Consider the following 72,089-nt stretch of genomic DNA (forward strand, 5'->3'; position numbering starts at 1 on the left):
GCACCTTCACTCAATACACAGTCAATGGAGAGCGAAGAATTGTTTTCCCCTCCGGTGTGGGCGGGACTTAATTGCGCTCCGTCTCCATTCAGATTGATACTGTGACATGTTGGGAGTCTAGACCAGACATAAATCAAACACTTCCTTTGTATGGTGACCAGGCCTTTCTGTTAGGAATGAAAGTTTGACTGATGACTTTTGCCTGTCATTTAACACAGTACTTGAAAAGAGACAAAGAAAAGAGAGTCAAAATGTGGAGACAGAAAACTTTAAACACCGACGTGTCAGTAAGGGAGTTAAATAATCAAATGGATGTAAGGACATGGACAAATTCATTTTTTTATTAATGTAATTTAGATTGGCATGCTTCATTCTCAGTGGTATGATGTGTATGTTTGTATCCTGAAAAACCAGATAAAGCAGTGAGAGTGTCACAAAAGCCATTATTTGACCTTACTTTGTCAGGACACAATCATAAGATTTTCAAGAATCCAGACATACCATGCAAGGCAGGCAGTAAAACAAAGTGTCTGTAAAACTTTCTGTCGAAGAAATTGAATCATTTTTCACAGAGAACAAACAAAACTCAGTTGCTCTTTTAATCAGCGACAAATTCAACCATCCCATAATGCATATTTAATTACATCAACTTTCCCTTTTTTTGATCAAAGCGAGAGGGAAGATCTCGTTAAACGGAGGCATATGGATGTTAGTGTGAAATATTGAGAAGTATATGAAAGAGGAGCTTTGTATTCCCCAGTGAATCCTTCAGATAATCACTCCAAAGAGTGCGGCAGAATGAATTGAGGTGATTGTTGTTGTTGTCGCCGTTGTTGAGAAAATCCTCAGCTCACCAGCAAAGATATTATCCCGTACTACCAAATACAATAAAAATGAGTCAATTCAGTTTTATTGATACTCTCAAGAGCAATTTAGTAGGTATAGTGTTGGTCGCCCCAGCTCCACCTCATTCATGTCAACAAACAACAGATAATGCAATAACATACAGTGTAATTGTAATGGTATATGCAGTGGAGAAACACCATACACCACGCTGCTTATGTGGTGTGAAAACATGCTTCTATTTTCATAGAATTTCATCTGAATGCCTTAAGCCTGCAACAAAATAGATGAGTGATGGTCATTGTCAGGGGAGACTTAATTAGGAGTGAACAATACATTTTATTTCAAGTTTGGAAAAGGATGTCAAATCTGTTCGTCTGCATTCAAAGGGGTAACAAGGCCGTTAGAGGTGAATGGGGTGGAGGAGTGGAGTCAACGCCTCTAATCAGCTACTCCTAAAAGTGATAAAAAAGACAGAGAAACCAATAGAGGGGGGGAGAAAATGAATGAAGGATTGCTTAATAAATGAATGACAATGGAAAAAGTCTTCCTTCCTAAAGCATGCTGAGTTACAACACTTAAGAGTATAGGATGAGATACGATAGAGAGAAGCGATGAGATGAGAACCAATGCTATACGAAGGGAAACGATACAATATGACACACTGTATTGGACCCTTGGGGGACATTTGTCTTTGACCCCTGTGCTGCACACATAAAGCTGCCTCCACAGTAGAATCAGTAAATACAAACAATAGAAAGAAATTCACATTTAAAATGAGGACCACAAACATAATATATTTATTGCAAATGTATTTTGGGATATGCACAACTCAAGTAAAAGAAAATTGTAAAATAATATAAGAACCCTATGGCGGTATTGTGCAACTCATCTAGCCTTGGTTCAGAATTCTAAATCCTCTGCTAGGTGGTAAGAGGTCACACTCAGAGTCTAGGATGTGGGATGAGTCGTCACTTGCCTTAGTACAAACTGCTCATATATTGACTGGAGAGAGAGGCCTGACACCCTCTAACACCTAAAGATATTGATGTTCACTGCAATTACTAATCTACAGATAATTGCAGTTCTTATAGAGAATAATCTTATCTATTAGATATATCTCTATAATAGGGAGATTGTAACATGAAATAAGCAAGATTATCTGCCAACAAGAACAAGAAGAAGTCACTTACAAAGAGGCAAGTAGTTTCCTTCATATCATCTTAAACCTCCTCTGCAGCTATCTGCAGCCATTGAAATTATTTCTGCCACTTAGCCACAGTATTTTGGAAAGCTGGGACCTGGAGATGGCGTGCTTCTATTTTGCTGGGCCTTAAAGACTGAAGATTCAGGGACTTAACAACTCGACTGTTGGTGATGTTTAAGCATGAAACCTGCATTTTCACACATGCTTACTAAATCTTAAAGAGAAATAATATAGTTGTAACACACTCCTGATAAAGGTTATGTGTTTAACAGGAAAATGTTATTAAGGTTTTCTAAGTATAATCATTATAACTCGTGTTGTTCTGAATGTTTTGTTTTGTTTTTTTCTGTTGAAATGATGTCGAACATACAGATCCCCATCAAAGTTATTAATCCCTGTTCGCTTAAACCTTGGCTTATCCCTGACCTGCCATCACCCTGTCTCTCTATTGTTCTCTTTCATAATGTTGAACCAAATTCAATCACTCCTGTCCAGTTTTCAGGTAGAAAATTCATGATTTTATCTTGTGTAGTGGATCACAGTTGGCACCAAATGGTAATGCGTCAGGGATTCCTAACAACGTTGGGACATTGAGAGGAATACCTGATGCATTACCAGTGCGTGCATTTGCTTTCCATAACAATTTCATATCGACCAATAGAAAATAAAAATGTGAAGCAATTGTGGAATGTCAGATGTTGCTGTAAGTGAGGAACTTGGTAACAAAGAAAGGTCAAAGACAATTTGTCGCAATTTCTCTCGTCTTTTCTGGACACAAGTGGAGCTATCAAACACAGCGGTTTAGCTGGCAATGTTTGTTTCCATTCACGTTCCCTGAAGTTGGCTCGTAATGATGTTTTCTGAGGCTGTGAAAGACAACAAGTTAAGATTGTCTGGGGATCACTGTGCTGTCAGTCATGTCCAAGTGGCAACCTTCCCTGTTAAAAAAAACAAGGACTTAGGATTTATGCATAAAAAGGAGCGCGACTGATCTGACTGAAAGTGGCTACGCAGAGCCCGCCTCAGCTCCAGCTCTTTGCTTGTTGTGAGGAGTTTGAATCAGCATTTCCAATAGGTCAGCTGCCATGGTTGGGCTTCCAAACAGCCCTTCAGAAGCCATGTTTATATCCAGACTTTGGTCATGTCTCTCTGCCCACACACACACACACACACACACACACACACACACACACACACACACACACACACACACACACGCAACATAATGACTATGTGGTCTCCTTACCTGCAAAGTCCCTAATTTACTGGACAATATAAGGTCGTCATGTTACTGTGGGTGCATTGTCAAGACCGGTATTGAGACCACATTTTGGAGGTCTTGGTCTCGTTTCGTACTTGAAAGCATTTTTACTCGGTCTTGTCTGGGTCTCACTCTGGATGAGTGACACGCCCCCCACACACAAGATGATGATATTTCAGTGATATTTATGGTCTTGGTCATGACTCAGTCTGGATCCCTAAATGTCTTGGTCTTGTCTTGATCTCGGAGAACTCTGGTCTCGGGATGTCTTGGTTTCCGTTGGGCGGCTGTGGCTCAGTTGGTAGAGTCGTCGTCTTTCCACTGGAAGGTCGAGGGTTTGATCTCCAGCTCCTCCAGCAACATGTCCGATGTGTCAATGGGCAATTCATTTAGCCCCGAATTTCTCCCTTTGCTTCGTTGGCAGGGTATGACTGCGTATGAATGGGATTAGTTACGTATGATGGTCTTACTTCATAGCAACCTCTACCATCAGTGTGTGAATGTGTAGGTGTGACCTGCAGGGTAAAAGTGCTTTGAATAGTCAGAAGACTAGAAAAGTGCTATACAAGCTCAAGTGAATTTACCATTTACCACTACTTGACAGTAACAAATAGGGGTACAGAGTGGGCTTTGATGTACAAGTGTAAACATGGATAACTGAAAGAGAAAATCAGTTTCTGCTGATTTAGAACTATAAAACATATCTTCTACATCAGTTAGGATGTTTTAGCCTCTACTGCTTTGGTTTTTATGCTTCTTTCTTTAATCTCTCTCTCAAAAGTCAAACAAACTTTATAAAACGGCATCTTTAGAGATCAAACAACCTAGAGTATAATGCATCACCGTTAGTACTGTTAACAAGCTCACTCTATACAACAAGCACCAGCAGCCACTCCATTCAAAGAGAACTTCAGTGTTGTACATTTATACAAGACTAGTCCTTGAATGTAATCCACTTGCAATTTTCACAAACAAATACTCTCTTGTGTTTGGTTTCAAGACTCAGAACTCAAGCAACAAAATAACTTTAATGTCCTTTAATCTGTGGAAAGAGTGAAAAAAATATGCTATATTGGTGAGCTGAAGTTTCACATTCCCTGAGCTATGCTTTGTAATCAGAACAAGAAACAACTTTATAACATCAAGCTGTATTAAATAGGTCCCTTCATTGAAGTGTATGTTCAAAAAAGTTGGATCAATTAGTTGGCATTTAAGGTACTGCAATCTCTAGAGTGTTGGAGACCACATTAACTAAGACATACCCGATAGCAGAGTGCTCCAAGACCGAGACAAGACCAAGACATCTAAGGATCGAGACTGAGACAACACCAAGACCATATAAATGATTAATCATCATCTTGTACGCAGTGTCACTCACTTAGACGGTAACACAGGGAAGGTTGCGATTGTAACTGGGGGTTCAAACCAAACTACAAATGGTTGAAGGTATTTGTTCTTTTAAAGAGAGGAATTTTCCTTCTAAGTACAGTCATGATGTGTGAATCAGTGGTGGTCTTGATCGGTCTTGATTTAAAATCTAGAGTCCACCCAGACTGCGACTGAACAAAACAGAGAGTAAAAATACTTGTGATTCTTTGAGACCGAGACCTGTAAAAAGTGGTCTCCAGACCGGTCTTGAGACCTTTCTGCCATGCTGACAATGAAATATTTAAAATTGGTTGTTTTGGGGAAAATTTGTCACTTCTTAATTTACAATTTTGCCAGTTGAGTTCTGCATACCTAACTTTGTTTCATTCGGCATCTTTAGACTCTGCCTTCACAGCCGTTCAAGGAAGAAATTCTTCACTGAAACTCCTGTGCTGTTTTGTGCTTTCAGTCATTTTTAGCGCAGGTCTTTGGCAGGAGGCAGAGAGGTGAATCTCTTGGCCACATTCTCAGCCATCCAGAGTTAATCACATCAATGCAAACCTTTTGTTTTAGTGTGCCTTCAGTGTGAAAGGTGTTTGTGTCTGTTGGTGTGTCTGATGATTACTCATGTTCACACATAAGCTGACTCTATATGTGGCTTCACTGACAATAGCACCAGTGACTGTGTGTGTACTTGTGTGCCTGTTTGTTTTACCATACTTGTGTGTGTGTGTGTGTGTGTGTGTGTGTACGTTTGTGTGTGTGTGTGTGTGTGTGTGTGTGGGAGTGGATTTGGCCCTCGCTCCCTCGTGATTGTGACTTTATTAAAGGTGTTTGTTCTGTGGGATGGCAGAGACACAGAAGAAGCTAAAATGGAAAGCACATAATCTGCATATTATACACATCATGTGTCAAAATATAGAAGAGTGATTTATGCGACAATCCCTATCCATGACATTTGGCTGCTTTATGGTATCAGAATGTAATGATAAATATCATTTATTATAAGCACAGCATAAAATTACCATGAGCTAGTCGCCAAATGTTGCTGAATGGAGGATTTGGTTTTTATCTCTCAATTCTTTCATTCCAGGGGAAAATTGTAAAAATAACCAGTGAGACATTTGAGCTAATATTGAGTCTTAAGAAAGAGGTTTTGAAAATTCAGCTACGGGGGGAAAAAAAGCTGGTTTGAAGTTCAGTTCACATTTTCTTACTTTACTCCAGGTAATCACAGAGAACATTGAGGATGGATTGAACATCACTATTAAGGTAGGGTTTTTTTAACATTTATTTTTGTACTTTCTGCCTTTATTTGACAGGACAGTGGACAGAGCAGGAAACCGGGGAGAGAGAGAGAGGGGAACACTCGGGAAAGGAGACACAGGTCAGCCGTGAACTCGGGCCGTCCACCTGAAGGACAGGATCCTCTCAACCAGGGGCGCGACCTAACCTCTTCCCTTTGTTCACTGTAATAAACACCACGTTTATGTGGTTCCGAAACTTGTATTCACCTCACAGGTGGAAACACAAACAACTGCATCCAGGTAGTGTCCATGAACAAAAGCCCCCACACCCGCACGCGCCATCCCCGGTTGAAGGTTCACATCCAAAACATGTTTACTGTAAAGAAGACAGTAAAGGAGAAATACATGTTAACTTCCTTTACTATTACCAAAATAATTGCAGTTTGTCAGAATACCAGATTTTGAAATATACGATTCTAGTGAAAATCAAACAATATCAATTCCTGTTTTGAATCCCCGGCAACAAAAATATAAATCCTAGACACCGGATAGGTATTTTGTTGTTGCATTCACTCTGTCTAAATTGCACACTTATAGTGGCAACATTTTGGTAAAGGGGAAAAGGGAGCGGTTATACGCACATCACGTAGGTGTAGGGCAGGGGAAAAACAGCAGACTGAGACATGCCTGCACACTCACTCAAATGTCAGAGAAAGTTTTGGTTAAGAAATGTTGCATTCAAGAAAGTGCTCTCTCTCTTTTCCTTGTCACAGGACAGAACTTCTGTTGTTTTCTTTAAGCTTTGGTATATTTGGATCAGATTGATCATTAAAACCACAGAGATTGTATCTTTTTTTTTCATCGTGGTGTCAAAAAGTGTCGAGGTACCAGCGATGTTGACAACCTCTGTTGTTAAAGCTCTAAGTATTACAGAATTCAAACTGTTTGAAAAGAAACAGTACTGCTACAATAATCTAGCTTTGCAAAAAAAAAGTGTTTCTGCCTCTAGTAACTATAGTTTTTTTTTGTTTTAAGTTATTTTTGATACCAGGAGGCAGCTGTTTAGCCGCTCTGATAGAGCTGCTGATTAAATAAACGTGATAAACTCCTCCAGAGGAAGTTAAAATGGGGCTTACTTCTTGTGATGTAAAAATAGTTTAAATAAAATTGAAAGTCTGGATGAAATGTTCAACCTTCAGAGTGACATTTGTGGTGGTATTGCTCAAAGAAGTTGTAGTTTACTCATTCAGCTATTTTTCGGCTCTTAATTTTCCTGAGCTGATCAGACTCCTGAGTAAGATTATTCCCACTCCGACATGTACCTTGCTTTTTAAACCCTCTCTCTGTGGTTATCTCCGGGCCTCCTGCCATACACCTCTCTTGCTGGACGCTCAGGAATGATGGCATGTAATTGAGCTGCTGTAATTTGTAGTGATTGACCCACAGGGCTGGCTATTAGCAATTGTCAGCTCTAATGATAGATCCCTTTAGCATTACAGAGCCGCGGCCGTCCCTGGTGTCCGCTCCCGCTTAACTTGTTATTTATAGATCATGTCAGGCCTGTAATAAACATAAAGCATAAAACTGCAGCTAATGTGCGGCTAATGAAATCTGGACAAGAGCAACTTTATGAATTGAAATAATTCACAAGACTGTTTCAGTGGAGCTGTAAAGGTTAGTGTGTGTGTGTGTGTGCATGTGTGTCTTTGTGTGGATGTGTGTGTGTGTCTTTGTGTGGATGTGTGTGTGTGTCTTTGTGTGGATGTGTGTGTGTGTCTTTGTGTGGATGTGTGTGTGTGTCTTTGTGTGGATGTGTGTGTGTGTCTTTGTGTGGATGTGTGTGTGTGTGTCTTTGTGTGGATGTGTGTGTGTGTGTGTGTGTCTTTGTGTGGATGTGTGTGTGTGTGTGTGTCTTTGTGTGGATGTGTGTGTGTGTCTTTGTGTGGATGTGTGTGTGTGTGTCTTTGTGTGGATGTGTGTGCATGTCTGTTGAGCTACCTTGCTCATTTGCAAGGTGTAAATGTATATCGCTGCATAACTTTGCAGTCAATGGGAGTGGAGTGTGCTGTACTGAACTGTTAGCGTGCCTTTGCATAAGTGGTTTAAAATGACTATATTCAGTCTTTTTTTTTTTTATGACCTCCATGCACTTCACTTATGTGGAGAGTGCATCGCAACGCAGCCATGTTGGATCCTTGAAACCTCCCTTTCAGGTTGCCATGGCTTCTCTGCTCTTAAAAGTTCTTCTGATTAAAGCCTAGGACTTGAGGCTGAATATGTGCTTAAAACGTTATTTCTAAAGGTGTTTCAAAGCATCAATCACTGCTAAACAACAAAAAAAAAATGTGTAAAATTGAGACATATACATCCTGATAACCTTTAAGTTCCACGACTCATAATGTTAAATTCCACCTTTAAATGCACTTATGTTGAATGGTTTCTTTTCTGTTCAATGTAAACTTCAGTAAAAGTGATCTTTGCAGTTTGCAGTGCAATGGCAGATTAAAATGCAATTTAACCATACAGTGTGAAAACCCTTTCTCAGCATCTGCTTTAAAGCTCCTGTGTGGAGTTTTGAACTTGCTATTAAACAGAGTGGAGTCCATACTTTACCTGTTTGTAATGTCTGCAACCTCTGTCACGTGGGGTAGGTGTCAGTTGAGTCATTTAACAAAAGGCTGCATAAAAAAAGGCCTTTTAAAACATTTTACTCAGCAAAGATGATCAAAAGGTTATACATTATTTAGGAAACTATTAAAAAAATACGACCGACACATGTACATGACAAACAGGGGACACTAAAATCAATACAAACCATAAGTTCCTCACAGGAACTTCAAAATACATTTACTTGATAATACTGTTTTTTTATTAGTTTCTTCTCATTACCATTATCGGAAAATTCAAAAGTGAATTCATAAAAATACTTTCAGTTTGGATTGATATTATTCAAGATGTTTTGATATAACTGTATATGAGTGTTAACAGAATTTGGTCGAGACAGGCAATTAAAGCTTTTATCCGGGCTTTTATCCGGGCTACGGTTACCAGGTGAGACATAATGTGAGATGAGGTTTTTGGCAATTGAAACTTTAGCATCTCTGACTTTGGATCAGCTATCAACTTGAAACATTTCCACTCAAAGCTCAACATTTTGACCTTTTTCGCCCCAATGCAACTTTTTTTTCCCAGAGGTTTCTTCTTAATTCATAAAACATTCACTTTACCTTTGACATCTTGTGCTATTGACTCCTCAATTTTGTTCTCTAATGGTACCCCACGTTGGGCACTTCAGTCTGTAGGGACTTGGGTTGGGAACCGGAGGGTCGCCGGTTCAAGTCCCGGCATGGACCAAGTCCAGAAGTTGGTCTGGTAGCTGGAGAGGTGCCAGTCCACTTCCTGAGCACTGCCGAGGTGCCCTTGAGCAAGGCACCAAACACCAAAAATTGCTCTGGAGCACTCACTGTGGGCAGCCCCCCCTCACTCTGAGACCTCTCCATTAGTGCATGTCCATAGGATCCTGTTTGTGCATGTGTGTGTATTTCAGCCTGTGTGTGTAGCATGTTCATTAAACAGAGAGTAAAACTGAATTTCCCCTGGCAGGATTAATAAAGAATAAATTATTATTATATATTTAGTTCCTGAATTTTTTACTTAATTTTCAACATTTTGACTCTACATGTATTTTTATGCACTACACATATTGTTACATGCATTTTTATTAGCATTTTGATTGTAGTTTCTGGAAACACAAAAATGCTTTCTGTGGAAGTTGAGAGCTTAAAAACAAAATGTCTCCAGAGCAGTTCATCCATCCATGAGCTGTCTTCAAGGTGAGCGTGCTCTCTAGCGGCCTGTGTTTTTTTTTTAGCGTGTCGGGGTGTTGCTCAGATCAGTAGATTTTTTCAGTGTGCACCATAAAAGCTGCTTGTTTGAGCTGTTGTCCACGCTGTCGTGTATTTACTCTTTGTGGCTGTTTTTGCGCACACATGCATTCACTTGTGTGTCCGTGCATGTGTGGGAGAATGTGTGTGTGAATCTCCTGCTGCCTCGTTCCCCCTCCCATCTTATTGCTTTCTTGAAATCCTCTTGATTCGCCCAGTCCCTGAGGCTAGAGCCCCATACACAGCAGATGTTCCACTGAAAAGGCCATGAATGTTTAATCATTTGTGTTATTGATGCCGCCTTTTTGTTTGTTAGCATGTGTGAGCGACTCTTAGGGTCTTATGTGTCTATTTTTGCATGTTATGCATCCGTTTATGCGTGTGCATGTGGCACAGAGAGGGATCTTAGTGAATTCAAAGCCATCAGTCTTTTTAATTTCTTTTTGAAATAAATCTCTTTTACCTCACATGCCCTGCAATGAATGCATAATGAAGTCTATTAAAAATGTTATTTGGGATCATTATAGAGTGCTGTGTCAAATATCACATCAATGCACTCTCCCAAAAACAAGACTCTTTTTTTTTTTTAGTCAAACAGAAAGTTAAACCCTACTTTCCCCTGATCATGGATGAACAAACTGGGCTCCGTCTCTAAACTGTGATTTGTTGGACTTAAAGCTGCTGTTTTAGTATTTGAGCTGACAGCCAGATTTGATCATAATTAGACAGCATGCCGTGGGCTTTGATTGGCACGGTAATTGGATTGTCATTGGGGCTGAAAAGCTATTATCTTAGGATCATGCCCCATGAAATTTGTTGGAAAAACTTCTGTGGCCGTCATTAAGTCGGCCATCTTGGGGGCCTTCACAAATGAGCTTTTTTTTCCGGCGCAGAAAGAGAGAGTGAGAAGAAGGGAGGTAGAGAGAGAGAAAAAAAGAAAAGGTACCTGTGCACCACTGGGACCCTTAGAGCCTTGGAATCGCAGTGAAGACAATCTGGGCTCTATTGATTAATGATATTAGCATAGCAGGTAGCGCTAAGTCGAAAAGCGGCATGCTGGGTTATTGCCCATCGCTCTCGCCCACTCGCCAGCAACATAGTGTGGGGGTGAGCGGGGTGTGGGGGGTTGGTGGGGGTGGTGGCAGTGAGTTAAGGAATGGGATAATGAGAGAGAGGTGAGCTTGAAAGGAGGAAAGGGGAGGGGAGCGATGAGAGGAAAAGGGGAAACTGCAGGGTGGCTTTTCATTTGCAATTGTTTATGTAAAGTATCAGGTGCGATGCCCATTTTAGGGGAATAAGTAGCAATACGAGGTAATGAAAATGAGAGTGGAGATGGGAGACGTGAAATAGGTAGAATTCCTCAAAGCCATTAGGCAATTAAGTTGACTTACACACCTCTGAAAGCTGAAAACACCAGCAGAGACGCCTCAATTGTGTTTCTCTCATTCTCAGTTTGATTCTTTGTACTCCAGGGGTCATCAGTTAAAGTAAAAAAACATATGTTTACCCCAGTTCTTTATTTGATCTATGATAATACTACATAAACTATGTGACCAAGAATAATGATGACTGTATAGACTTTGGCCATGTTGTAGAGTTGTCTGAATTATGAGTGAGCGTTGGTCACTAACCAAGCGATATATAAATCAAACATGAAATTAAAGTAAATATACTGCTGTGCATTGTGGTGTAAAGAATTGACAAGCATAACATTATATTTAACTGCTCTCATCAATGGCAGAGAGATGAGAGAAGCATGAGCAGCGCGTCTTATTGGACACCCCAGTGGTCACCCAAGATCCGTAACATTAAATGGCTATTTGTCTTATCAGAGGAGGGACTTTGTCTTGTGTTAAAACAGGTTGCTCGCTTTCTTTTTTAAAATACTTTGAATTGTAACTTTGGACACACTGCTTCTTCGAAAGTACTTAAAGAATTAAGCCAAGAAGAAATAAATATTGCTTCTCTTTTTAAATTCATAAAATACACAAACAGGGAAATAACATCTATTCGATGCTTTAATGCAAGTAGTTGAAGCACACATGATTAGTGGTTATAGATGCTATTCATATGTGTGTGTGTGTGTGTGTGTGTGTGTGTGTGAGAGAGACTGAACACCTCCAACCACCCCTGCAAAAGTAGTCAGCATTCCAAAAGTCCAAAAGTCTTTTAAAGCACCGACCAGGTCCAATCTGGTATTTTTACTGAACAATGACATGATCTCAAATTCTGAATCTGATTGAATTGAAAAATTCCACCTTCATGTTTCTGTATTTGTACAGTGTGTGTGTGTGTTTGTGTGTGTGTGTTTGTGTGTGTGCGTATGCTTCTATCTGTGCGCCTCAGGCATGCGGCTCCAAATTGACATTCCCAGCCCTCAAGGCCAATTCCAGAGCTGTAAACCCTCCAGGGGGCCAAGAGGTGACAACATGGCGTCACACACACTGCTCCCACACAGAAAAATGATGACGTTAATATACTGGAATATAACACTGTGTCATGCATTAGAGAGCATTGTGTTATGGTCGTTCTTACATAAAACTCACAGAGGCTGAGAGAGGGAGTTTGTGTGTGTGTGTGTGTGTGTGTGTGTGTGTGTGTGTGTGTGTGTGTTTGCAAATGCACTGCCTCTGGTTTATGGCACAACACAATATTTTGCATATGTGAAATGCGTGGTTTATGCTAAGATAATGAATGCAGCTGTACATCATGTCTGAAAGGTGTAATACAGCAGGGAAATGTTTTGTTCTGTTGATCGCCCCTCTCTCTCTGTGCTCCCTCTCTCTTTCATTGTGTCTGTGGGTGAAAGTTTCCATGCAGGCACTGTTGATCATGGCCTATCAAGTGTCATCTGATTTGCATTCAGTGGACGCGTCATTATTCACAACATTTGATGTCCACAAAAACACATTAGACCTCTCTGTTTCGGTGCCGAGTGGCGTTGGCCGCGACCGCCCAGACATCATTTGTGCGCCCAAATAGTCCAAATGTAAATTGATATGTAAGAAAATGCCCCATTAACTTTTTCATTAATGGTTATAATGCATTCTGAGTGTCATCCGCAGGGCGGTGCGCTTCCCTGAGCAAGGCCGCGCACACATGTAGGCTACCACACACACACACACACACACACACACACACACACACACACACACACACACACACACACACAGAGGAGCACAAAGACGTTCAAACACAAGCATGCAAATACACAAATGCAAACTGATGAAACCACACAGGAAACACAGAAACATGCAGAATGAGAATAACCCACACACTCACATACTTTGTATCACAAACTTGACGTACATTAAAACGCAGATATCAGTATAATTTACTCCTAAAAGTGTGTAAACATTTTATTTTATTCCGTTTGGTTTTTAGTTGGACCTTGACTGTTTTATACAACCAGATGTATCCACAGTTGTTTAAAGACACACACGGTGGGGCTCACATCGGCTTTGATTTTTTTTTCAGTTCTTCTGTGCGATAGGACTCATCTTTAATGTGCATATACTGAACTGTTCTATACATACTGTTGGTGTTTTTGTGAGAACAATTGAGTCTTTTCCTTTTCTTATGCACTTAACAAACCTGTAGGTGTATCTGCACAGGTCACCAGCAGCTTATGAGGCTTGTAATAGTATTTGCTCTCATAATAGTTCTCTCATAATACAAACTTCTTCTTGTCTTTTGTCTCTCCTATATATTTTACATCACCTCAGAATTTTACCTTTAACCACCTCACACACTTAGTTATATTATCTTTGTGTTTCTTATTTAACTTTTTGGGGGCCACTTGTAGGATTCAGAATCAGACATGAACACAATAGACATGTCATCATACACAAGTTAAAGCAACACCCACACACATGTAAGTACCTTGAAACAGATTGCTGCAGACATTTTTATTTTCTCAGGAAAATTTGAGAGACTGAAAAGCTAGAAATGTGTTTTATATTATTTGTAAAAAAAAAAATGTTTAAACAGTGTTTCCAATCTGAAAGCATTGAGGGTCTTAGTTTTCCACAATCTAAAGATATTTAGCTCACTGCCATAGAAGAACAAACTTTAGCTAACATGAAACTATAACATATCTACTACCTTCCAGAAACCATGGTCCATTATATTATTAAAATACTTAAAGCAACAATATGTAGTTCATCTACCTTAAAATAGTAGTTTCAAAGTCGATCTAACAGCACAATCACTTTCAACAGGGAGCATGGCGTCTATCTCGTTTCCACAGAGCACCAACGTCGCATGTTTTCAGCACTCACAGCCCGTCTTGGATCTGTTTAATACGATGGCTGAGAGGAAGAGGACAGGGACTGATGAAGCAAGAAAGAGAAAGAGTAAACAAGCAAGAAAGTGAACTAGAGTAAATATTAGACGAGGCTTTACATGTTGGTGAGAGCTTGGTAAAACATTAGGGCTTAAAGTCCGACACCGAGCTGGTTTTGTCCATACCACATGTTTCACGACAGTGCTATTGAACTCAGAGACCTTTGGTGGATACCAAAGCGCACCAAACCAAATTCCTGTGTAATGTTTCTTTAAAGCAACAATATAAGATATGAGCTTTGGCAAAACAGAGGGTCTCTGAGTTCAACTACACAGTTATAAAACAGTGCTGTTATGTGCATTTGTCCTCAAGGGCGGTGTTCTTAGAGACCAAACAGTTATGTCGACTGACAAGGTTCAGTAATATTACCAGATTTTTCACAAATATGACTCTGCTAGCATCTACAGCCTGACACATACCTTGGGTTTGATGACTTTCAGTACCGGGAAAAGCTGCTAAATATGAGATAACAACCACAATGATAACGATATAGCCTCTAACGTGTTATGAATGATATCTGCAGGGATGTACACTCTGTTTCTTGCTCTGTCACTCTCTTTTTTCTCTTCTTAGTTTTATCTGTCATCCGTCTTTTAGCTTTGGTCATTGTATCTAACAATATCGAGGTGGACTAACTAGCTAGTACTGTAAAGCTTTACGCACTTCTCGCAAGAGGACTGCCAGGTAAGTTTTGTAGTGGGCTGCGAAGTAATTTTTGGGGCCTTTACAAGACAGGACAACTGAAGAGAGAAAGGAAATGTTCAGAGGTGAGAGTAGGGGAATGACAGGCAGCAAAATGTCCTAGGTGGAAATAGAACCCACGGCCATTGTGATTAAGACCAAAGCCTCTGTACATGGGGCATGCAAAATAACCACTAGGCTAATGTCAGCCCTGAAACATCTATTTCAAGGTGGAAAAGTAACATATCGTTGCTTTAAGAGAGACCTTTTTGGTTGAAGGTCAATGAAAATATTTTTTTTCCTGCAACTATTGATCTTTTTTTAAATTAAATATTGTAAAAACTCACTGGTTCCAGCTTCTAGTTCCCCATAAGCCTTATATGTCTTTCCAATATGCAATCATTTGCTTCTGTGATCTGCCAACAAAAAAAACACGAGCTTACATTTGGAGACAAAATTCTCACAATAAGTCCATTTGAGCTTTGTTTTGTTTTTCACCATCCTCTGACATATTGGCTCCACCATTGTCACCAGTTGTACTGCAGAAGTCGCTGATGACTGGTGAAAGTCTGGCCCGTGTGCCATGCAATACATGTTTTCCTGTTTGACGCATCACAGGTTGTGAACAAAGATCTGTCTGCTGCTGCAAACAACTTTGACAGGATCAGAAAAGAAGAACACTGAGCTAAAAAAAGGGCCCTTCATAACTGGAGTCTACTGATAATTCTTGACCATATCATTCTTTACAAACACTATTTAAGTTAGTAAGTGAATGTAAGACACTTATTTATGCAGCTTTGACTGTGACATTTTACTTTATTATATAATTTAAGTGTGAAATGAAAGATTAACATCATGTCAGCACTTTTAATACGACTAAATGGCGACAACTACAATCATTTTAAAGATCAGCAAATGTGTGACTTTGCATCACATTCTCAATTTTCTCCCTTTTATCTCCTTCAACCTCAGACATCTCACTTGCGTCTCTGCACACACACATGCCTGGTTGTGTGCACATGCCTACAGCATGTGCACACAACCACACAAACACTCCCACCAGCAGCCATCGCAAGAGTTAATATGTCTATTGTTTGGCCAGCACGACAGACACTTATCCCTGAGTGTTTGCAGGCTGCTGAAGGGAAAGAATTAAAGGTGAGTGTGTGTAAATTGTTTCAAACACACGCACACACACACAAACACACACACACACACATGCATAGGCGGGTCGCTAGGCTACAAAACCATGGCAACATTGACAGGATCAGGCATGAGTGGCAACAGTAAGAGTTGAGTTCACGCTGGTGTTTGTGTGTTTATGAACATGTTGAAGCATGGAGACTGCAGATAACTCAGCACAATAACTACGTTGGACATGGAGCAGAGAAAAACAAAAGTGCAGATGTTACTAGAGAGTCTGCTGCACAACTCGTATCCATGGATGCTTCACATGTTAGACAAAGTTCCAGTCTGTCATGGCTGCTTCACAGGAACGACAGCAAAGACAAAAACAGGATTAGAAGAAAAGTTTCAAGCTCTGAGAGAGTTTTAAGTGGCCTCTGCACTAATTTACTTTTGTTTAAAAAAAATTTTTTGTTCCTGTTAATTGATGGTGTTGAATTCATTTTAACATCAAGCCTCAGGGCTTATATTCCAGAAATGTAATATAGAAACTAAGGCATAGGGGGTTGGATTTCTCTAAAGAAAAATAAACTTATGAGAGTAAAGGCCTTTGCACACTGAGTCAGATGCGTTTTTCAGATATGTAATCTGAAAAAAAAAAAATTTTAAGCACAGAAACCTTGCACACTGCACAGTGTTTATTTTTCTATTAATTGTGGAAATTTGCAGTAAGAGACAAAATGTCTCGTACTCATGCAGAGTGATCAAGCATGATCCTTGATTTAAAAAAAACAAACAGAATCTGTCACACACAAAACAAGATTAAAACAAAAAGAGTTTCACCCATCAAATGAGAGTTTCCATTAGAAGCTTCAGAATGATCCCGATTGACTCCAGGTGTATTTCAGGATGTCAGTGGTCCAGTTTGATACACTTCTAGCTATACTGGAAACACACATTAAAATGAAGAACACCAATTTACGCCTGGTAACTGAAACTGATCAGTGGCTGGCAGCATGTTTGAGGTATGGGACACTAGAGACACACACGCACACACACACACACACACACACACACACACACACACACACACACACACACACACACACACACACAGAGGGATGTATGCAAAATAATTATCATTTATATTTAGAATCTCATTTCTTGTGTTGGAGCATTTGACATGATATGTTACTTCTGTGACTGCTCTCTAAAACAACAACTAAAACTTCTGAGGCACGACTGAAGAGCAGATTTTTTTGGGGGGGTGTTTAGATTCTCTTTCATAATTCTTCATATTCTAGTGCATGTTCTTATTTCAGTCATTCGGGCATAGTGGTGATGTTTGAGGTGATTGTCAACCTTTATGGTTTTATATACCAATCATTAGAAATCTGTTTTTTAAAATCTTTTTAAATAAACCTCCAAAATCCCCAGGATGCACTTCACAGAAGTAGGAGATTTCAGGTGTCCTCCTCCCAGGAACAATATGATAAAGTCATAAACAAAAAAGAAAAGAAAATGCACAATTCATTTTTAATACAATTATTGGTTGTTTGTTTTACACATTGTACACATGAGATTATTACAGAGTGCCTAGCAACAAACCTCAGTATTTACCCGATGGATGCAGAGCTGCTGGTCTTGTTGGAAGTGATAAATCAGTTGATCACCAAAGTTTTAGAGTCACAGGAGAGACACTTAAAACCATGTGACGAAGCCTTAAAAACATCAAATGGAGGATTATTGAAAAAAGATATGAAGCAACATTAATCAGTGATGCCTGTCGGGCAGCTTCCAGTCAGCGGACGTGAACCTCAGCAGGTGTGTGAGGCATCAGAGGAGCAGCTGGATTCAGGTGTGATCATTCCTCTGGTCTCTCTTGTGACATCCACTTAGAATAGATGAATGAAAAATGAGATGGCGCCAGTATTTCCCTTCCTTCACTTGTTCACTCACTCCGCTCTACTCTTCCCATTAAATCGACTGTTGTGGAGCAAAGACATTAACAGAGAAATGCAACAGATAATGTGGGCATTTCATGCGGAAGCTGCGATATGAGCGATGTATTAATGGGGGGAAATTATTGTGCATTCAATTACGGCACAATGCCTTCCAGAGATGTTTGTGTGATTTGGCCGCGGCCTGCCTCAGCGGGGGTCCCTCCCTGACTGATGAGCACCCTAATCTGCTAATCTCACAAACAGGGGTGGAGGTGGTGTTTGGTAAAAGGGGGGGGAGGTTTTTTATGACGAGCCAAACGCCTTGACTCACCGCACGCTAACGGTGGCCAATAAAATTAAAGAGCCGGTGCGTGCCCGGGCGCCGAGAAGACGAGGGAGGAAATCAGAGATAGATAAACAAATAGAATCATAAAAAGGCAGGGCGCTGGTGAAGTGGTAATTCAGTGGGAGTTCATTAGGGGAGAGATGGAGGAATGAGGAGTGGAGGGCTAAACTGTGGATGACATTACCTCTAATGTGGCTCCCCTGCAGAGTTTGTGATAGGGTGGCCGTTCCCCGGCGAAAATAGGGTTTTTAGCATGACGCCACGCTCACAAAGGCAAAGTCCCCGCTAAATAGGTTTTTTTTTATTTTCTTAAGCATTGTACTATTTTAGTACAGAAAACATCTCGAAATGGGCTTCTCAAATGTGTTCAGGCGTACAGCCAAGTTCAGACGACATGGGCAAATGAGTTTTGTGGTGTGGCAAATTTGCAAGAGCTACGGGGTTTAAAGCCGCGAGCCTAACGCAACCTCTTTCTCTCAAACGAACCAACAAAAAGACCAGCCATCAGTTACATTCCATCAATTCTGTTTGCTCATATAAAGCAGAAATAGTTTTATTCTCTGCATAAGGAGCACTTTTACCTCTAATTTGAATTAACCTGACGACCTGTGTTGGAGAGTAATGAAGACAGAAACCTAGAGACGGGAGAAACTAAGACATGCAGCATGTGTCACAACTATGGCATGATGGCATGAGCTTTCACCATTTGCTTACCAAGGTGCTCTAAAATACTCTGTTTTACTTTATGATATTGTCACAGCAAACACAACCCTGGGATTTTGACTTGTCTGGGGCGTCCAGGCGTCAGTTGCTTGTAGCTGCCAACGCTAAGGTAAGGGACGGACCTTACCTGTTGTAGCCTCACTTCAGCCCTGCAAATGAACAAAGATAAAGGAGTGCACATTATGGAGGAGTATTCGGGCCACAGTCAATATTTTAGTTCTAAATTTATGAGATCAAGGTCGGAAATTTACGAGAATAAACTTGTTATTTTACGGTATGAAATTCGTATGTCAATTTAAATTAGGCTATGTTCAGAATGATTGTTCTGAAAGGTGGTAGCCCATCAGAGGAGCAGCCATCCACCTGTGCAAAAATGAAGCTAGGAGAACCCTTGAAGCCTTTTCCTCTGACACAAAAGACACAATTCCCTCCAAGTCAGCGTGGCTCTTTCTTCAGAGAAGCCTCAGTTTCTCGCAGTATCTTTTCAGGGTCCTGATATTTTATGAAGATGTGAAGATGATGTGCCAAACTACAGCTTCATCTGACTGCATCAACATGTTTGAGAAGCACGGCCATCATACCTGGGCCTCCATCAAACGGGTGAAATGTGCACATATTGTGAGTGAGACATCATTTCTTCTTCCAATAGAACCCTTTTTTTGTAATAAATTCAGCGTTTGAAATGTTTCATTGCATAAGCTCATATTGCGAGAGAGAGAGTAATAGAGAGAGAGATTTACCTTATCCAATATTTTTTCTTAATTACCTTTATTTTGATGCTTTTTTTCTTGTGAAATCCTAGTTGAGTTCATCTGTACAGGTTTTTAAAACCCATTTCCAGATTCAACAAGACACCAGACAACGTGATTTTTCTAAAACAGATGTCAGCAACTAGAAATTACACATTTTGCTTTATCCCAATAAAACACTGGATGTTTTTACTTCTTCAGAAAAATGAAAAAAATCTGTTTTAGGTTGAACTGCACATAAACCCACGTCCATGTTGCTTCATTTTAAGTGGTCACACGTCAGAATTGGCCTAGAAAATGTGTACACAAATGAAGGGGGCTCTATCTTAAAAGGAAACATACTGTGTGGAAAATAGTTTTTTAAAAACAGCTCCTCCCTGTGCAAGTTACATATCGGCGCTTCTTCTCCCGGTGTATAAATAGACGGCCGAGGGATTACAAGAGAAAGAAATGTTCCTAACAGTAGCTGTGTTATCTGTCGCCATTGTCTGCCGTCTACCTCTGGATGTCTTAGTGAGACGTCACTGAGCGTCTGTATACAAATTTGTGTTGCTCGTAGCGTTCTGGCGGATTTGTTGTCTGGTTGAGCGTATTTAGCAGATGAAACGTGTTGTGGTGACAAGCATGATAGAACACATATGTCGCCGAGGGCTATCCTCCCTGCCTCCCCTGTTGTGGCTACACAAGCAACTGATTGTGTTTCACTTTTCAGAGTGTGTCCTTAGTGTGTGTGTGTGTGTGTGTGTGTGTGTGTGCGCGTGCGTGCGTGTGCCGATGAGTGTAGGGCCTGTTTTTTTTCATGTGAGCTGCTGGTATCTCATGGCGCTTTAATGTTGCCTGGAGCGCTGCCTTTATGTGTGTGTGTGTGTGTGTGTGTGTGTGTGTGTGTGTGTGTGAGACCGTCTGTTTAAAACAAGAGTTTCTAATTCTTTTTTTTTCCTCCAATGCGACGTTCTTATTTTTCAACCTGGAGTTTTCTTCATTTCTCGTTTATTTTTCCTCCTCTCTTCCCTTCCCTTTCCTCTCTCCTCTCCTCTTCCTGTTCTGCAGCACTTTAGAGCAGATGTAATTGCTCAGACAGAGCAGGCGTTCAGAGCACTGTCGATGTAAATGCTGCTCCATGGCGGCGGCTGACTTAATGAACAGCAGGGCTTGCAGCCCTCTGGCAGCACTTAAACTTTAAAACATCTATTATTGAGGCGTGAGAAAAAAAACAGAGTGGCCAGCGCTGACCCCTCTCTCATCGCTCTCTTTTTATATCTCTAGTCACGGGGGTGGAAGGGTTGATGTTTTTGAAAGATAAAGGTGCTGCATGTAGCGTTTTTTAACTCCAGTGCCCCCTTGTCAAATTATTTCATCATAACTTCCTGTATAGCTGTAGGCCCCTGCAATCCAGAAACCAGCCAAGTCTTCAAAAAGACAGTGACAAGTTTGACATTGGAATATTATTATCGTAGGTATTACATTACAACACTGAGAGGTACAAATGTTCGTGGATGTGTGCCTTGTTGTTACAGTTTCAAATTACCCACACCCCCCCAAAATAAACTGTAGGGGGTCTGTAATGTACACAGGTGTTAGAGTCTGATAGGGGCAGACATAGAACCAGCACATACTGTGTCAGTAGTTGTGAAAACTACTAAACCTGTAAAGGCATAGTATGCGTGATATTTGATGTTTTTAATGTCATGATTTACAGCTCAGTTGTCCTGCAGCGTTTCATTTTGTACAACAGAAGGAGATGGCGACACGTTGTCCATATTTATATACAGTCTACAGTTCTCACTCAGGTTTATCACACTTCATCCAAACGTGTTTGGTTCTTGTTGAAGGCAAAATGAAGCTTCCAGTGCGTTTGGGGAAGCTTAGCTTGTATAATTTTACTTGAAAGTCACACAGTCATCATCATATAGATCCAGAGAGGACAAAGTGCTACACATGCTGCTCACAAAATGGAAAATAAAAAGTGCAGAGTCCACTTCAAACCATTGCCGTTTTTTGGTTAGCTCCTTCTGGATGTAAATACAACCTATAAGTGCAGATGAGGTCAGAGTTAGCTTAATGCTAACCTCTCTTTTTTTTCCACTATCTCTCTTGCTCTGGGAATACAGATTTAAAAGGCCATTATACTCCATCACCTTACCCATGCACAGTGTCACTGCCATCGCTGCAGTGTCAAGTGCCTTATTTCTGTATTAGAGGGGGAGAGATAAGTGTGTGTGTGTGTGTGTGTGTGTGTGTAAACTTCTGCTTGATGTGCTACTCGCTGTATGTGTGTGTGTGTGTGTGTGAAAATATAATGTACAAGAGGTTAGCGGAGAGTGTGAGTGGGCCGTGCTCCGCTCTGGACGCACTTATCTCTCCTGCTGTGTAATGGATCCTGCTGAATATTTGCATAAGGTATGGAGGTGATGTCATTTGGTCCTCAGAGCTGCATTTCAATGATGGTTGACTATTGGCAAAGTGGACATACTCAGAACAAGCTTCACCACTTCACATTCTTCTGTTCAAACTTCGGTCAAACTTTTTTTCAGGTGCTCAACAGAATGTAAACTTTTATAAATAACATTATCTGTTTTCAAGACATTTGGTTGTTTCCTTATCGTTATTTATTAAAATAAAGGATGTTCCTGGGTGACTTTTTTTCTCTTGTCAGTTAAACAGAAATTTTAATTCTGGTTTAACGACTAGTAAGAAAATAATCGGAAAACAGTCTAAATTAAGTAAAATGTATCCAAAATCTGCATGTAAGATGTAATTTGGTTTGCCAAGTGTGGCTGACATTAGCATTGCTAGCATCAGCAGCCTGCACCCTGCAGGTTACAGTAACATGCCTGTGCTGAATATACAGTAGTTACACATTGCTCAGTCGATATGCCAATTCTGAACCAGCCTATGGACATTTTTATCTCAGTTTTCCAGATCAAAATAAAGCAAAACCACGCTGCTCCTACGAGATGCTATCTGTTCACTGTGCTTGTTTACATCCGGGTAGTAGAACGGAGAGAGCAGGTCCATTAACAGGAGCTTAAGCCACTCAATGGCTACAGCCCTGACTAGTGGTGGGTGGCTGTGATGCAGTATGAGCATAATATTATATAATCATTAATATAAAATGTAAAAGTGCTTGATTAAAATGTTTTAAAGGAGGAGTTCGCACATCCAACTATCTCATGAAGTAGGTGCGTAGGACATTAAACTATCACATTAAAAATAAAAAAAATCCTGCACACTGGATTTGAGTGAAATGAAAGGGGTGTTAATGATGATAATAAAAAAAACAGATCACCAAGTGACACAGTGTGGCCCATTGCTGTTTTTAATCTTTTGACTACAATAGAGTGTTAGAGGAATTAAACATGTTTTTTTGATGTGCACACAATACTTGCTTAATAACTGATGAGAGATTTTGAATATAACAGAAAAGCATCAACAAACCTCATCTAAAGTCTAAAAGTAAAAAAAACACGACTGGCTTTTCTTTTACCAATACTGCATCCTCAGATCATTAGTGATAGAAACGTTTGGAAGCGACCAAAAGGAAGACACAAAACAGATGTTATTGTAAGTAGGATTTTTATGTTCAAACAGCTATTTTAAAAACTTTTTTGGTCAGTCTGCAGTCTTTAATGACCTACAATCTTAAATATCCCAAAGGAAGTATACAGCCATGATAAAGAAATGTATAATAGAGGCTGCATTTCCCCTTTATCTCACTCTGAAGAGCAGGCTATGTAGGAGCCCCCCACTCCAATTTTTTAAGACTTAACAGTGTTTGATGTCAGTGTCACTGTTCAAATGTCAACATGGTGGAGAAACTTTCATGAACATGTTAAATAGTTCAGTCTGCCCAAAGGTCATATTCAATCAGTTTAATTGTACTTACAGTCTCTGGAACCCTCTTACAAGCTCTGCTCGAGGATACACTGAGCTTCCTCTCTTCCTCCCTTCGCTAATAGCCGTTGTCTTAATGCCAAAGTTGAGTATTTTTCAGGTTAAATTTGGGGTGGCGACGCTGTGCGGCGATATTAATCTCACTGGCGTCGTCGCTGCGGTGGTAATGAAGGATGGCCGGCGTTATTTGTATCCTCGCTTGTCGAGTGTTTTGTCAAAAGTAGGCGAGTTTTGCTTGCCTGGTAGATTTGTGTTCTCCCCGGGGAGCCGTGGCCCAGTAAGAGACGGCAGTTGCTCGACATAATTAGACCGGGAAGGTCCTTGTAAACTCATTAATATTTTGCCCAGGCTGAAATGGCTGGCTCTCCAATGGTTCCTTGGCTTGGAAAATAGAGATTTTAGTGTAGAGTTGAAATAAAGGCAGTGAGATGAGTCAAGAGTTTATGTAAACAAGTTGAGGACCTGGTCAAGAAGCACTGCAGGATATCTGAGCCCTTTTAAAGAGGAACACTGATTGAGTGTGACCAATAATAATGACAAAAAAGCACCATTAAAATGTATGATTACATCTAGTGAAACTATTGGGTTTATCCATCCATCTATTTTCTTACTTCACTTATCAGAGGTCGGGTCGCGGTGGCAGCAAGCGATGTAAGTCAGCCAAGACTTATCTTTCCCCAGCAATGTTTTCCAGCTCCTCTTGTGGGTTTCTGAGGCATTCCCAGACTAGACAGGATGTATAATCCCTCCAGTGAACTGTGGTTTTACCCCGGGGTCTTCTCCCAGTTGGGCATGCCTGTAAAACCTCCAAAGGGAGGCGTCCAGGAGGCATCCTAATCAAATGCCCAAACCACCTCAACTGACTCCTTTCGATGCGGAGGAGCAGCGGATCAACTCCAAGCTCCCCCCAAATGTCTGAGCACATTCGAACCCTATCTCTAAGGCTGAGTCCAGCCACCCACCGGAGGAAACTCAATTTCAGTCACTTGTATCCGCGATCTCATTCTTTCAGTCATTACCCAAAGGTCATGACCATAAGTGAGGGTTGGGACGATTATCGACTGGTAAATCGCCGAGGCAATCTGTCTGTCAAACCTGTTTCCATGAAAAATGTCTGAAGACTAAATATTAGTTTCTGATCATTGTGAGGAAGTATAAGCCAAGGCTCAAAGATTCAATTAGCTTTCAATTAAGTTTTGTTGAAATGAACAAATTCCACAATCACATGCCACCAACACAAAATAATTCGACCTATCTGAATCCATCAACCATCATCAAGGCACAACTAGCCCATCACAGTGATCTATTTGAACAAGGCTCATCTGCTCATGTGGTGGTTAATTTTCTTTTTTTTTCTCCGTTGACTGTGACTAAGAACACAGTCAGTGCTTTGCCTTTGTTCTTAAAGTCATACATCCAACATTCCTTTGTCCTGGCACTCACTCTCCCTGCAGTTGTAAATCGAGTGATTGTCGGCGCTGTCCATGGTGCTGAATCACTAAAAGTTAGCTCTCATTCCAAAACATACTGCACTGTATATCTCTGTCATACGCAAACATACATACACACAATTAAATTAAACTTCACTCAGGAGAGACTTAATTAAGAGTTTACAATTAGGGAGGTGTAGCCAGGTTGACAGGATGATAGGATACCCCCCCCCCCATGGAGTCTAGACACTGGTGGCGATCGTGGTGTGTGTTGGAGCGATCGCACTGACATGACAAACTGACTGTGGAAGAGAGAGAACAGATTCCAAAATTTGACAGCAGCACAATTTTTGGTTGAGAGAGGTTGTGGTAGAATCCGGTTGGATTATTACTTGAAGAGTATCACGGCCAAAATCAGCTGATCACCAGCAGGGAGATGGTGAAAGAGGTAGAGAGGGAGTGGCTAAGTTGTATGGAGATAATTTAATAAATGTGTGAGAGTATATAACCAGTCTTCCTGCCTCAACTTACACTGAGCTTCATTTATAGTCTGTTAAGGGCCCACATTGATATACTGCAAATCCCCAACCCCATCACTTAACCTTAGAATCTAGAAGCTTATTACTTGGCCTAGATTCACTTTTAGAAGCAACATCTTTTGTTTGGTGTAGAAAGTATACAAGTAAATATCGTAACCTTTTTTTTTCACAACATGAATGTGTTGTCGGATAGTACGGAAGAGGATTAGGGCCACTGAAACGTCTGACTTTAATCTCTGAATTATGAGAAAAAAATCAGATTTCTGAGATTAAAATCAGATTCCTAAAAAATAAAAAAAAATATGTAGTCCTAATCCTCTTGCATAGGAAACCCCTGGATGAGAGACATTGGTCTTTTCAAAGATAGAAGAGGACAGCTGGATTTTGGCCCTTTTGTCCCGAACACTGAGATTGCGATAACTGTAATATTATGATATATTGTGGTCAGTCCATTCTTTGTAGGTTACTGAACAAGTGATTTGGTTTGACACCTTCGTAAAGTGTCAGATTGATCAATTTACATTTTGGTTTTGATAAGTTCATATAAAACTCCATGAATCAAGCTGTTATTCACACGAGCGAGACATGTTTCTAAAGATCAATGTGTCAAATATTTCAATGGAAAGCAGAGACTGCTTTATTTATGTAGCACATGTCAAACACAGACGGGATTGAGTGAGCTGTAAAGACAAAGAGACACATTAGAACTGTGTTGAAAACATAAGCAATAAAAAAGGATAAACTTCATTAAGATTGAAATTTATTTAAGAGTTTATTTTATATAAAATAAAATGCATCAAGTAGGAAGAATAGTCCGTCGACTAATAACAAGAATACAAACTTTGATTCAGTATACCAAATAAAGGGGAGATTTATTTTCAAGCCAGTGTGTGAGTTTTCTAAACACAAAATATGAAAGACCTGTCTCCTTGAGTATTACACCACATGTGTAAACTCCTGAATTGACATACACCTGCAAAGAGCACACGATACATTCAGTTCAACACCTGAGGAGGTGTTTAATTGTAAAGATATTGGATTCCTCTGCTGAAATTCTTAAAGATTCAAGATTCAAACCAAACCATAAAAAAAACATAACTGAATGAATTTCAGAGAGCTGAATGTAAGGTTTTTTTTTTGTTTTTTGAATAAGAGTGTTGTGAAGTGCTGAAGATCTATGTTTCTTTTTGGTTCAGAAAGTTCTTTATCTTTTGTTTAAGTGGAATCTCACTTTTTGAACTGCCGTTTCCCTACATACTGTAACACATGTTAGTATTGATGGACTTCCTTTATAAATACACTTCAATCTGAATTTAGTTCTGTACTCAAAGAAGAGAGTGGACACTTCCCTCCCCCTGCTAGAAGAGGTTTTTTATTACATCTATACTAAACTTTTTCATCTCAGGAGATACACAGCAGGTTTCAGACTCCCATCTGTTCAGCGTCTAGCCCAGGAAAGGCTCACAGATGGCGATTTTTGGTGGACACGAGTTAGAACATGGCAGGACAGTTCATGTTATATCACAAGTGGAGTCTGGGCAGTGCAGGAGCTTTACAAATCTTTAAATTTTTACATAGATTTTTATTTTTTATTGGCAACATTTCTTAATGTTTTAAATGTTATAAAAATGTTAACTGTTTACTCACTCTTACAGAACGTGGCTTTAGTTGGTGTTTAACATCATTTTTTTGTCACTACAAAAATATTTGGTTTTCATGTGCGTCCATATTTAAGGTGCAGGTATACTGTAGGCTAAATTTGAAGCCCAAATCTCAAATGCATAACCTTTAACGCTGGCAGTCACACCTTCAGGCAACTCCAATTTCTCTAACCTGGCTGCATATCTTTGGGAGGATGCTACTGTTTCTGATTTGATCTTAAGCAGACACATGGAAAAACATGAAAGCTCCATATGATGTTCCCAGTAAGCAGAAAGGTTTGCACCAAAGACTTTGTATCAAGACAGAGGGTGCAACAGACGCCTTGGAGTGGAGGCTAACTATTTAGAGCTCCCCCTGCTGACTGGCCGCAGTACAGGTCATGAACCCCACCCTCTTTTTTTTATTTATTTTTTTCTGTAAGATTTATTTTGGAGTTGTTTGTGCCATTATTGCAGAGCCAGGACAGGGGATAGAAATCAGGGAGAGAGACATGCGGGAAAGGAGCCTCAGATCAAAATTCAAAACCGGGCTGCCCCCCTTGGCGCTCCAACCACTACGCTACCGGCACCCTAACCTGCCTTCTTGATGTCAACAGGTGGGACATTGGTCAGACCATAAGCATGTGAGAATTTCTTTGTGAAACCCTGATTCTGTTGTGTCAGTTAATTATTTTACTTGTTTATGTCCGAAGGTTTCTTTTACTGAATAGTTTTGTTTTAAATAGTTATTTTACATCAAAAAGAGTGGATGCAATGTCTTGATTAATAGCTCTGTTTAAAAAACGAGGCTTCTGACATCGTTCTCAACTGGATTAACAAAGTGGAGAGAAAACGTAATGAAAACTAACAATGCAATTATTGAACTTTCCATAGACATTAGTGTCTGGTCTGCTGTGAATTGTACTAGCCTCATGGGATCTTTTATTGGGTGGACGTTTCAGGGTGGTTTATTTGGTAAGTTAAATGTGTGCTTTGGTTGGCGTCAATTCTCCCTTCTGCTCATGTTTTGGCTTCAAATTAAATTACAATCACCATAAGTCTGCACCCATTGTGGGGGGTATTTGGTACATGAGCCGACCAGTGAAACCAACAAGGGCAACCGAACCACAAGGGCTGAAATGACGTGTGTAAAGAAAAAGGTGCGGCAATTTCAGAAATGAAATCAATTTAAAATAAAGCAGGTGTTGTAATGCGCTGCAAATTAAAGAAACTTGCTGAAAAAGCCAAAACAACCGCAGTAGCATTAAATGCGCTGCAAACACGTAGATGATAAATGGTCAAAAATAAATGTATTCTGAAAACATCTGTGCCTTTAGGTCTGGTTCACTTCCGTTGATTAGCAGCATTTTCTTAAACACAGATGTTTTTTCTTTTTTTTTATAAGCATGGATTGTTCATGATCTTTTTATTTGCGGGGCATTTGATGTTAATGCAGTTGTGTCTGCTTTTCAACATGTTTTATTCTTAGTGTGCATCAGTTGTTGCTTTTGTTTTGAATGGTAAATGCTGCAGTTGTCAAAATGATCTTAATCTGACTTACTGTACATTTCATAAAATTAATATTATTAGTTATTAATTTTGACTATTTGAACTAAAAACCTAAGCATGTCATGTGCATCTCTTCTTATATGACCTTATGTAGTCCCAAAGCTTTAAACAGGTCAGGTCTTTCCTCTGGACACTTCGTACACACTTTTCACCATCACTCTCTCTCCCACAAAGTCATCTTCAACATGATGCACCTCTGCCACACTTTTTAATTTTTAAATCATTTAATTGTCAGATAATAACAACCCATTCTTCACAGAATTTAATTTTTCGCAAACTGGTGCAGGCTGTCCGCGCAGCAAAGGGCAGTGGAGGTGAGACGGTTACTGGATCATCCCAGAATGCCCTGCTGTTCTTCTCTACGCACTGTTAAGTCCCTCGGGTACACCTACACACTCTGTGACCTCTTTGCTCAGTGGACATCATCAGGCAGATTAAAATCAGTTAATGCACTTGGGGCTAGTTGACTCACTGTCACACACACACACACACACACACACACACACACACACACACACACACACACACACACACACACACACACACACACACACACACACACACACACACACACACACACACACACCAAACCATCAACCAGCCATTTCTCGCTCACTTTTTAAAATTAATACCCATTGTTTTTGTTAAGCAGAGGATGTCCCGGAGGCTGCCTCACGGGGTTGCGTGTGTGTGTGTGTGTGCGCGAACGAACTGAACATTAAATTCAGTGAAGAGAGGGTTTCAGTGGATTACTACGGCCCCAAAGTGCTGTGCCCTTTCATTAACCTTGCCTCTTAGTCGTCTCATTTAATACAAAACAAATTTCTAATCTGCAGCCTGCTAAACAGTTCTGCAGCTCACTCTGTGCCTGAGTGTGTGTGTGTGTGTGTGTGTGTGTGTGTGTGTGTGTGTGTGTGTGTGTGTGTGTGTGTCTACATATGTGTGTAACTGTTACTCTTATTGCCTTGGGTTCCCTCTGCCTAGCCCCCTAATTACTCCCCGAAACAGGCAGCAAGGCTCCTCCTATGTGCTATCATCATTTTAAATTTATTTTGATTGATTTGTGTCAGCTTTAACTATGCTTTGGGCCGAGGTCGATAAATAAAGATCAATACTTTAATGTTTTCCTCTGAACCTTTATTAAAAAATAGATTGGCTATAAAGAGGGCTGAATTACGAGGAGGACTGGCTACTTCCAATGCATGTCAACTGGAATCTAATTGAACAACATTGAACCAGGGAAGATTAGTCCAGGGATTGTGAGCTGCAGGAGGCCTGGAGTGAAAGAGAGGGATGGAAAGAGAATGACTGAGGAATTGATGCCGTTAGGGCGAAAAAAAAAAGGAGAAAAAGTTGTTTGGTCCAGCTTGAAAGAAATACAAAACTCTTAACCATAAGAATGAATGTGATGTGAGCTGTGGTCAGTAATCCTTTGATTTACAATATTTACCATAAAACTTGAGATAAAAGCCCATCCCAAGACAGAATAACAGTAGTATGTGTACCAGTGTAAGAAAATGAACGCTCAGCTGGAGGTTCATATGTGCGTGCTTCCACTAAAAATGTAAACATGCAGGCGAGAAAGGAGCCACTAGTCGGACATGAACCCGGGGCGCCTGCTTGGAGAACTACAGCCTCGGTACATGAGGACACTAGGCCACTTACGCCACTTGGAATTTATTTTTGTGTGTTCTCCAAGAAGTTCAGTTACGAAAACACTATACTCACAAATGTAATTGCTGAGAGTTGTTCAACCATGCCATCACATGAGCGGTGTTATGTACAAAACTGTTTGTTTTCTGTGAGGCACCATTTGACCTCCATATGTCAATCAACCTCTGATCACCTGCACCTGTGGGCTTGTCCAAAAAAAGCTTGAGTCAAGCCCCACCACCCTTTATCTCACTCTGCAGCCAAGATCAGCAGCATGGCATCAGCCCCCTCTTTGATTTTCTGTTGTGTATTAGTTAAACATGACTTTGCAGCTATTTGCTGGTTGATAGTTTTGACTCCTTTATGTGCGTCCCCTGAGCCAGGGTCATAACTATGGAGACACACAAGTTTATCACAGGGGGTTCCTTGATTAGCTAGAGGTTTTTGGATGTCCCAAATGTTTAAACCAAGGTAAAATGAATAGTTTTATTGTTGTGAATGAGGAGTTTTAGTGCCTCTGAGGAAGAGAATGCTCGTTTCTACACATGCTCGGCTTTTCAGGGAAACAAGCACTAACACATTTAAAGTGACTTGGAACCTTTCAACAGGAACTCCCTGCTGGGAAGAAATTATGATTCATTGGAGTGCCCGTGTCTGACACATTGTAAAGCCACAGTCACATCTGGAGGAACAATAGGTTTTGGGAGTGTTGATGTAAAAAGCACTGAAAAAGATCGCCTGACATTTTAATATTTACCCCGTTTGTGCCAAATCCCTTCCAGATTGCAATGCACTTTTTTTTATTATTATTAAAAGCAGGAACCGAACCATTTTCAGTAGAAGTCACACTTTACTGATTGCATTTTGACAAGCGCAGATAAAAAAAGACAAACTTCCAAATATCAAAGAGACAGAGTAACAGAGTGATAAAGAAAAAGTGTTAAACAGAAGGTGGAATCACGGCAGCACTTTGGATCCTACATTTCAGGATACTGTCACTTTTATTTGAATACCTGATGTTTTAAAGCCTTGTTAAATGTGAGGGATTAAACACAATATAAACTTGATCCCTTTCTCTAACTGGCTCTTAATCTGTCTTTGTCTTCGTCTCAGGTAGAAGAATACTGATGCTGTGCCTCCTGGCTACTCGCTGCTGCCTGTCTCTGATCTGCTTTCTTGACAGGTAAGTGATTGGAGCTCACACAAAATACGTTGTTCCAGCACTTATATAAGTTTGACTGGTCAACAGTGCTGAGAGGTGAAAGATTGTCTAGGAGAGAATATTGTATGAAGACCTTGAGTTGGATTGACATATTGACACACACACACATGTGCACAGTGTCCAATGGGCGCTGGTAGGAGGGGGGGGGGTTAAGCTGGCGAGACTGTCAGAGGGTACTTGAGGTTGGCTATAGTGCATTTTGTTGTAATGGCGTCCCAGTTGTCTCGTCAGAAATCAATGGCAACCAAGAGTCTCCGCAAGCACATGGAGGTCAAGGCTTCGTCTGCCTAAATATTTAATTCTGGGAACACGTCTGGAGCTTTTAAAGATGAGCGCGCTGCCCTCTTTTCTCCTACCACGAGCGCGTTCACAAATACACACACCGCCTCTTGTTTTTTCTGGGGGTTTTACTGTAAACGCTCACCGCTCACACTCATGTGGAAACACAAACCTAAAAACACACACACACATAAACACTGACGTTCAAGCTTGGACTGCACTGCCTGTCCATCCTGGCTCAGGTCAGGGTTGGGTTAAAATCAATTCTGATTAATTATTAAGTCCTTCAGTATCTCAGCAATGCTAAAAACGGGAGGCAGTGGCTTTAGCTGATGGAGTCCACTTTGTTACTGCCTTCCTTTGGACTATACAGCCCTGAGCCAAACCCACCAAATTATATTTCTTTTGTTAAAGTCTGCCAAATTTGCATCTAAGCATTTATTTGTTAGGAAAATTACTTTTATGCTAGTTGAACTCAAGAACATCAGGTTAAGCTTTTATGTGTCCTACACATCAGGGCTGTAATATGACGGCTGACTTAGTGCAATCGTGCTTAAACATCCTAAAGATCCCAGGCTGAAAATTCAGAAATGATGCAAAATGAAAAATACATTTGGAAGTCTACGCCCTCAAAAGGGACAGAAAATGCACTGCAAATATAATATGTGATGCAAAGTAAAAACATACAAAGCCAGGGAATGCGTGCAAAAGGCAAACGCTGAATATTTAGTAATCACAACAGAAGAGCTCCAGGCCGACTGAAGCGTATTGCATTCACATGTGAAAAAAAATTAAAAAAATATTCTGAATTAAGAAGATTCTCAGTTTCCCCCGTATTATGATGTATTATTATAAGATGCGCTTGCATTTCTGGGCGCAACCCCGGTGCCTCAGTTGCACTACGACGGGATCCAGTATTTTCTCGAGTGTCACTGCGTTAACTGACAATTTCTCTGAGAAAAAAGTAAAACAGTCTGATCAGATGTTGCATATTAACAACTTCAGGATTATCTGTGTACCCCTGCACATGTATAACTGACGCGAGAGCGGTACCTGAATCATCAGATTTTGAAGCGGAGGGCCGCTGACCAAGCTGCCTTATTCGACGAGATGTGTTGACATCTGGGGTAATTAAGGATATATTATTTTTTAAATATATAAAAAAGAAAATTGAAATATTACGCAAAGGATGAAGGTATAGGTCCCTTTAACTAGAAAAGTCTTGTTGTTGTTTTTCTTTGATGTTGAAGTCGCACAATAGAAAAAAAACACCCATTTGCAACAACATTACTTACATCACTTTTTTTTTTACTTTCTTGCATTTTTTCTAATTCCCCTTCACACTGTTAATACTGTGTGATACTTGATCTAATAAAATAGGCCTTAACTTGAATAGTCGATATTAATTCAAATGTAGCAGTTGTAAAACCATCAAACGTACAGTTTCTGATTCCATGGTTTGTCTCTTCTTCAAATGAATTCTATTCCATTCAAATATTGTTCATCGCATTTTGAAGCGTTGTTTGATGTGTTGTGGCTTGACCATGAAGTTCCCTGCCCAGTGCCACCAGTGTCCTTCCCCCCACAGAGGACACGTCAGGGTGGGGCCACGGTGACCCAGATGGGTCTCGATCCAATCAATGCTGCCTCATCCAAAGTGTGATCACTAAAGACAGTCAGACGAGCACAGATAAACACACACACACACACACACACACACACACACACACATGCACAGATAGGATGGCCATGCCTTGGTCGATGGGCCCCTGGGCTGGTCTGAAAAGGCGTCACATCTTAGAAGCATGTCGTTCCAGCCTGATGAGCAATCTGCCTCATCAAAAGACCTTTATCCAAATCAATAAGGCTTTCGGCAAGGGAGCCCTGCACCGCCTGTCCACAGTCCCCACCACACACGCTCTGTGTGTGACCACGGGTCTGTGTGCGCACTCAACAGGGGATATGATGGTGTATGTTCATTGTCCATGTCAGATGCAATGTTTTCATTCTGTGCTGTACTCCAATAGAAACAAAGATGTCATTTTTAAGCATTGGCGTCTGCATAGACATTATGTGTGTGTCACATCAACTTTAAGCGATGAACTGGTTTTGCATATGGAGTGTGTTTGGTGGTTTTTGTTCCCCTGGGACAGTGTTGACTTTATGAAGACTCTTCCAAACAGAAGAATAATGAATTCCTACACCAGATGTCTGAGATTTAGGATATTCTAAGACTTCACCTGAATGTGTCCCTGAGCCATTCAGTGGGCTCGAGTCAACAGCCAGGCAAGGTGCTCTGTGAGGTTGATACGCTATTTAGGCACAGTAGTGCTTTAAGCTAATTGCTAAAGCCAGCATGCTAGCATGTTTATAATAATAATAATAATAATAAACTTTATTTTTTATAGCACTTTTTATAGAAATATTGCAGTTCAAAGTGCTTTACAGCAGGACAAGACATAAAAAGAGCATCACATAATAAAATAACATGAAATTAAATGAATTAAAAGTGGCATTAAATATTTTAAATTTGCATTAAAAAGGCATAAATAGTATAACATAGAAGTGAAACATAACCCTATAAATGCCCGTTCGAAATTGAAATATGCCGTCCTGTATGTTAACTATTATACTACCTCACTAAAATGCTAAGGTGTTTTAAGCTTACTTTTAAAAATATTTAGTGAGCTAGCCTCTCTGATATCTAATGGTAATGTGTTCCATATCTTTGGTGTGTAATTAGCAAAAGCTGCATCTCAACTTTTCTTTTGGCTGCTGCTGGGAACCTGCAATAGGCCAGTCGAGGATGATCGAAGTGTCCTTGAGGGCATGTAGTGGACAAGAGAGTTGGTAATGGCAGGTCTACCATGCTGATGTTTAAAAAATAATATAATTCAATGATAATACCTTTCCAGCCTTACCACCTCAGGGTAAAGGCAACGGTGAACCTTTTTCTGTTAGTTTATAGAACAGTTGAGGGTAAATGAAAAGCAGAAGTCCAGATGACTCCATATTGATTCTTTAGGGTCTAAATTACAAATTGGCCAAAAAAAAAAAGTTGGAGTCTCTCCAGTAGACTGCCTCAGCCAGCAGCCACAAAACAGGCTGAAATGGCTGCAACAGTAGATTCTGCAGGCTCATTTTGAGGGCTAATACAGATTAAGAAGATGAACTTTGATCGGGTTGCAGATGTACCTCTGTCGCTGGCTTGGGTAATCTATGGGTCCATTTCCAAAACTCTTTTAAACTACTAAGTCAGGCCAGTTAAAAACAAAAAAACAAAGACAACATTCCACTTTAAATTCACCCAGAGGAACAAAGATGCTTGCACCAAACTTCCTAGCAATCCATTCAGTTGTTCAACAGAAGGTACCACTAAAAGAAAAGTCATTCATTTACCTCCTCCAGAGCCTCATTATCTATCCGAGTTGTACTCCCCATGACAAGTGATCTTCTCTGTGTAGAACTGCTGTAGAAGTCCTTTCAATTTCTCATAAAAGATATAAATGACATTCAATGCGGTTGTGTTTTTCATAATCTGCGATAGTCGGTCTATGATGACAAACGACTATCCTCCACCAGTCTTGAGCTGGTTGGCCATTACAGGGAGAGCTGTGAATTCATCTCTTATCTTGCTCTTCCCGCAACTCCCATAGGGGGGCGGCTAATTAACCTAATAAAAACACTAACCATTTTCCTAAGGTAAATTGAATTGACTTGTCAATGGTGTATGTCAATACACATAAGGAGCATTACTACTTAGTGGGAAGAGCATTAAAGGTGGCCTGGTGAGTGTATATAGAGAACCTTGTAAACCATAAAAAAGTCTATTTGAGATAGTTCCTGGTGAACTGCACACTCTATTTCATGTGTGAAGGAGGGGGAAATTCATAGTATAATAAGTCATAGTAAATTGAGTCAATGAAGGAGCTCTGGGTCTGACACTTGTTTGGCTTCAAGCTCTCAGTGGATTCCAGTAGATTCCTCTGTAAGATCATGAGGTGAAATTTTTGTATCCTTTTTTTAAATCTCTGCTTATTCAGTTCTCAGAAGATTTTGTGGACAAAGCAATTGGCAAAAAAACAACTTAAGGTAATGAATAGAGAATAGAGACATAAAATCATTTAGGTATAAGATTGTGTAAACATTGCACCCTTACATACTTTAATATTCTAAAATAATTCCTCATTTTGCAACCAAAATGAGACATACAGTATAGTTATTATTCATGAAAATTGTCCAAAATTATGAATCTTAAAACAATTCTAAAACAATGAAGATAAGATCAGCCTTCATTGATCCCCAGTGGGGAAAGTCAAGTGTCGCATCAGTAAAAGACTAGAAGAAGAGCATACATATGAGTACAAATGACACAAGAATAGACAGGAATAAATTAAAGATAAATGTATTTACAACTATTATTAGTATTATAAGTATACTACACACCAACTAAGATCTAATCTATACAGGACACTGAAATATAAAGAGGCAAGTTTAATTTAAAGTGACCAGTTATCAGATAGTGACTCAGTAGAAGACATTTTCGATTAGTTTCAATGAGACAAATATTCACTGATATTTTTTACATCTTTCAATTCTTGAAGTGTTTTAATAGATACAAATTAGAAAAAGGAGAGTTATACCCACATCAGGTAAGTGCAGGGAAGTGCAAAAACAGCAAACTGAAGAAGATATGCCACAAAAGAAGGGTATTTATTAATCTCAATGTTTCGACCAGAGGTCTTCTTCAGGTGATGATTTTTTGATAGATAAAAATTAAACATAAAATTAATGTTCCAGTGTTTTATGAATTCTGATTTATATTGATTAACCATCCTTAAAGGAGCAATATGTAACTCATACCATTTCTATTTGGTACTGCAAAAACTAAATTCTTAAAATGTTATGAAAAAATAACACAAAAAAACCCAAAACTTATTATCTGCCTTTCCTGTTTGATTACCATTCATTTAAATTCAGTGCATAAAAGACCGTAACAGTTGTACTAGAATTAGAGTAGTTATGCTTCTCTTGATTTTATTTCCTTTCTGTCCTTTTTTCTCTTTTTGACCATTTTCTTTCTTCCGTCTCTTTGTTTCCTCTGCCACCGCTTCCCGCTGTCTGCCTTCCTGCCTCTTCCTGTTAATGGTAATAGCGCGGCTGATGTTTTAATAAATTAAGCTTGATTAAGAAGATTGTCGCCCTTTTGATTCTAATGGGGTCTTAAACAAAGTCTTCCATGATAGAATAATCATGGAGAAAAAAATGGAGGAGTGTGGAGTGTGGAGTGTGTGTGTGTGTGTGTGTGTGTGTGTGTGTGTGTGTGTGTGTGTGTGTGTGTGTGTGTGTGTGTGTGTGTGTGTGTGTGTGTGTGTGTGTGTGTGTGTGTGTGTGTGTGTGTGTGTGTGTGTGTGTGTGTGTGTGTGTGTGTCACTGCCTCTTCTTATGTGATAAGAAGTGAGATCTGGAGAGTGTGTGGAAGTGCCCATTGATACTGTGTCTTCACCAGGGACTGTTAGCTTTATTGTGTGTGTGTGTGTGTGTGTGTGTGTGAGATGGTTTACGAGCGCTCTTCTCGCTCCACCATTAAGCTCCTTCCTCTGGTCTCTCCCTGTGGTGGTGTAATGACCTGCAATCAGCTCTGAGTGTATCTCCATTAAAAGGCCTTTTCCTTTCCACCCTGCACCGAGGCAAACGGCTCTGTTGGAGAAATTAAAGCACACAGGAGGTTAGAATACCTCTCTAGTTATTACAGATCTATAGTTTCTCTTACTACTACCACCCACCATGATGGTTATGGTCTGGTTATTAACTGGACTTTTCTTTCAGGGAAATACTTTGTTACTGGAGAGTCAAAGAAGTTTAGCATATAAATTGACTATGTTATGTAATACAATGTTGTTGTTATGCTGACTGTTACAAAAGGGGAGGGGGGAAATAGAACATGCAATTTAAACATTTGGCACATCCCCACCAGCATAAAAACACATTATGATTCAAAAGAAATATATACTTTTTAATTGTCAAAAATGGAATCTATGACGTAAAAGTAACTTACAGTTACCTACTGACTCAGATAAAAAAAAATGTATTGGGCGAAATAAGTCAAGTGTTGGACGAACTCTGTTTTCTTGTTCACACGAGAGAAAATGTTGGCGCCACCAAAAGAAGTAAAGAAAAAAGACAGGTATTTGAGTGGGTAATCAGCTAAATTGTTATTTTATTTAGTTTCAGTTACGGGCCCTGCTTTTCACAATCAGTACAGCTCTAGTTTCCCCTTTAGACCCTACTAAACATGGACATATCTCAATTACGTCGTCCATTAAAGAGGTTTTTTAAAGCTGAATGATGGTGGTCGCCATATTGGAAATGCTAACTCTATACCAATTTTACGGTTAATTTAGTAACAGGCAAAGAGGTGTGGCTGAGGTGGGTCTTAACCTCCTGGCAAAAAGCCATAATACGCCCACCTGTCAGTCAACACATCCACGCCCCTAGTTATGAAAAGTTATAAATAACACTAAATTAACTAAAAACTGATTAGTTATATCCAAAAATTCAATCTAGGTGAAATAAAGAGTTATTGATAATGACTTTGATTTTGAACCAGCCTTTAAACAACTGCTGTAAAAATAGGCATTTTAATATGGGACCTAAAAGGGATTGCTTTTGAAGACTAAGGTTACCACTTGACTTCATCACACCTCTTGGATATGAAAATAAGAAGCAACTTTTTTTAAGAATATGTCATGCTGCGTGTATATCTAATGCATGGAAATTACAACAACAAAAAAAAATATTAACTGTAGATTCAAATGATTGATCAACCTATTTTAACATTTAAAAGAAGCATGGTGATCAAATTTTTGTAGATTGATCGTTTCTAATCATAATGATTTATCTAACCATTATCAAGCTTTAGTTAAGGAAACTGAAAATTGTAGATCAGAAAATGTTGCACAATTATTTTAAAGGGGATTCTTCTCTTCTTCCAGTCTTGACCTAGTACCTATTTTTATATCACAACAAAATACTACAACTTCACTGTGTTGTTGTTGTTTTTATCAGCGTTGTAATACAGCACATTTCTATGATTTTGCAGGCAGCCGTGAGCTCAAGGTGATCGGGAGCCCTTTGGGCTTTCTCTCTTAACCTTCTGACCCCAATCTGGAGTGTTTTTATACCCTACTGGGGTGTTTTCAACCAATTTCTCAACACTATATCAAATATTAATTTCAGGGGAAACCACCAATCAGAAAGAAGAGGACTTATATCAAGTTAAGTGTCATCCTTCAGAAATGGGATCGCCATAAAACAGAAGCTAATCCTGTTGATCTAATGCAGGATTTCTTCTGGGAAGTTCTGCTGGCATCTCCCAAAAAATAACAAATCTATTAATGACAAATGTTAGCTTAAACAGCAGCGGATAGGCTGATTGAATATATTCCTACTGAGCTCACAATGAACAGTGAGTGTTAAAGTAAAGGACTTTCTATCATGTCTTAATACACTACTCCATAGTATTGTGCAATGTCTATGTGTGGATGGCATGTGCCTCAAATGTGTGCAATAAGATCTAAACTTTAAGTGCAACATGTGTTAAATGTGCAAGCTACGAGGAATTGAAAAGTGTTTTTTTCTTAAATTCTAAAGCTTCCCACCAAGGTCACTAGAAATGAGATACGACAATAAGAAAGCTCACAACATACAGAGGCTTAAACACACTGCTCCAGCTGCAAGGTCCCTACTTTTATAATTACCATAGCAACATCCCAACCGCAATAAAACTGTTGAGGGCAGAGATTGGACACTGCTGGCACAAAATGCACAGAACAATAAAGATCATCACAAAATGCAAAAAGTGTTAATTTGATCATCATTCTTGAAAACAAAAGACATGTGGTGTACACCGTACATAAGATACACAAGCATAGATGTCGATTTCTGAACATTCATATAAAGTGTTTACTGGTGTTTTGATTTGATTTAACCTTTATTTAACCAGAATGGTCCCATTGAGAGTAAAAACCTATTTTCCAGGGGAGACCTGGCCAGCCAGTCAGCAGTCAGCAGCCAAAATGCAAAGTAACAGACATAGACAAAAAGGGAGACAAAAATACAATTCACAAAACACTAAATGTTGCATTAAAGGAAGAATGTGCTACTTTTTTGTCCACTAGATATCGAGTTTAAGCACCAGCACTAAACCAAAACAAAACCTGCTGTTTGGCGACACCTCCACTATTCTGAAGCCTACGCTCACCTCCAACCCCTCTCCACTCGAGTTCGCACAAAGGAGTTATGAATTAGAACGCACCATGATTAAGCACCATTAAGTGCAAGCGGCGGACAAAATAGTCCTTTGCTAGAGCTGCAATTGCCTGTGTCCTGCATTGTTGTGTTAGCATGCTAATGTTAACTCACAACTTCATATCGCACATAAGTTGACTCGGAATGACCGTGATCTAAAGACACTTGACGCTGACTAGACTCTTCTCCTCTGTCGCCCCCCGGTGGTGGAATGAACTTCCAAACTCCATGTGATCTGCAGAGTCCCTCTGCACCTTTAAGAAAAAGCTAAAGACCCAGACCCATGAATACCTACTAACTTAATGATGATGGTCTCCATATTATTGATGATGATGATGGTAATGACGATGGTTTTTGTTTGATAACAATGACTTATAAGATGGTTTCTATACTGATTAGAGCTCTCAAGAACTGCCCTCAATGTTGTGCTTTGCCTCTGGTCACTTCCTGTCAGCACCTGTGTGTCCAATCAGACTCAAAGCTGATGGTTTGCTCTTACTGACATTGTTCCCTTTTTTCTAGATCCTTGCTTGTGTTGAACTTACTCTCTGATGTACGTCGCTTTGGATAAAAGCGTCTGCTAAGTGAGTTGTAGAATTGTAGTAGAATTGTGACATCCAAATAATCAGTAAGTATGTTATTCTTCTTTCCTATAGTCCTTGATTAAAACTGCTTTATATGCAAGGCCATGTAAACATGATGTAAACACACCCCGACAAAAAGTGCAGCTGGCAGGACTCACGCTTCTCACTCATTGTGGAAAGTCAAGACTCAGAGAGACGTTCGCAGAGGATATACTTGATTTCTGCTGTATTTATGTTTCAACTAATCTCTAGTCTTTAATTGCTAACCATCTGAGACAAAACTGGGAGTCAGTAGTTCAAGCAGTCAAGTAGTCGAGCTAAAAGCGTCGACATCCTATAGAATCTCCTTCCAAGTCTTTCATTTAAGATTTAAAAACATTTAAGGACGACGGCTCCTTGAGTTTCAAGTGGTTCTGCAACAGATTCCAGGCTGAGGCTGCAGAATACACAAAAGCACTTTTCCCAATTTCTGTCCGTCAGAGAGCATAAAGACGTTCTAAGAATGCAAAAAATATTGTCCAGTACTTTTCTGCATAATAAAAAACATGTAGATAGTGTGGAAACAGACCAATAATTGCCTTATATATAAAGGTGTACCAGTGTATGAGCCTACGGGTTGCAAAAGCAGGCCAGCCAACCTGAGAGAGTACAACTCACGAGGGTGAGTCAGAAATGTACAGTTTGTTATGAACCTCAAGGACGCATGGCAGGCTGTATCAACCATATGAGCAGAGGCGTGCATGTACAAAAGATCCCCAGTCTAAAACAGGTAAAGGAGCAACAAGACGCTTCTTTACATTCAAAGAAAAACACAACTTCTTTCTAAAATAAAAAAATAAAAACAGTTTTAGCCTCAAATATTTCACCAGGCACAGCACATGTGGTTTCAAATGAAGGGACTCATCGGGCAGATGTAAGGGTAGGATCATATTTGGTGATGCTCGACTTATTTTGAGTTAAGAGAGACAAATGGTTACAAAGCTTAATATAAGGCTGTTTTTATATTCATGAAAAGTATGTGGTTTTAAATGGACAGCAACAAGTATACAATATAATATGGTAGGGCTGTCCTCAACCATTCTCCAATTGCAATCTGTAGTTTTGAAGGGCCCCAAGAATCAAGCTGTTTTCACATAATGCACTCCTGAGGCATGATGTTATAAGAACATATCAGAAGTGATGGATGAAGCAACAGAATCCACCACTGTGATGTAATTTTTATTTTTATTTTCATTTTATTTGCTTATTTTGACAGGGACAGTGTACAGCCAATTAGCTGTACACTGTACACTATAGCATTAGCTATAAGCTAATTTACATCTGTAGTCCCTGGGCAAGAGACAGATTTTGGGCTTTATATCCAGCGATATCAGTGCTAGTGCTGTAGTCCTCAAAATCGGTCTCGAGACCACTTTTTGAAGTTCTCTGTCTCGTCTCAGAATCAGTACATTTTCACTCTGTCTTGTCTCGGACTGAGCAGGCTCCAGATTTTGAATCAAGACCAGTCAAGACCACCACTGATTGGTTATTTTTCCATCCTCTTTCTGTAATTAGAAGAAAACCGCCCCTTTCTAATAAAACAAATAAATTCAATTCATTCATAATTTGATTTTATCCCCCGATTACGGCCGCAACCGTCCCAGTGTTACGGTCTAAGTGGGTGACAGGCTGCACTGCACAGGAGATGATGATTTTTCAGTGATATTTATGGTCTCGGTCTTGCCCTCCCTTGGTCTTGGGATTGACTCGGTCTTCATCCCTAAATGTCTCGGTCTTGGAGCACTCTGTACTCGGGTATGTCTTGGTCTCGGTGAGTATGTCTACAACAGTGCTACGTGTATGAAGTTCGATGTATGCACGCATCAACAAAAGAATGGAGAAGAACAAATTGCCAAACAGAGAACATAATCAAGCAGTTTCAAGACATGCATGGTAGTGCTGTCTGCTGTCTGCAAATTTAGAATATGACACAGTAATGTTGGTACACATAGTTTTCCTGCAGCATGAGAAACAGGGTTTAATTTTTTGTGCAAGTTTTAGAACTACAATTCTGCCCTCTGTCGCTTTTTGTACTTTCTGTGAATTGCTGAACATAGGCCAACACTGAACTCTCTTTGTGAATTCTCTTTGTCACTTTTGAATCAACTTTTTGGTTTCTCAGGTCTTTCTCAAAGAGCGATAGTCGATCTCAGCGAGAGTACCTGATTAAATAAAGGATAAAAGATGACTCCGACTCACCATGAACGCCCACGCCTGTCTTGTTTGTTTTTCTTCTCTGCTGTCATTCTTTCTACTTTGTCACCCTGTCACTTTCTTCTTGTTGCTGTTTGGATCGCCACTGTTGTCAGTGTGTCCACACATCACTTCTAACTGTGTATATTTATCAGCATCTATGACCTGTGTGTGCATGTGTTCATAGGTCTCAAACTGCATGTGTGTGTGTGTGTTTGTGTGTGGCATGTTTCCCTCTCATCTGACTGTCTCATTAGAGAAACAGATTCCAGCCATCACACTCAGCACTGCAGCAGGGACCCATTTATTTCAAAATGATAGCACACACACACACATGCACAGACATCTATGCAAAGACAAAGACAAATCACTACTGATAACTAAACTACAAACAGCAAAGCATTTTGTAGTTTTTAATTTATTTTTTCTCATTACACTTATTAAAATGTCGATTCTGTTCAATGATTGTACTTTTTGTTTAAACACCTTAACACATTTTAACCTGTTCTTGCATATCACTTAATAATAACATGTTTGGTATATTTTTAGCAGGATATTTGATGTATGTAAAATTCTAATCTTTCTAAATGATCATATAAGTAGGGAACTGGCTGTGAGGGGAACGGAGAATAAGACAAAAGGAGAGGAGTTTAAGCTAAACCAGAAAATATGACAAAGATAATTAAGATGAATACAAAGTGACTGCAAAAATAATCAATGCCAGCTGTAATGCAAAGTCAGGCAATCGAGTCATCCCAGTCAAATGTTTAAATCGAATGCTTATATCAAATAAAACAACCCGTTGTCTAAGACATTGACTGTATATAAACATGGACGATGTCTGAGGATTTCTGAAGAGCTGTTTAGAAGCCCATCCATGGCGGTTGCCATATTGGAAATGCTGACTCTATCAATCTTTAAATTGTACTCCTGTACAGTGTGTTCATAATCACATTAACCAATCAGATATAAAATGTTGGTACCAGGCTGTAAACAAATGTATTTCTGCTGTGAAAACGGACATTTAGACATGGGACGTGTATGGGACACCTTCTGCTTCATTTTCCAACAGCAGGGGTTGCCGCCTGGTTTAAAATGTAAGTCTTTCATATAAATGAATGGACTCTTGAATCTTTTTCATATAAATGTTTTCTTGTGAAGGAAATGCACTTCTTGAGGTCCAAGCAGCAACCTCTGGTGTTGAAAAATGAAGCGATGCAGAAGTGCAAAATCCTGCAGTTCATCGAGGGTCCGCTTGAGGCTGCCTGCAGAAACACAGGAAGTCACATACACACCCCACTCAAAAATATTCTGTTTTTACAGCAATTACACTACATGGCAAAAGAAACCTGGGCCCACTTCTGTGAACTGAATCCTGACCCTTACTGTTTGACATTGTTACATCAACACCTTTTTTTTTACAGAGACTAAAAATGTGACAAAAGGTTGTGTCTGCTCATTTTTCCACTTTTCTTGTCTTTAAGTAGCTTTACATTAAAAAAGAAGACGTGCAGTCAGACACTTTCATCGGCCTATCCGTCCATCCGTCATTGTATTCCAATGATTGTTTTTAGTAGAGATTTTGTGTGTCTGGGTGTGTTTTTTTGCAACTGCCACCTCTCTCTGTATCTCCCTCTCACGACCATAAATGCTCCCTCTTGTCCTACTCCTCTCTCTCTCTCTCTCTCTCTCTATCTCTCTCTCTCTCTCCCTCTGATATACATAGCAATGACCCCTGTCTCAGTCATGCAGGCACCATGCTGTGAATTCCATCTAAGCAGAAAAACAAGTGGAGATTGTTATGCAAATGGCTATGTGGTGGGCCTTGTGCAGGAAGGGAAAAAATGGCGATGTTTGTATCCCTATGTGTGTGTGAGAGGGGAAAAAAAAGTGAAGCAGAAAGAGCAAGAGAGAGGTTGAAAAGGGGGGAGAAAAAGCAGAAGAGTGGAGAAAGAAAAAAAAAAGGAGGGGAATGAGGGGGACATCATAATGATGCAGGAAATGCAGACAAGATGGCATGATAAGATGCTGTTTTGAATGTATGTTTACAGGAATAAAACCATCCACAGGCAGGCGGTCTATACCTGCTGGAGGTGTTTAAAATGTATGGCGCCCTCACTGATCAGGGACGGAAAAGTTTCAGTAACTGCGTGTGTGCAGCCATCATGCAAATGATTTCTTTTGTGGTGTGTTTGTATATTTTTGCATCGTACATCATATGCATGCCGTCTGTGTGTGTGTGTGTGTGTGTGTGTGTGTGTGTGTGTGTGTGTGTGTGTGTGTGTGTGTGTGTGTGTGTGTGTGTGTGTGTGTGTGTGTGTGTGTGTGTGTATGGAAATGCTTCCTTCCTTTGCTTTCAACATCTGCATGGCATAAACACACGCACACGCACACACAGCTCAGATACACAAAGACACATATACAGACACTCACTTACACAGATACAGATACACATGTAGCCACACAGCATGAAGAGCTGGGAGGTAATGAAGGGAAATAGCAGGTCAGTTACTGTTTAATTGTCATTGCACTTCATTGGGAACACATCAATCCAGCACTGCTTCACTGAGCAGAAAACAATGGCATCACACACACACACACACACACACACACACATCAATGCATTCAATTGGTGGAAGGTTCCTCGCAGTGATGATGATAAAATACATGATCATGTGCAAATGTGTCAAATATTGTACTCTGAAATATGGTCAAATTGTATTTCCTTGCTTTAAGGAGGATGATTGAAATTAAAAATCCATATACTGTATATCAACCCCAAATAAAAGGCTTAATCACAAAAAAAAAAAAATATTCAATTAAAGGACTAGTTGTTTGATGGGAAGTTGCACATCGGAGAAATCTAAAGTTTAAAAGCAGCTTGATATATTGTAGTGATTGGTGCAACATCCGAAAGGCATAATGCTCAACTTAGTATCAGCCTATTTAATATCTATATATCCTTTTGTTGAGCTGTTTTCACATAAGCACTCCTGAAAATATACAGATCATTTCAAGAGGACTGCTCCTGAAATTCTCCTCACCTGGCTGTTCACATTAGAGATGGGAGAGGGTGGCCGGGGGCCGTGGAGCCTACTGAGGCAAGACATGACGTAAACCGCTTTCCGACGCTATGATGAGAATATTTGCCTTTACACCAATATTTAGTTTTTGCGGAACAAGAACATCAACAAAGGTGTGCAGAAGAACAAACTACTGAACAGAAAACATAATGCAGTCATTTAATTACATGTACAGAGATCCATAGAGGTTATATCCTGCTGTGTTCTCACATCAGCTCACTCAGACTTTCTGTGGAGAAAATACTAGGGGGCTGGGCAGAGTGAAAAATGTGGCTTTTTATGTTCACACATACAGCTCCTCCTGGAAATATTGTGGAGTTTTTCCAGGAGTTTTCTGCAAGTTTGAAAGTCCCATTAGTCACCTGATTTCCTACATGCTCGACGGCTGTGGAGTAAGTCAGCTTCCTTTCTTGTCAAGTGGCACCTTCAACTTAGCTAATGATGGCGTGGGTGATAGTTTCAAAAAACTTTTCTCAGTATGACTAAAAACTGATTGAGGCATTCCAGGTTTAATACCTGGTTTTAAACTAATTACCTAATTTGTTCAATGTACATTTTTATTGATAAAAAGCCAAAGACAAATCCATAATAATATAAGTCCAACTTTGCTTTCCGGTCTACAAGTTTAACTGCTAAATATACATTGCATATGAATGTAGTTTAGAGGAAAGGTGTAATAAGGATAATATTTAGGTGTGAGTGCCTTCATCTATACTGACATGCATCTGGAGCCCATTACTCACTTTTTCTCAAAATGGTACTTTTATTTTTTCTCCTCTTCTCAGTTTCTGTCTCTCAAACTTCTCACAGGCGCACACTCGTACTCACTCTGTCTCTTCCACTTTCCCTGTGTTTATCTTTCACACACAAACACACTCTCCTCTCCCCCTCACTGTCACTGCTCCTCTCTCCGCTTTCAGACAAACTCACAAACACACACACTTGATCGTTATCCAACAGTGTCATCAATTATTAGGTCTGCTTTATGAAACCCTGGTGCAACTCGCCACCAAACATTCCGTGTGTATTGCTATTCATAGTGGACACTGATCCCACACACTGTTTCTTTTTTTTTTTCAGTTGCTTTGTCTTGAATGAAGGTTGCATCAGTTTACATCAGCAGCAGACACACAGTGGCAGGCTGGACCCCCTCCAACCCCCCCCCCCCCCCCCCCCCCCACCCCTCCCAGCAGTGAGGGCAGCACTAATGTAAAGGAAGCCGGAGTACAGACCACAGATCACATCACCTCAAATACTGTGACTCAAGATCTTATCGCTAAATGTTGAAATTCAGTTGGATGCTTACAGCCTTTTAACCTCACTTGAACCAGAAAGAGTTTCTCATGTTTCAGGAGGATTTGGCCAAAAAGCGGACTCTTAATATCGGTGGGAACGAGTGTCAGTGGTGAATATGTGCTGGTAAATGTAGTTAATCTAAAAAAGAAAACAGTACTGTTGTTTCTAAATTAATAACAAAAATCAGATCTGTGTTTTATTTTATAAATCAATCATTATAATCTAAGACTGGATGGTAAACACACAGATCATGTCAGAATTGTAAGGCAGGATGAACTCGTAAAAACACATTTCTGTCTGAGAAACATTTTATTTTGGAATAGCTGACAAAATTTTAACAATGACATTTTCAGGAAAATCAATTGACATGAGATATAAGAAAAAGGTATGGTCAAATTCATACATTGAATTCTTACAATTTGACTGCATGCAGTTTTATTAAAACATGAGCAACATGAGCAACTAATAATAAATCTACTAATTGACCACACATAACCACACGCTTAATTTTGCGCAGAGTCAAAATTCCTTAAAAGATACACATGAATATACATAAATCTGTCACAGCTTTGGAAACACATCAGATCATAACACAACAAGAAACATTTATTTCCAACAGATTCATTATTGATATTCAACACAGTACAGGACAGGTCTTTGACATCATGGATGGTTGATGTGTGCTGGACAGATGTTTTACTAGTTATCAAACAAAAGAGAAATCCTTACGCCACAGCTGATAAGACTGCTACACTGTACACACTGGCCCACCAGCATACTGCTATAAGTGATGCCTTCAGGTTCAAGTTCTGCAGACACTTAAACAGGATGTTTTTGTTTTTTTTAATACTTGAGTTTAGTTTAGTTAGGGCAATGTACAAAATAACACATGTAAGTCGCATTAGAGAAAAGATGCTTTGTATCAGATTTAGACATTTTTTAGACAAGTTCCATGTGGGAACGAAGGCAAAGTAGAAAAATACAGATCAACCAGTCATCTATACACACACACACACACACACACACACACACATTTCTTAAGAGAGAAGAAGAACACAGAACAATATACAGATATTAAAACATTATGTGCACTTTTCATTAATAAGTGCTTAGTGAGTTTAGTTTCATTTTAGTTTTTTCTCTGCAGGGCCCCAAATTCAGAGATGAAAATATTTTCAAGGCCCGTCATCCCTCACCATACTCACTGACACATAATAATACAATCACATACTCCAAAATAAATGACCAGCAAGGTATTTTGCTAAAAATTAAATATCTTTAAAAAAATATTTGGAATATTGTTGAAAAAAACCAACACAGAATTGCTGGGCGCAGATGGCCTAGCAGTTAGCTGTCATTCCTTATACGGAAGCTACAGTCCTGAAATTAGGCAGCCAGGGTTCGTGTACGATCTGTGGCTCCATTCCCACATGCATTTGTCATTCCCCAATCTCTCTCATCGGTTTCCAACTCTATTTACTGTAAAATAAAGGCAAAATTCCCCTGAATACTACACAGAATTGCCACATCAGTGTATGACTTACAACAGAAAAAACACCTTTGTAGAGGTCACACAACAAAATGCATATACCAATAATTTTTACAGTCATTCATTGATTTTAACAGATTTTCTCAAAACTGACTCACTGAAAATTGAAAAATCCCCTGGGAATAGAAAACTGAATACATCCCCTTGTGCAAGATTCACACTCTATTAGTCCTGCAAACATTTCAATGTCCAGCTTTGAGTTTTTTTCTTATTTGAGACAACTGCATAACAAAATGATCTCACACAGGATGTGGTAAGAGTGTGGCAAGGGTTCTCCTGCAAAGCAGCTAGTGCGCATTCTTTTACTCACAACAACTCTGGAAGCTGCTTTATAAGAGGCCAGTTTAGCATTTAATGGCACAGATGCAAGTTAGTAAAGCTACTCTTTACTAAAGAGCGGTTGAGATGTTTCATTGTGCATTTCTGAAGTGTTTTTTTTATTTAGCCTACCTCCAAGTGCTGTCACATACATCCCCCAGTTGGGGGATCACTGTGATACATTAGATGATTTGGAAACAATATGCATAATACACATGTACGCATGTAAAACTAGGTCAAAGTGGAAGTTAGTCCAGAGATCAGACAGATTGAGAGTTTCAGTGTACTGATACTGTAGCTGTGTGGTTTGCAGATGCAGCTGTAGCTCTCAATCAAATTCTGGTTCAACATTATAGTATAGCAGAACATACAGTGGAAGAAGTGCTCTCATCTCCTACTTCAGTAAGAATAGCAAAGTTATCAAATAAAATGCACAGAAATGTGCAATCTGCCCTTGTGAATGGGAGGAGTAAATAACAGGAACTGAAAAAAATAGCCAGTACCTAAAGATGTAATTCTGTACAGTAAGGGTCACTTTGTTTGCATGTAGAAAGATAGGTTAACTTTAAGTGTATGTTCTGCAGATTTTTCTTTTAGAACATTGAAAATAACAAATTAATCACTAGACTTGTAAACACAATAATTACGAATAATCGTAACAATTAATGGAGAACATGACAATCAGACACCAATGAGTGAGCTGACAGAGGAGACAAAGGTGAAGGGAATGTCTCCAACAATGTAATGAACACAGTTGCTGAAGAAAAAAAAAAGTGCTATTTTCATTTTCAACCTCCAGCGAATTCTCATCATAATTATGTCAATATTCTTCCGAATGCAAACACTTCCAATCCTGACAGAAAGTAATATGGTGAAAGGCCATTAAAAATGAGAACCCCCTCCCCCATCTAGAGACGCACACACGCCAACCCACACACACACAGATATGCACACACCAATCACCTTCCAACTTGCCCCCGCCCTCCACCCAATAAAACTTTTGGCAGGCCTGAGCTGTTGTAATTGGCAGCCGGCTTGCCGTGCCGATAGACTCCCCTCAGTCCTGCAGGTCAAGAGTAATTTACTGAGCTGCTAAACGCCACTAGTTTCTTTCCCTTTCTCTCTTTCTACCCAGTCCAATCCCCTTGCCCTCCACCTCCTCCCCCCGCTCTGTTTTTCCCCCAGCATCCATATTGGAATTCCCATCCAGGCTGTATTACAAGCCGAGATGATGGCTTAATCCCTTGTTAATTAGGGACAACATCTCCAGCAGCTGAGGCTAAAGCGGAGGCTCCAGAGACACGAGGGCTCTGGCCGAGCTCGCGAGCCACAGCCAGGAGAGCCTGGCACAAGCTCAGAGAGCTGGCGAGGGATGGGGGAGTGTGGGGTAAAGGGGGTGGGCGGTGGTGGGGGATGTAGCGCTGGATGAGGGTTGAAAGGGGCTGCTGCCTAATCCCTCACTGATGGCTCTTCCAGGCTAATGGACCCTGGACAACTGGGCAACAGGATGCTCATGTGGGCCCACTCCACTCTACTTCAGCTGGTTCAGGAGTGTTGTGATTTACTTTGCAGGCTGGCACTCAAAGACCCCCCTTTCTTCATTTGGCTCGTAAGCGTTGAGCAAATTGCCCTTTATTGGTGTTTGCTCGACCCTACCCGGGCTTCCAGGTTTTCCAAGGAGGACGTCTGGATCTACTTGTGTGCATATCGATGAATATTTGAACATCACCTCATCTGCTTTCCTTAACAGCTATGGATCACTTTCCCCATGATACTCACAAAGCAAAGTCTCGATCAAATTCAAACAAATAAACAAACTTAATCCAAGTCAGACCGTATCCACACAATGCATTCCTCGAGTAAAATGATCTTCTGTGTGAGGAAGAATTTTCAGGTAAATGTGGGGAAGGCAGCAGGGAAAAGGGAAACTTAGCAGCATGAAAAAGAAGGGCTAAAATGTGCATCTTCTAACATTTCCCTATCATGTGGTAAATAAAGCAGCTTATTTCCACTAGTTGTATTGGAGCGTTAGCAGAGTGCATTATAAATACAGCCAGGCTTGTCGCTGTCAGCCCTTTTATTCCCCATCGCCTCCCCCCGGAAGGCCCAGACTCCTGGGGAGCTCCAAACACTAGGTAATTATCCACCACCATACCGCCTGCTGCGCCTCTACCTGTGTGTCCGGCACCACTAGAGAGACGGGTAGATTGGGGGGGGGGGGGGGGGGGGGGATCAAGGTAGAAGGACAGAGGCTGTGTGTGACAGCATCTGTGTGCATAAGGAGAGAAGAAAAACATGGAAGTTGGAGATGACTGGGCTGGACTGGATGAAAGACAAATTGTCTTTTTTACCTGCAGAGACGTCAAAAATCAAATTTAAACCATACTGTAAACCTGATCTGTATTCACTACAAACTGTGAAAGTTGTGAACCTGGATTAAGAGAAGTTTAGGTGTTCAGTGTTTAAACTGCAGACCTTGATGGACCTAAAATCATTTTTATTTTTTTGACTGGACCTGTTAATTTCAAACAATGTCTTCATAAGTGTACATTCTTTAGCCCGAGATCGTACAGACGATGGATGGATGGATACCGTAGTCACGGGAAGGTCCGGTCCATTGAATAGTCCTGAAAAAACAGGTAATGAAATTGCTCCTTAAAAGGCCTTTACTGCTTGAAATAAATTATTTTAAAACATAAACATATCTCAATTACGAAACACTGTTCTAACCCATCAGCTGAATTTATTCTTTGATAAAGTTTCAAATTTGCTTTATTATATTCTCACCTCTTTTGTTACCTTAATTAGTTCAATTGCAACAATTCTATTGTGGCTAAGAAGGGCAATACAGCCAATACAATTTACATTAAGAAAATCCGGTACAGTCATGATGCCATTTAGAAACTTCCAACACCAATGCAATGGCAGAAAAGTGCCAGAAACAACTCCATTTAAATCAAACATGTTGCAAATACATAATACCCAACTGGTGCTATCGTAATTCATACTCTGTCGTGCTTGCAATTATGTTCTTTACCACTCATTCTTTGATACTACCAGAAAAACATGCCATTAACATAAAGTAAAAAATAAGGTCATCGTAGAGCCAGATTCCAAAATAGCAGACATTTGCTTCTGCCTCTATTTCCCTGTCTTTGTTTTTACTTTATGTCCTGCCTCCAGAGACGGCCCCTCCTCCTGTCCAGAGGGAAAGTCTCTCAATGTGAGAAGCATGTGTGAACAGCCAATTCAGAAAGATTTCTGGGGCAGCCTGTCCTGAAACTCTATGCATAAAAATGGCTTTAAAAAAAATTCTTCTTACCCACAGTGACCTCTTTGGGGGAGGAAGTTAGATTTCTTCAAATGATGGTACTACTACACAGACAAGGCATGTTTTTAGATGTGTGACAAGGCTTTATCAGGAAACACATGTATTTTAAATATGTTTTGGTCTTTGAATGACTCAATTGGTGTCTCTTTTACAACCACAACCTGTACTGCTCTTTAACTTAAAAAAACACGTTGAAAATGAATAAAAAAGTGAGTGAGGCAGAGGGGCAGAAAAAAACTCTCTGCCCTTGTGGCTCACCCTGTTAAAGTGTCTTTATTAGGAGTCAGGGACTGATCACACTGCTAAGTGACCCGCCAAGGTCACAGAGAAGGGCAGCCGGGGTAATTAGTATGCTCTTTGGTGCAGCAGGGCTGTATTCGGCTTCAGCGACATTAGTATGCTTCACCGTGGGACTGAGGGGTTACGCTAAGCTACACTAGCCATTAGTATGCTCACTTCTCAGTCGAATATGTTGTTCTGGACTCTGTTATTCTGCCCCATTCAGGCACAGTGAACACACCTTATACTACTTTAACCAACTAAAAATGTTGACATTGATAGATTACTGCAAATTGATTTATTGAAATGGTAGAAATAGCAAAAGAAATGAATTAAAATCTGAATTAAAATCAGTGTTGGAAGTGGCACAATATGTGACAGAGAATTAAGTGAGGCTACTTAAAAAAAAAAATTGGGGTTCACTCGTTTGCTGTCTTACCACGAGTTGAAAAGAAGGGGGGGGGGTTGGAGCAGGCAATAGGGGTGACTGCTACAAAAATTAATGAACTCGCAAACACGATGTTGCTTTGTCTTTTTGAGGTTGATTTGTTGTTAGTTTGGTGCCTGTTTTAACATAGTGTTGAGAAAGTGATGGAAAATACGATCAAGTCCATATATTGTATTTTATTTTTAAATCTACCGGACGCTCTGTGTGCTTCCTTGTCTGACTTCCTGTCTGCGTTCTGTTCCATCTTGTTGCTTGCAGGGTGCTCTGTCCAAAATAGACTTGCAGTGTATTTAAAAAAGAAAAGTAATGGTGCTAATGGCTTGCACAAGAGACTGACCGCGGCTAGTTGAGGCAACAGGAGCATTGACTAGAGTTGCAGTGGGCAACACTGATGGACCTCGGCCTGCACAGAGAATGTTGATATTGGGAGTTATCACATGATGTATTAAAGCTCTCCATCTGACTTTAAGGCTGTTCAGTAAACATTCAGGGATTATCTCCTTTCTGTTTAGAGTTGGGTGAACTTGGTCTCATCCGAAATGATCAACCCAACCGATCATCCATGAGAAGAGTCTTTAGCGGTTTTCATGTCCAGGTCTGGAAGCTTTAGATTTCCCCTTGTACTGACATTTTTTTCAAGTTTGGGTGTAAAGGAGTAGTTTTACTTCTTTAATAAGTATTTCTACTCCTTCTTCTTCTCCAGAGACTGCAGTCTTTTTAAAGGTGGTCAACCACACAGTGTGGTTGTGATTGGCCGCCATTAGTTAAACATAGAGTGAAGGTGTTTGCTTGTAAGTTTTGATCATTTGAAACAAGTTACTATTTACAACATGGTTTTATTTTTACTGGTATCAAAGTTCAAAGTTCGAAATTATGGCATCATGACAACCAGAAATCAAAGGGTAAAACGTACAAACAAATACTAAATTCTCCGCTGCCCGTTAAGGGGCTCTTCCTCCTTTGGGGCCCTGGGTGCATCCCTACGTTTGATCAATAACTTGCTCAAACTGACTAAATGCAATTTTTGTCCTGTGTGTAAAGAAGGCAGAAACTTCTGTCTTCTGTCTTTTTCTGAGACGATGCAGATAAGAGCCCTGCAGTAGTGTTGCCTGTTGTTCATAATGTGCTGGGCCTTCGCTCCTCTCTGTGCCCTTTCTCTGCAGTGTAAAGCTGGCCTAGTTGGCACTAGACATTAATATGCACCTCGTCAGCAGACCAGCGCCAGGCTCGGCTACACTTACCATTGTCCCGCCACAATCAAATTAGCCCTGCTGATGAGGCCTGAGCTCTGTGACCTCCACAGGCCCAATGGCTTCACAGCCCAAGAAAATGACAAAGAAGATCTGAGAGCCTGTGTCTTCAGGGACAGCGGGGGCTCACATACTGATTTCTGATTATGTCTGCCTTTTATTTATATATTTACCTGCTGAAAGTAATTGAGATGAGGTGTTGACTGCTATATGTGAAACAGATGCCCCCAGCAAATAACATGTGAACTCGGTTCTGATGTCTAATAAAGACAAAGGGCTCGTATGATGGGTGTGTATAAGAATGTGTGTTACTTTTATTTAGTTCCCTGAAAGTAGCGCGCATGTTTCACCTAGACATCAGCAGTCAGCTCATCCCTCCCGGTTCCCTCCAGAGCACTGCCTCCCTGTCTCCTCCCTTTTCTCTCCCCTCACCTCTCGTCCACATTTGTCTGATTTAGTGTGATCAGATGTGAGAGCCGACGCCTGCTGCTGTTGTTAATGCACCGTGGGCTCCACATAATAGCAGCTCACACTGCCTCCACTCCCACTCTGCTGTGGAGGGACCATGAATCAGGTGGCAACTGGAGGAAAAAAAAAGAGGTGGAGAAATTAGACATGCGGCATACCAATATTTACAGTCCCAATATACACTGATGGAAGTAGACCCCTCGATTAATGTTTCCTATCCTCTAATCCGTTCTTCCACACAGAACCATTCTGTGTGCACCGACTCAACTGAAATAAATATTGAACAGATATGCGAAACAAGACATTATCACCAGGGAGTTCTCCTAAAGCCTGGCTGACCGGCAGATTTGATACGGATCAGTGAGGGTTCACCGGGAGAGCGAGGCAAAGAGGAACATGTTAAAGAAATCACAATCAGATCGCACAATTACACTCTGGATGACTGGGTATCGGGTGGCAGCCCTGGGAAAGGGGGGGGGGGGGGCGGATGAGGGAAAGGGTTGAAGCAGGAAGTTCATGTCCTGTAATTTTCAAACATGCAAAGAGTGATACCTTGACAGTTTAAATGTACATTTATGGGTTTTTTTTTCTGACAGATATAATATCCTGTAGGAAACAGTGTCCAAACTCAAACTTGTTGATACCTAACAGTCACATCTTGGTGGAATTGTTAACATTTTTAACATTTTCTCATTAATACATACCATGTTAGAAATTCAAATAATGTTGAATAATAATTTTAATTGATGTCCAACATTTTCTGTCCTGATTTAAAATCGTTTGTTCAATTGTTTTTTTTGTTTTTTTTTAAGGTAAATTGTAAACTGCTTTGTCATTTGAAACCAAAAAAAGTTCAACTAAATTACATGGATCTTCTTCCAGGTGACTTTTAAAGGAAGCACAGTAAAGTTGCCCTCAAATACAACTTTTGGGCATGATCATTTAAAAATGTAGAGTAAAGTGCAAACTGTAACCTCTTCTGTTTTCAATACAGAAGAGCAAAAAAATAACTGCAGTTCCTTTTCTGTCCACCTGAGGCTGGCTGCAAAAGCCAAGGACTCGTATTAAGTCCCATTTAAAAATAACCAGTGTTATTAAAATGTTGTTTTTATGGACCATTGTTGCCTTTATTGGATAGGGGGTTACCATAGAATGGAAATAATAATGGATGTATCCTGAATGACATCACCAAATGGTTTCTGAAGAGCTGTTTTGGAAGCCTATCCATGGCGGTTGCCATATTTGAAATGCTGACTCTATCAAACTTTCCGTCAACCTAACCCTAACCCTGCTCAAGCATCCCCCCTCTCCATTCCCCTGCTGGCCTACACTCACACTGCTCCAGGCCTAACCGGGCCTGAGCACGGTTAACTCTTGTACATAAGGTTGTAATACAACACAGCCTGCTTGTGCACGGTACAGATTGCCTAGTGTGAGTGCGCCCTAAGACCAAAATAGTATTTGGACCAGGCTGTAAACATGGTCATTCCTGTTGTCAAAATGGATATTTTCATCTGGGGTGTGTATGCGCCCCCCGGGTCCTTTGGGGCCGACGCTGGAGGACATTTCTACCAATTGTAGAATTCATCCCGAAGCCCAGAGCACTCACTCAGGGCTGCTATGAAGAGACAGTGAGTTCCTAGCTGACACGTGTTTTAGGGATGAGCCCTCAAGCAAACACAGTCCAACATCTAGTCCCTCTTCTTCTCTGAGCACACATGACCCCTGATGTCCACTATGACCAGGTAAACTTAAAAAAAAAGACTTGGAAGACTTGAAGACCGATATTTTTTTTGACCATACAGTACATGGTTGGTCATAAAGTCAAGATGTCACATTGCATCCTCTGCCTGTTGTCTTTTGTTACTCAATCTCCCTCTATTCTCCACCACTCTGTTTGAGCTGCACTTTATCTTTCTCGCTCTCCTTCTTCTAGGCAGCTGGCTTGAATACTGATTGAGCTCACTCTGGATCTGATTAAGCCCCCGCTCGACAGAATCAGACAGTAGACGTAAATATCTGGGGGCATCTGAGTGAGAGCCGAGTCGGTTAAAGAGGACCGAACGTAGATCGGGTTTCTTGCCCTGATGAAAATCAATGTGACTTGACCGGTCGCAGAGTGACTCAACATGTCAGCTCTCAAGAAACCAGCTATTATATCATTACAGATTATTTCATCTTCCTCTACCTCTGTCTCCATTGTTAGACACTCATTTAGCAAAGATGCACATGTATGATTCACAACTGTCCACTGTCATTATTCTCAGCCAGCTTCAAACACCAACACTGGAGGCTTTACATGACCTAAGTTAGTGTGTGTGTGGAGAGGAAGGGGGTTCACATTTCCACTTGTGAATATCTGGAGCTAGAATTCAACAACTTTTGGTAGTTCAGTATTCATGAAGTCAATAGAAACTGTATTATCAATGTTTCTAAGTGAGACAACATGCCGATAGTGAGAAAGGATCTCGTTTTAATTAGCTTATTCCTAACTTTTAAAGGAGACCGTTTATCTGAAGGACAATCGGATGTATCTGGCCAAGCAGAAAGTTTTGTTTAATTTGCTAAGGAGCCCCAATCACAAAGGATTTTATGTTTCCATTAGGAGTCCTCCTAAATGGTGCTAAAAGTTAAGGGGTTTCCTAATAGTTCTTTACAAAACTGCTGAAAACACTAACTGAAATCAGGACGAGCTTGTTAGTTTAACTTTTTTTTTATACCTCTTCTTACTTTTTTTTATTGTTATTGAATGTAGACTTTATGCACTAACAAACAAAATGCGGCCTTGAGAGCGCATCATAGTGAATCTGACAGACGTAACTGTCAAATCTGCAAACTGTAAAAAGAGAAGAGAACAACTGATCAACTCTGTTCCGTCAGCGACACGCACTACAGCACTGTTCGCTACCACTCAATGATTGTGTTTCCACACCGAGCGCCGCAGTCCGTCTCCACAGCGTGCCAGCAGTGCCGCTCCGCTCTTACTCCATTTCAAATACCCACCAACTCTATTTTTAAAGGAGCTTGTTGCAATCATGCGTCAACTGAACAGAATAGACCTACACAGGAAGTCAGACGAGGAAACGCGCAGAGAATCCGGTCAATTTCAAAATAAAACACCATTTACAGACTCCTGATCGTATGTTTCACACCTTTATCAACATTATTTCAAAACAGACAGAATGAACAGCAAATCATCCTCAGAAAGACAAAGCAACACGTTGTTTGCACTTTTTCTCTTTAATCCTGTACGATCTGGTAGTTTCCTGTGTTCTAGTGAACCACTGAGTGCGCTCACGCTCCAGAAACCGACCCAGTGGAGCAGGGAGCGCAACGGAGCAAAAAGGGTGGTGCTGACGGAAACACAGTGCAATCAGACTATGTGGAAATTGCGGGTCAGAAATCTTTAGGTGTGTGTTTGAAGAGAAGTTTAGGTCAAATAAAACTTTTTTTCAAAAAGAGCAATTGTGACCGGGTACAAAAACAAGCAAATTTGTCCATCATCTGAAGATGCTGCAGTTTGAGGGCAAAATCTAAGAGAAACAAGTCATTTTTTTAACTGTTGTATTTGGAACTAGTTGAAAATACAGAGAGTTTGTTATCAATTCCTGAGATTTATTCTCTTAAAATTGTTTGTGGGGCTAAAATTATTTAAAAAAATTAAGATAAAAACTGTAACCTCTAATCCGGTGTAAGTATCCCCTCTTTGACATTACTTTCTGAACAGTTTGACTTTTCGGTTTAATCTACATTGCTTTCTTTTTTTCCCCTACTTTTTCATCTTTAGTGAAATATTCCTTTAAGACACTGCATGATTTTATTTACTTTATATCTTTATGTCTGACTAATGTGAAAACAAATCCCTTAATATGTCTGATGCAGAGATTTAATCCGTGTAAGGAAGCAAGCTTGATGTAGACATTTCCCCCCCAAAAATGTGATGCCACTTAAATTGTATCTCTCTGGTGTCCTCACAGATGTATTTGAGAAAGATTCTCTCCTATTGAACAGCATGTTTTCCTAACAACAAGTGGAATATCAGCCAGTATTGGACTGCTGTTGTCTTATTTTAAGATCTCAGGCCAGCTCTCTTCTCTCTGGCACGGGAACATGCAGAGCACCCTCTCTGCAACACTCACATATCTCCACTAGAGGCTCCCTGTTGAGAGTAACTCACTCTTCCTGTGGCCACACACACTCCTCATACACTCCCTCACGCTGTTCCCCTCAAACACATTCCTGCAGACCAAAGACCAGGGTAGATTGCTATTTGGCGTTGCAGGGCATTAGCCGCTGATGTCTTAACACTTGTAAATGAACCCTCCGCCCCTCCTAATCTGTCACTTTAATGCACTATAGATTTTATTTCAGCCTCTGTAGTATCACATTCTCAATAATAATCATCAAGCCGACGCTGTTGTCCCCTCCTGCAGAAATTAAATCTCGCCGCTGAGTGCACAACTAATAAAAGATGTTGCCCGAGGAAATAAAAAAATAAATATGATGAATCATAAGCAGCGAGGATTTGTATTCAGATGCAAAAGACAATTACACAAAGAGTTTGAATTTATCAGCCGCTTCTCCTCTCAAAGGCTCAATAACGGGCCACCACCGCCGGGCGCTTGGAGCTGCATGCTCTCTCTTACACACACACACACACACACGCTAACACACACATACATCATGCTCATGGACATCTGCACAGACAGTGTACAAACAAACACTCTCATGCCTGCATAATATGCATGCAGCATCCAGACACACACACACACACACATACGTTTTCTCATGCTGCACTAAAAGAGCTTCTTTATTTAAATGTATGTGCTTGATTCTGAATAATGATGCATGAAAATGTTCTTTAGTTGTTGAATGATCTTTTTAGGAAACTAAAACATGAGAAAATATATTTTACTGTTAAGTATATTGTCCTTAAGTGTATTGTCCTCTTTCCCCTCTCTTATTTGCCATGACCCCTCGCTGTGTCAATTTGTTCTAATAGGGAGGTATACGGTATATTGTCCATAAGTCATTTTTATGCACAAGGATGTGCTGAGAATCATTTCTACTTTTATCTATTGTTTAAAAGCTTTCTATGTGATTTTTTACACTTAAACATAATAGAAATCAAGTATATCCTCTGAAAATAACTCTGTGAGTCATGACTGTCTACAATGGGTGTAACACCCGAGTCCCACTGTCTGTGATGTTTTCAGAGTTTTCAGAGTCCTATCTTCAGTTTGTTTACATCGCCAGGACGGCCGGCTGACTCCTCCCCTCGTGTATAAAAGTTGTTTAATTGAGGGACTAGAGAAAAGAAGAATAACATACTGTACTCACTGCTCAACTGTGTTTCTAGATCACGCTCATTTCAGGTCAATTTACATGCAGTGTGAAGATACCAGCATAATAAAGATCGCTAGCATTAGCATGCTAACACAACAATGCAGCGCAAGTTGTTTTGGTTTCATGCTGGTGCTCAAGGGCGACATCTGCTGGATCAAAAAATCACATATAAAGCCTTTGATAAGGATGTTGTATGTTTTAACGAGAATAGTGTGATTTTTTTTTTTTTTTGCTGGCTCCCATTTAGCAATATAATGAATGATCCAGTGAGCAACTTTGGTCTGTGTCTATTTTTGGTGCCTGTGGACAAAGCTGTTTGTCTCCTTTCTTTGATCATCTTGAGCTGTACATGTGTAAGTAATGTTACTGATAAAAAATATCCTGCATGCTTTTTTTTAAATTAATTTTTTTATGCCTTAATTAAAAAGATAGGACAGTGGATGTATTTCAAAATCAGGGGATAACAGTCGGCGAAGGAGCCACAGGTCGGATTTGAACCTGCCTGCTTTGAGGACTGTATCCTCTGGGGCACTAACTAACCACTAGGCCACTGGCGCCCCATCATGCTTTTTTATAAAATCTAAAATATCACACTCAATGAATTATTGCCACGTAAAACTTAAACAAAAGCTGTTTCTTCTCACTGATGGTCCCTTTGTCTTTTGTTGGTCATAAAGATTTCAGTCTGTCTCTCCTTACAGGAGCTTTAAACAAACGTATTGCCACATGGATAAATTGAAAGTATTTTTTATGAATTCTCTTTAATATACACAAAGCTTTTATAATTGGGATCAAAAAGGATGAATGTCGGTGTCATACACATTTACTCTACCTCACACCTAAACTGTGAAACACTTGGTGCACAGACATTTAAAGACGTTCAGTTTATAGTGATCTACATGGTGTTTCTTGGCACTCTTAGTAAAGACATACAACATTGTCACAACATTGATTCAAGAGGATTGGACTCAGCTCTGTGTTGTGACTTACCTGAGGAGCATTTGAGCACAGTCAGTCAGTGAACCATTAGTATGTCAGTGGAATCGTTTTTCTATTAACAATCACGTGGGGACCAAATGTCCTCAAAATGACAATATGGATTTCTGTTTTTGTTTATTGGAGAAGACACATGGCACGTTGAAGTACTTCCTTCCTTTAACTCAAGTGCTTGTATTGGAGTAATATTTGAACAGGATGATCCATTTGGAAGACCACAAGAGGCCTACTGTTGGCTTGATCAATGAGATTCTCTGTATGGGGTATTGTGTGACTTTGGGGGTTTCACTAAGAATTCACCTATTGTGAGGTTGCTATTGTGTTTGTGTTATCATGCAAAAAACTATTACAATAACAGAAAACCAAAAAAATCTAATCCCATGTAAGGTGTCGTTAGTGAGGTCTAAATATGCATCTTGCTCTTTAGAAAAAGTTCTATCTCTGTATCTCCCTTAAGATATGTTACAACTATTTAATGTATGGCAACACTGTGCTGTTCAACAGTTTGCTAGAATTAGGTGACTGTGATATGAGAGCAGCAAGGTTCGACTCAGCAGCTGTGCTACAAAATCTTCTGGACAAACGCGTCCCCGGATAGCTCACACCTAACCCCTTGTCATCCTCCTCCTCTCCTCCTCGACTTTTCCTCTTCTCTCCTCTTTCCTCCTGGCCTCTGTCACCCCTCGTTCCTCTCCTCTGCCTGGCTAGTTGACAGTTCGAGCCGGCTGGGGTCACCTCCCTCACCTCCCAGGGGTTTGCAGGGTACAGCTCGGGAGCTAGGAGCCCCACGCCCCAGCGGCTCTCTGACTTGCCCCCAAGTGCGAGAAGCGAGTGAAGTGCGGGTCGCTCTGCGCTGACTCGACCTCCTCAAACTGATATGGCACAAGCTGGCAGAGCGGTCACTGCTGCCCGTTTGGGGGGGAAAACCATCTCTGCCCCTTTCTCACAGGCTACTATTTCCTCTTTTGTTTTTATCAGATGCATTTCCTTTTTCTTAATTTTCTTACTGTGTCTTAAAAGAAAACCTATTTTATAATGCGCTACATATATCCTGTAATCAGCACCTAACTCTTTGTAAGTCAGTAATAATATCTTTCTCTTTAATGCTGCTTTGAGTTAGAAAATGTGCTCAATGTTTGTTAATGTGATATCCAGTGCCTTTTATTGACCAAACATACTAACACTGGAATTGTAGTAGAAGCAATATAGGAAGTCAGGTGACATTGAGACCAGGTTCCGACCGATAAGCATTTTTGGGGCCGATACTGATACCGATACCCAGAGACGCGGCTAGTCAACAGGCAAGGCATGCAACCGCTGCCTGATTAATGCAGGTTGTAAGGCCCCCAAAATATATCTTGCCTGGGGCCCCTAACAGACTCTAGAATCACCACTGCCGATATCGCTCTTCGGGAGAGAAAAAAAATCCAATGCCGATATATCGGCTGATATGTTCTTAGATTTATCTTCGATCTGTAGAGATAGACAGATGTAGATAAACACATTTATTGCGTTGATCCCTCAAATGCAGCTATCAAACACTTGTGGATAAGATATATCAAGAAGACAAGAGTTTACTCATCTGGAAAGTAACTGTACATGTATACGTGAATCACCCTTTGACACTCTGGAGAGTCATAATGCCTGTAATCCATAAAGCACTCTCTGCTAGTGACGGCCAGAAAGAGAAATACTACTGTAATACAGTGACACTCAAATGAAATGATATTTGACAGGTGAATAAATATGGTAAAATCAGTGCATATCTGCCATAAAATTAGCTGATATCGATAGTCACTTGATATGCTAATATCTGCTGATATTATCGGCTGGCCGAGTAATCAGTCGTGCTCTAATTCAGTCAGGATAGATTGTTGGTTTGCTCATGGGCAGCTCAAGAAGGGAACTTGCACCTCTCCAGCTACCAGGCCACTTTACAGACTTCACACCAGTACTTGAACTGGCAACTCTCTAGTTCCCAACCCAAGTCCCTACAGACTGAGCTACTGACTATCTAAGAGTAAAGAGTGAAACCTGACATGTAGATAGCAACTGGCTTTTGCAGGGCATAGAAGATGACGCTCTAGTTTGATTTGTTACACCCAAAACACACCCTTGTATAATCAAGTTTCTTCAATCCATTTGAACCATGTACCTCATCAAGCACATGGATTGTGCGACGCTTAAATAGTCAGACACACCCTTATGGGCTTTGCCTCATGCTCTTTAGACTGTCCTCTGGGATCGTTTCAAAAGAGCCCTATGCATTTTAAACATGTTGTTTGACATCCACATACATGTGATTACAGTTTAATTCTGTCTCTTCTCCCTTCGCTTTCAGAACCTCATACATTTTTTAAATCTCAAGTATTCCACATACTTAACTACATTGCAGTTTTCTAAGAACTGTCATGCCAGCAAAAGCATTCCCATAGCATCTCAGAGGTTGAAACAGAGTGCGACCCTGTCCGAGCTCATTGCTTATTACCACTAAGAGATTGCAGCGTCCTGCTGATAGTCGGTGATGGCTCCTCGTTTTTTTCCCCTCCTTTTTTTTTTCTTCACGGTGGTCTGCCAGAGACAGCATCAAAGGTCCAGGGTCTGGTTGGAATGGTTGCATCCTGGGAACACATTAGTGAGTGCTATACTGTTCATGATCTTTCTCTCTTTCATCACTTTGAAGTTTCTCCTTTCACTCTGCTAACCCCCCTACACACCACTCCTTCCATTCTGTGACCCATTTCAGAATGGAGAAAGGGGGCAATGCAGAACTTAAATTAACATGGATCAGTACTTTTTTTTCCCCACAGATTTAGGCTCAGTGTTCAAGTCATATAATCATTGCTGCTAATTTGCACTCATAGATGCAAATCATGAAGAAAACCTTTTACAGTCAATTTATCAGAGTCGCCAAATGGCCACTAACTGAGTCCTCGGTAATTGTGGAGCAAAACAAGATGGAATTCCACAACCATTATACCTAGCCGCAGCACTCTTTTGAAAACCAAGTTGGAGCCTTCCAGCTCTGATGAGATACAATTTGAGTTTGAAAAGACCTCAAATTATTCTAAGCCAGGTACAAGAATTTAATTTCCTTTGATTACATTTGATGTATCTCAAGAACACATTTCAAGAGATTTTCAAAAAGCGCTTATTAATTCAGCAGTCATTCAAATGATATCCTATACAGGTAACTCGGGTTAATTGAAGCTTCGCTACCTTGAAACTGTCTCTCAAATCTTGCCTACCTCTTTTTTCTTCCCCAACCTCTTGACATAAATCATCCACAGCTTTGTTAGACTTGAATCAAACTGACACATTTTCAGACTTATTAAAAGTGCACAAAGTAAAGGAATAAAAAGGATAAGGGGAGAAAAAAAGAAACAACAAAGCCAAAATACGGTGCATAATTATGTCTACCCTCTCTTTCGCTCTCACTCTCTGCCGCCTTTTCCCTGTCCATCTTCAGCTGTCTGTGACGGCTGGCTTTCTGAGTGGCATTAGGAGGCTAAATTAGCCTGTTTCAGGCAGGGGAGCGTCTGTGTTTGGTGTCAGATAATGTGAGCCGAGGAGTCCGAAGAGAGAGTGATTAAAGCCAAGCCACTGATAATTATGTCAGACTCCACAGTTGTCCTAAACCTCCTCGGCTAGTTGAAAGAGATTTCTCTCTGATGAGCAAAACAGGAGGAGGAAGCGTGAGAGTGGGAGAAAAAGTGAAGAGGTGAAGGGGCTTTTTGAAGATGCTTCTCCCATTACTGTTGTGGCCTCTCCTGCCCCTGCCAATTTAGGGAGAGCCACAGCTGAGTCTCTCACTGTAGTTGAGACATTCTGAGGGGTTGTGCTGGGCAGAAATGCTGGGCCAAGTGGCTGATAGGTGACATTTGGTGCCACAGAGACTAGTATTAACAGAAACTGTCAGTCCATCTTACAACCTGTGTGTTAACCCTCTGTACTCTGCAATAACAGCGCTCCACCAGTGCATACACTGGTATGTTGGCTTATTGGCACTGTTAAGAGTATTTTTAAATTCATAGTATCCCTATACTGTGAACATTTGCAATGCCAAGAACCCATGTGTACCGTTATACACCTCTTGCAGTATTTCTACATTGCTGTATATAATTAGTACATTTTGAATGTTTATTGCATGGCTTTGCGGAACAGGGTCTGTATGAGCATGTGACAATTAAAAATCTTGAATCTCTTGAATCTTGAATCTTTGATCCTTGTACATTACAAATATGAAAAATGTATATCTTTCCTTATTTTATTAACAATTATTAACCATATTTATGCATTTGATTTAGAGTCTTAAAATTTCTAATAATAAACAGTAATAGTAGACATCAGAATGTTTCCCTATTGTTATTCATTCATTACATTTAATTTTAATTTTAGTGTGTTGTTCTTTAAAATTGAAGGATAGGCATAGACTAGTAACATCTAAAATGACACATTTTAAAATATTGTTGTCAAAAAAGTTGTTTAATAGCTTTTTATTTTTTTTTTTTATTTTACCTCTCTTCCTTCCAACTTTCTGTGACCCCCCTGGTACCTCCTTGGACCCCCTCTTTGAAAAACCTCTGTTGAAGAATATCTACAACCCAAGCAGAAAAGGTTTTATAAATCAATGAACCTCATTAATTGATAAAATTATTGAAATTGGGTCTCAAATTCTCTTTCAAAAAATCCGAAATCATGAACCCAATGCATTTTCATTTAAAAAATGTTGAAAGTAGAAATGTGAATGAAATGGTGAAAACATCTCAGAGGTAAGCAGTCCTTACACTGAAACAAACCCAAACAAAGAAGATTGAAACAATTGATTTGTCCTACATTGCCTTTAAACCCTGAATATTTTTTTTTACTATACACAGCTAAATCAATTGTCAATCCACCACCCAAACCTGCAAACCTTTGCTCCCTATATTTTGCTTGAAATAGGTCCCATTACTTCGTGCACTGGACTGAACATTGGCAGCATATTGCAATCTTCATCAATGTGACGAGTGTTACTATTCGACAAGGTTTGGCAAACTGTGTCAGAGGTGTTGCTTCCATCCCCATGAAAAAAATCTATATTTTTAAGGCTTACCATAAATGGAACAGTGGCATGAAATCAAAATCAGAACTGGTGATAAAAGATGTGATTTTTGTACATGACCTTGACTTTGTTCTACTCTTATTTTAGTACAGGACAAAGAATTCATGGCATACTGCCACACACTAACACTGCTCCACTCAACCAAAGGAGCCCCCAAAATAATAAAAAAAACAAGATTAAAGAATAAGTGTTGGAGATGTAAGGGAACTGAAAATTCCTCGGATGTAGTCTTCTCTATTCCATGTGATACCCCCCTCCTCTCCACCCTCCACCAATCTCTTTCACCATAGTAGGTGATAAAAACCGCTCCGAGTTTGAGGCTCAAGAGACAAAATCATTCTCTAAAAATGTGAAAGAGAACATAAATGCCATTATATGTGAGGAGCAGCAAGGAAATGTCAAGATGTATGAGCGTTACAGGTACTTGATTAATTACATCCTCTTGCTTCCTCTTCAATGTTTTTTCTACAAAGGTGCTTTGTGGAATTTAATTGAACTGAAATTTATTTTCAATCTGTAAAAAGAGTATGTACAAAAGAAAAAAGAAAAACTATCATAGACAGACATCAAAATAAAATCTACGAATGAAATCACACTATTATTAACGCCATCTTTCTGAAACATGCACTAACTCTTTTCCCTTTGTCATTATGCACTTTCCATTTGGAATAGTTTGTGAAGCACTTTGAATTGCCTTGTTGTTGAAATCTGCCCCCCCCCCAAAAAAACAAAACAAAAAAAAAACAACCTAGGCTTGACTTGACTTTATCAACATTTCCCTCAATCTTGCTATTAACCGATGACATCAGAATTTGTCCCACCTTAAACCTTACCTGGTTAAAAAAAAAAGGAAATGTGTAATGTGACATCCAGTACATCCAACCTTCTCTGGAGTAAAGTATTCCAATCATTATGATTAGTCTGAAGTGTATGATTGCAGGACTTGGCAGGGGATGAAATCCCATGCAGAGGTTAAGCCTGTGTGCAATGCTAAATGACAGAGCATATATTAATATGAAATCCATCCAATTATCTCTAATGGAGCTCTCTGGCGTGATACTGTACCCAGTTATTTCAGCTCCATGAGCTTCAATAGCTCTAACTCTAGATCCACTTCTTCCTCTTTGTGCTCTTGACTGTATTATTTTCCATGCATCTCAGTGTGAATCAAGAATCCTTACGTATATAGTGTCTATCAAATTGCTAATTTACCTCTACAGGTAATAATTGAAGTATAATTATTACATGTGCTCTAACCCAAGCTTAATCCTTGGTGAAGTCAACGAAATCAATTTTGATTCCTGACAGAAATTGTTAAGGACCTCTTCTCCCCCGGCCCCCACCTCCCTTGTTTTATTGTTTCTGTAGCGTGTGTCAAGATCTGTTGTGAGAGAGCCACTTAATGAAGCTGCACTGTACCTGAATTTATTTGCCGCCGCTTCTACATAGACCAAGAGAGGAGGAACCAATTAATAGAACGTAAGAGGACCCGGTGATTTATAATTAACAAGCATGCGGGTTATAGTAAACATAACACTCCATGTAATAGCCCAGGAGAGAGATGGGAAGTGGAGAAAGAACCGGGGAGGAGGAGGAGAGGGAGGAGAAAAAAACGGAGAGTTGATTTGTCCCTTGGTGGATGAGCGGAGTCCTTGTGGCTGACGGGAGCTGTCTAAAGCGGCTAAATGAATAATCATCTGTGAGTTAGGCTGGAGACAAACGCTTAACGAGGATGATGTGAACCTCACTGACATGAGGGGGCCAAGAGAGAGCGACTGACAGAGAGAAAGATTGCAGCAAGCAAACATACTCGGCTCTGAAATGAATGGCGGGCCCATTATAATAGCAATGAAGTTGCTTTACTCAACAGGCCGTAGCCAGCCTCCCCTGTAAGGTTGAGTAGTTGTTTGTCAGAATTTCTAAAAGGGCAATGAATCCCCCACTCATTTCCAGTGGTTTGCTGCCGGTGCATGACGGGGAACAAAAGAGAATTTGCAGAAAGCAAATGTAAGTCTGACAACCCTGACAGTTGAGGAGGGATCTTAAGGCAAGCATTTATAAAACATCTTTACCCCCACACTTCAACTGTTTGGGGGGCATTCACATGGCTCACAAGTCGCAACTATACAATGCAACAAAGTGAAACCCGTCTCTCAGGCCTTATCGCAAGTCATCTCCTTCACTTTATACTGTATACATCAGCCAGAAGAGGCTAAGGTACAGTGGACATGAGATTGAAAAGCTTGGGTATCACTTAAAATGACCACATCAAGTGGCTGACATGGGCTAACAATATATGAACAAGCCACCTTTTAAACAGAACTCCAGACACAGATGTCTGCATATCAATGCAGGACATAAAGGTGGAGGAGAATAGCTTTCAGGTTTCTGTTTTTAGTCCAAGGAAGTCCATGTTTGAGACCAAAGCTGTGGTCCAAACTGCGAGCCTAGAACTCTGTAGACACGAGGAAAGAATTTCCGCAAGTGCCAACAAAGAGCTTCAAGTCCGATCAGACAAATGTGCTGACAGGCAGTGCACAGAGGCAATGCACGTGGTGAATAGGAATAGTTGGTTTCTTGTCTTGTTGGTTTTTTTTCTCTATATTCTCTTTAAACTGATATCTGCATTGGTAGGCAAATAACAGTTTGGTTGTAGTAATTTCCCTGAACTCCATTCTTGCAGTTAAAGTGGCATGTTGGCCTGAATACAAGGACTAGAAGAAATTGGCCAAGATATCCTTAAACACTTATCCTGATATTTTCCATCCAAACCTGAAGCCCTGAAAAAGTTAAATCATCAATAGAATATTGGTGTTTCTTTGAAACTAATGACAGAAGGAGAAAAAAACTTGAAAGTTAGTGGATCATCGGATAGGGTCTTCAGCCCATTTCCCACACTACAGACCCAGAGGTGGGCGTCAAGTTTACAGTTATTAGATTTGTACCTCTTTCTCAAGACAAACTTTTACAAAGTGACCAACCATGAAACTCTTTGAGTAAATGACATCACGCCAAGAGGGATAGTGAATGGACCTGAGCTTGTATAGCGCTTTAGTCTTCAGACTACTCAAAGCGTTTTAACACTGCAGGTCACACCTACACATTCACACACTGATGGCAGAGGCTGCTGTGTAACGTGTCCATTAGTATTAACTAATCCATTCATACACATTCATACGCCACAAAGCAGCGGGAGCAAATTCTTGTCCAAGGACACATCGCACATGTGGCTGCAGGAGCTCGGGATTCAACCCAGACCTTCCAGTTGGAAGACGACCGAATACAAACTGATCCACAGCCGCCTCATTAGGGGGCTTTGATGGCAGTTATTTTTGCTGTACCTTTAATTGTAACCAGCCAATAGGATTTGTTTTCTGTATGAAATATGTATTTCAAATATACTGAACCCTTAAAAATGTGAAGAAAAGTAGCTGCCATACTTTAAGTGTAGGTAATGAATGATTTTTAACTTTTGTCCAGTACTTTCAGAGATTGACATTATTGTCAACAACATTGTGTTGTATCAAATCTTAAATATAACCGAAGCAACTAAGACATATTTTTCAACAACAAATTGAGAGAAATCATTTCACCTCTATCCATTAATACAGATTAACTGTGTTTTTATCAACTGTTGAAACGATGGACTCAACTTTCTGCATGATTTTTTTTGTCTCTAAAAAGTCATTTTCATTTGAATCCTAACCCTCATGGAAATTGTTCTTCATTGCATGTGTTCCTTTGCATCTTAGATGTTTCTTGAAAGTGCTTTTCCTCTGATAACAGTGCTCAAAATCAAGTTTACAAGTCGGTTGATTGTTAATCTGAAGCATGTAGGTTTACCAGCCAGGGTTTTACTGCTGCTCAACAATGAAGTAATACCATCAATGGGTATTTTCTCACAAAGCAAAATCCATGCCACAACTTCTCTTTCAGAGCCTTTTTTTAAATTGTTTTGTTTAACACATCTACAATCCAACAAGAGTATAGACAATTAACGTTGATATTACTTCTTATCATAATAGAGCATTAAGACACACCCCTAACCCTGTGTAGGATCAAAGTTTCTTAAAGACAAAGAAAGAATGGTACGCAGAGTTAAAGCTGTTTTGCAGTGACTTTTTAATTGCTCGTCCATTTAGCTCTTCTATACAATAAAGCAGAAATGAAGAAAGCACTGTCCTTCAGGGTTCCCACGGTAACATCCTATATTTGAGTGCTGATTGGCCATCTGGCATTGTTTTATGTCACTTCCTATTAAGCTCATTGATTCTCCCTCCCTGTCTGTGGCATGTGGTTGATCAGCGAGGATCAGTGTATGTGCCTGTAATATGAATATGGTACAGTGGTATGATTATAGTACATGATGGTCTCTGTCTGCCTGTTCGCTGATGCGGGCCCTCCAGCTACGCTTAGACTCACCGCGGCTGTGATTAGGCTGTTTATGTAAAGGTTGTACCAAATGAGGAGATGAATAGTTTTAATATGGAAATATATGACGCAAGCGGGTCACAGTAAAGGACAGTGTTGCAGAACATACAGACATGGAGCTCAGCATAAGTTCAGACAGGAAGACTGGTTATATTCTTTCACTCATTCACTCATCCTTTCACTTCAACCTAAACCACTCCCCCTACTACGTCCTCTGTCTCCCTTCTCTGGTGATCAGCTGTTTATGGGCGTTTTTCTTCAAGTGATCAACCAATCAGATTTGGGCTCAACCTCTCCCATCCAATCATCCTGCAGCAGCAAAAAGGCTAAAACAACTCTCTCTCTTCCGCAGCCCTTCTGTCTTTTCAGGCAACCGCTGTAACCCACCACCGCCCCAGTCACCTCCATTCCAGCTCAGCAGAGTCCAGATCAGGCTCGGATACCAATTCCTCATCGCAGCCTCCATTCATCTTCACCACCACCAGTGTCTAGACTCCATAGGGGGGTCTCCTAAACCTGCTGTCGGCTTCATTACCTTCCGAGCGTGAAGTCGTCACGATGTAGTCTAATCCCCCAAAGACTTTGAACATTCGAAATTAATTGTTGCACATTTATTGTAAATAAGTAATTGTTCATTCTCAATTAAGTCTCTCCTGATTGAAATGTTCACAGAATCATGGACGTTACACATCCAACCAATGTGGCCAATGCCTTAACAGAGCTCTTTGTATTGTATCTATCTTCATGTCTTTGATTCAGAATATGACTGGCTACCTGTCCAGGGTTTACCATGCATCTAGGGACAGCTGAAATCGGCTCCAGCCCCACCAGGGCCCCTGACTGGATCAATACAGGTATAGATAAAGGATGGTTGGATGGATATTTTGACTGATGAAAGAGCTGACTTGTAAAAATGTGTTTCTCAGTGTTGTATCAGTGTGTCATATTAAGATAAGAACACAAATTATTCTTCCCTTTACTGTAGAGACTGTATGTTAGCAATGGACATAACCACTGTGAATCAGCCATTGGTTTAAGGACCAATCATTTGGAGCCTCAAGTTTTGCTTTTGGCTGTCGCCAATTTGGTTTTGTTATATGTTTCGTCGAGTCGCGC

This window comes from Labrus bergylta, chromosome 10, assembly GCF_963930695.1.
Source record: "Labrus bergylta chromosome 10, fLabBer1.1, whole genome shotgun sequence".
Taxonomy (NCBI): domain Eukaryota; kingdom Metazoa; phylum Chordata; class Actinopteri; order Labriformes; family Labridae; genus Labrus; species Labrus bergylta.